General features: G+C 38.3%; 7 protein-coding genes and 1 pseudogene across 9 annotated transcripts in view; 2 read left to right on the forward strand and 6 right to left on the reverse strand.

The window, feature by feature from the left end:
• The first annotated feature begins 7798 nt into the window (after nucleotides 1-7798).
• Nucleotides 7799-10414, forward strand: LOC141836643 (transport inhibitor response 1-like protein). Its single transcript, XM_074724149.1, has 3 exons — nucleotides 7799-8674; nucleotides 8786-9290; nucleotides 9376-10414. Exons 1-3 carry the CDS (start codon nucleotides 8025-8027, stop codon nucleotides 10132-10134), a joined length of 1914 nt encoding a protein of 637 aa, XP_074580250.1. The 5' UTR covers nucleotides 7799-8024; the 3' UTR covers nucleotides 10135-10414.
• Nucleotides 10415-19261: 8847 nt separating this feature from the next.
• LOC141835611 (uncharacterized) lies at nucleotides 19262-22070 on the reverse strand. The gene is made up of 2 exons (XM_074722995.1): nucleotides 21989-22070; nucleotides 19262-19980 (listed from the first exon to the last, which is right to left on the reverse strand). The coding sequence occupies exons 1-2, from the start codon at nucleotides 22068-22070 to the stop codon at nucleotides 19406-19408; spliced, it is 657 nt and encodes a 218-aa protein (XP_074579096.1). The 3' UTR covers nucleotides 19262-19405.
• LOC141835898 (phosphatidylinositol 4-phosphate 5-kinase 1-like) lies at nucleotides 21707-26204 on the reverse strand (annotated as a pseudogene).
• Nucleotides 26205-28226: 2022 nt separating this feature from the next.
• Nucleotides 28227-41835, forward strand: LOC141836524 (polyadenylate-binding protein-interacting protein 4-like). Of its 3 annotated transcripts, none has more exons than XM_074724034.1 (16): nucleotides 28227-28502; nucleotides 29396-29452; nucleotides 30431-30566; nucleotides 30650-30790; nucleotides 30953-31083; nucleotides 31565-31749; nucleotides 32101-32278; nucleotides 32361-32612; nucleotides 32810-32928; nucleotides 33053-33101; nucleotides 33172-33196; nucleotides 33274-33536; nucleotides 33672-33815; nucleotides 35623-35715; nucleotides 35809-35871; nucleotides 41432-41835. In XM_074724034.1, exons 3-16 carry the CDS (start codon nucleotides 30446-30448, stop codon nucleotides 41459-41461), a joined length of 1794 nt encoding a protein of 597 aa, XP_074580135.1. In that variant the 5' UTR covers nucleotides 28227-28502; nucleotides 29396-29452; nucleotides 30431-30445; the 3' UTR covers nucleotides 41462-41835. The 3 variants fall into 3 exon arrangements, with proteins under 3 accessions (XP_074580135.1, XP_074580137.1, XP_074580136.1); XM_074724036.1 differs by having other exon boundaries at nucleotides 30653-30790; XM_074724035.1 differs by lacking the exon at nucleotides 29396-29452.
• Nucleotides 41836-45868: 4033 nt separating this feature from the next.
• On the reverse strand, nucleotides 45869-46613 carry LOC141836759 (transcription factor MYB54-like). Its single transcript, XM_074724285.1, has 3 exons — nucleotides 46502-46613; nucleotides 46161-46430; nucleotides 45869-46080 (listed from the first exon to the last, which is right to left on the reverse strand). The coding sequence occupies exons 1-3, from the start codon at nucleotides 46611-46613 to the stop codon at nucleotides 45869-45871; spliced, it is 594 nt and encodes a 197-aa protein (XP_074580386.1).
• Nucleotides 46614-49940: 3327 nt separating this feature from the next.
• Nucleotides 49941-53423, reverse strand: LOC141836535 (actin-like). The gene is made up of 5 exons (XM_074724049.1): nucleotides 53372-53423; nucleotides 51402-51480; nucleotides 50907-51300; nucleotides 50194-50807; nucleotides 49941-50065 (listed from the first exon to the last, which is right to left on the reverse strand). Exons 2-5 carry the CDS (start codon nucleotides 51459-51461, stop codon nucleotides 50000-50002), a joined length of 1134 nt encoding a protein of 377 aa, XP_074580150.1. The 5' UTR covers nucleotides 51462-51480; nucleotides 53372-53423; the 3' UTR covers nucleotides 49941-49999.
• Nucleotides 53424-56940: 3517 nt separating this feature from the next.
• On the reverse strand, nucleotides 56941-59613 carry LOC141836532 (putative inactive receptor kinase At1g48480). The gene is made up of 2 exons (XM_074724047.1): nucleotides 58205-59613; nucleotides 56941-58103 (listed from the first exon to the last, which is right to left on the reverse strand). The coding sequence occupies exons 1-2, from the start codon at nucleotides 59544-59546 to the stop codon at nucleotides 57439-57441; spliced, it is 2007 nt and encodes a 668-aa protein (XP_074580148.1). The 5' UTR covers nucleotides 59547-59613; the 3' UTR covers nucleotides 56941-57438.
• Nucleotides 59614-64820: 5207 nt separating this feature from the next.
• Nucleotides 64821-70074, reverse strand: part of LOC141836533 (apoptosis inhibitor 5-like protein API5) — an 11260-nt gene continuing 6006 nt past the window's right edge. The window contains exons 8-16 of the mRNA XM_074724048.1: nucleotides 69161-69226; nucleotides 69020-69085; nucleotides 68375-68485; nucleotides 67926-68012; nucleotides 67733-67839; nucleotides 65711-65825; nucleotides 65561-65626; nucleotides 65388-65485; nucleotides 64821-65288 (exon numbers count right to left, since the gene is read on the reverse strand). Of these exons, the coding sequence (XP_074580149.1) occupies nucleotides 65090-65288; nucleotides 65388-65485; nucleotides 65561-65626; nucleotides 65711-65825; nucleotides 67733-67839; nucleotides 67926-68012; nucleotides 68375-68485; nucleotides 69020-69085; nucleotides 69161-69226 (915 nt within the window). The 3' untranslated portion in view covers nucleotides 64821-65089. The remainder of the gene's footprint in view (nucleotides 65289-65387; nucleotides 65486-65560; nucleotides 65627-65710; nucleotides 65826-67732; nucleotides 67840-67925; nucleotides 68013-68374; nucleotides 68486-69019; nucleotides 69086-69160; nucleotides 69227-70074) is intronic.

Consider the following 70074-nt stretch of genomic DNA (forward strand, 5'->3'; position numbering starts at 1 on the left):
ATATTAATAGTATGAAAAGTCAAACAAATTTAAAAATAAATATCAACGGAAGAGTAATTTGGAATATCTATTTTAATTTTTAAAATAATTTTTTTCCATCTTAATCCCTATATAAAAAACAAAAATAAGTACTGTTTGCACTAATTTAAAAAAATAATGATGATGACAAACAAAAACATAGTTTTCAACTATTGTGCCACATGGATGCAGTGTGATCTTTGCCTGCCACTAAGCTACCAGCTCAATGCAAACAAACGCCAGCAAAATAATTCAGGGGCCATCAAGTGTTCATGTTTATTTTGATCCCTATTGTACTATCACTATCAAACACTTGGCCAGACATCCAAATTTAGAAGACCTAAAAAGATTATCAAGTCATCAAAGTCCTTTTCAAGGTCCCTTAACCACAGTCTGTTCTTCAAATGTGATGGTGGTCACTGGTGCTACAAGTGTGTTGTTGTGCAACTTCACACTGGCAAATATGTTAAGTATACTGTTGGGTTTCAACAGTGAATGAAGATGATTGAACTGGTGGATTGGCAATTCAATAGCCGCTCGCAGCTTAGAAGTGGCTCGATCGCTTAGAAGTGGTTCAGGCACTTGATGGCTCGATAGGATCTTTTCACAAGTTTCGTGCTCGTAAAGAGGTTGTGTGCCCTAGAGAGCTCACCATTTCCGAAACTTGAAGCACCTTTTCGATTCCCATTTCTTGGTGTTCAACTTGAACATTTTGCAATTTGCATAGGCTTTGCAAACCAACTAACTCGCTTCAAAAGAGGCAATGAATGACCCTTGAAGGTGATCAAGAAGCACCAAACAGAGGCAATTGCACACAAAAGCCATCATTCATCAAATCAAGCATTATTTGGTCATCATGCCCCCCTGGTAAGAGACATATTGTATTTTCAAACAACTAAGATTCAATTCCCACGCAAAGGGTGCAATTGAATTGTTGGTGATGATGAGTCGCTATGTCAAAAGTTATCATGCCTTTTGGATTTATTTGGTGGACAGAATGTAAGACCGAATCATCCTTCTCGGAATTTATCAGCACGAAACATTATTTGGTTGTCATGCCCCCAGAGCCCGATGTGGTGGTAAGAAACATAATGCATTTTCAAGTACTTAGGGTTCAATTCCCACACAAGATTGATCGTCATGTCAGGAGCCACCACACTTTCTGAATTTATTTAATGGACGGAATATAAGGCCGGATCATCCTTCTCGAATTAATCAGTTCGAAACATTATTTGGTTGTCCTACGAGTATGATTGGAGAGGGAAAGCCAGGCCATCCACTCAATGTCTTCCCATCACATTGTAGCTTTGGGACCAGCATATTTGCTATACTTTTGATCCTTGTAGGTTTTTGTTGTTGGTTTAGCCACAAAACATGTATGTTCAAATCGCACACCTAAGTATCGACATCGACGAGCATCACGGCGAGCATCACGGCAAGCATCAGGGCAGTCGATCGATTGGGTGCTTGTCGGATAAGTGATAACTCAAGCTCGAACACCGGATGAGTGGCCCCAAGATCTATAGATCAGGAGTTGAAAATTTTGTGTGCTAGGAAAAAGGGAAGAGAGCACAATGATTTCAATTCTGGAAACAGATAGCTAGCTAACTTTTGGATCGAAACAATCTTTTTTTGTTAAAAAAAACACAGAAAAACAAAAACAAAACCCTCATCATCAAGAATGAAACAAGAAGCTACACCTCCAACACTTACACAATGATTCAACTCCACGTCCATTGATCTTCCTATTCAAGATGGAGTGTTTCTGATCAAAGTGTGTTTATATATATGGAAGTAGAGGATAAACGAGTCAAATTGCTTGCCAACTATTCGAGTCTCGATTATAAAAAAAAATTCGTTCGAATTTGTTCGATTAAGTTTACAAGCTGAGCTCGAGTTTGATTTCAAACTCGAAAATATTATCGAGTCTAACTCAAGCTTAATAATATTTGGTTCATGAGCTCGCGAATATGTTCATTTATATATATTTATATCACATAAATGATAAATATTATAAGTTAACAAATTGAGTTCGAACTAACCTCGTTTAATTTTTAAACGAACTATTTTCGAATCGAATTTGAATCATTCATAAATTATTTAATCATTACAAACTTGGCACTTAAGCATTAAAGTTCAAATCAAATTTGAACGTACAAAAAAACTAGCCAAGTCGAACTCGAATCTCTTATTGTTGAGCTCGGCTTGATTCCATTACATCCCTAATGGAAGACAAGCTTCCGGTGAAAGTCATTCAAACATAGGGGTGTAAATAAATCAAGCCGCTCGTGAGTTATTCGGGTCTCGATTCGAAAAAAAATCGTTCAAATTCGTTCGATTAAGTTAATGAGCCAAGCTCAAGTTTGATTTCGAGCTCGAAAATCTTATCGAGCCGAGTTTGAGCTTAATAGTATTTAATTCATGAGCTCATGAACGTGTTTGTTTAGGGTCTCACAAATGTGTTCATTGAGAGATTTGCGAACAATTTCATTAAGAGGTTCATTTAACATATTATATATATATATATATATATATATTATATGAATTATAAGTATTATATATTAATGAGTCGAGTTTGAATTAAGCTTGTTTAACTTTTAAACGAATTATTTTCGAACTGAACTCGAACTAAGCTCGTTTAATTTTTAAACGAACTATTTCGAATCTAGCTCGAGTCGTTCGCGAACTATTTAATTTCATTACGAGCCGAACTCGAACTTAAAAACTAAAGCTCGAATCAAACTCGAGCCGAGCTCGAGCTTAATTAAGGAAATTAAAATGAACCGAGTTCAAGCTCGAGCTCGAGCCTCTTAAAATTCAATTTGACTTGATTCGATTACATCCCTATTCAAACATCAACAAAAGAGTTTTCCCACCAAAGTTTCTGAAAAGGAGACTTACAGGCACCCAAAGTTAATAAGATAAAATCGCAACAAGAGAGAAAGGACAGGAAAATCTTAAGATAAAGAGGCCAAGGACAAACAGGTCTTGCATGGATACTGATGGATTCTGATGGATGAGTAGAAAAGGACTACTCGAGGGACACAAATTCAATCTGGGACACTGCTGAGAAAGGCCAAAGGAGAGGGAGGCTCACTGCTACAGCCACAGGATGAAGAAGATTCAAAGGGCACATGAGTCTTGTGTGGATCACTCTCTCCTGTGGCATAAAATGACCAAGGAGCATAATGCCAAGAGGGATTGAGAGAGTTTCACTTCCACATATAATTGATGCAATTTCTGAAAGCAATAGTAATACGATGCATAAGAAATAAATCAACAATGCATCTAATTTGGATCAAATTTATCATCATCAATAAGGTTATGAAATTGAAATTGATACAACGACAATTTGAATGCTGACCTGAGTCCAAAGCAAGAGTCATTGTATTCCTATTTATCATTGGAGATTCCTGTAATGCAACAGGAATGGATGGTAATTTGTAGTCCTTTTTAATGAGGAAGAGAGAAGGAAGAAGAAGCTCTTGATCAAGATCTCAAGATCATATCCAAATGAATCAAGACTTCCTCCTTACATCTTGGCCCATCTTGTAGGGACCATCTATCATAAAACTCATATTCATTAATAACCCATTAATATTAAGGAAACAGATTATTGGATCTATACATTTAATTTATATCCACTTATATAAATTTCTCTTCATGCTACAAATATTAGATCACTTAATGGGGTTTGTTGCCTTAATGACAATTATTGTTGATGTTAATTCATGTATAAGTCCACCAAATGGATATTAATCCTCTAATGGGGACTTAATCTTTTTAATTTTCTATTTGGGCTATACTTGATACCGTAAACATCACATAACACCTTAGTTGAGTTCAACATGCCAAACTTTATGAGTTAAACAACCTCTTAAGCAATTTAATCTATTAATTTAATTAGGACAGGACGGAAGAAATCAGAGTTACTATAACTATAATAAAATCAAATAGTAATCATAATTCTAATTTAATTAATGACATAAATCAAATGTGGACGTGTAGTATGAAAATGACATGAAATATGATCTGTACATACCCATTTTCAAGAGTCCTTATGACCCAAAACGGATCCGAACCGTGTTTACTTAACCTTATGCAAAACTGCAATAGTAAATAATGATTCAACTTTATAACTCATACAAGTGTGACACAAGATAGAATTCTAAAACTCATACAAGTTTGTCAATCAAGGAATTAGTATGACACAAGATAGAATTTAAAAAAATACTAAACTTTTCATTTTCAAATGAACAAGTGTATCCGGATTAGTCTAAACATGAAATAGAAATTAAGTTCCATCTAAATGACGACACTACAAATGTATTTGCTAAATTCAAAAGCATATTGTTTCCTAAACAAACTCTAAAGACATCTATTGTCTTACTTTCGCCTTCTTATCAGTTCCTGTATAGATGAATTTTCAACATCAATTGATATTCGGTTCCAGAGACAACCTTATATAATTATATTTATGTGAGTAGTTGCACCAATATATATCTATCCATCAAGTGTTATTGGGTACAGTAGTTAGGTTGATTTCTGAACTAACAAAGTTGAGAAATTTATTTTTCTTGACTTGTTAGTTGGCGAATATGGGTCAATCCTTCTTCAGGTAATCTTTTTTTACAAAAAAATAAGTTGGGTCTGAATCTTATTGCTTTTGCATCTTATGCCCTGGAGCCCCAGTCACTGTAAGTTGTTTATCCTTATTCTTGTTCTTATCCTTTTTCTTCTTTTTGTTCAAATATTGAGATGAGGATGCAAAATGAGCATTTTGAGATGTGTCATGTCTTAATCTCTCTTCTTCCTATATACATTGAGTTATAAGCTTATTTACTGTCTATTTTTCCTTTTGAGTATTATAGTTAATCTTAAAAGGAGTGAACCATATAAGCAGAGAGATTAAAACAAGGTCCACAAGTATGCTTTAGGATATTTCAAGCTTTAATATCCTAAACCTTGTAATCAAATTCAACATTTCCATGATGTACTCTCTTATGTTGCCCTTCTAGTTATATTGCATGGACAATATATAACTTCGTAAGAAGTGTGGTAATCTCAACCTTTTCGTTTGAGGTGAATCAGTTTGCTAACTCCTTAACAAAGGTTGTGGCATCCTCATTCTCAGTTATCGAATCCCTAATGGATTCCAAAATAGACATCTTCATGATCGCTAGACTCATGCAATTAGATCGCTCCCACTTTTTAAAGATCACATTTTGATCCGTTGTGAAATCACTAGATAAAGGTGCAGGACGATCGTGCCTAAATGCAAAGTCTAGATCCATGTAGCCTAAAAGTACCATAATATGTTCTTTCTATTGTCCATAATTTATGCCGGTAAGTATGGAGATGTTATTCAGATTAATAGATATTGAGAATGCTATATAAACAAAGGCAAAGAACATAGCTCAATTTAACAAACAAGACATATATTTTTATAGTTGTGCAATAACAAAATGCAACTTTGTGAGCATTAATTGAGATACCTAGTACAATATTACATTAAGTCTTTGGACTAAAATATAACTTGTCAGTGGTACTTTCTAAACAATTCATAATATCTACCATATAACTCACATTCCTTTGGGTCGACACATTATGTGCATGATATTTTATTTATAAGTTTCCTTAATTACCTTATATTTTCAACTAATACTCATAATACTTCTAATCTGCCACATAGTGCTCCTTCTTTTGGACCGACACACTATACGCATGACTTAGAAGCTAAATTAAATTTATAAGTTTCCTTAAACATACATTTGGCATAAAGAATAACTTTCCTTTGGGCCAATAATCTTTAACATGGATATATATCCCTCTAGACAAATACTCCCAACCTCTCTAGTAGTTCTCACTTTAACGATAGTATTGGCATGACTAACTAGCAAGCGCAAAGAATAATCTAAGAAAAACTATTGAAAATGCAGCTTATTAGTTATCAATTGATTGCTGCCAGCTACCAATCGATTAACACACTGCTCAATGGATTGCTAATAATTAGCAATCAATTGATACGCCTTATGTGCCATTTTCAGGACACGACAACAATCAATGGCCAACAACAGTCAAATTCCCTGATCGATTTAGAAGGCTATTATTCGTAAATTCATTCACCCCGATCGATGATAATAATCAATTGGTGTTCACCAATCGATCCCGCCGATCTATTCAGAAACCTTCTGTGGACAACCTGATAAACAGTAATCGATTGACACCTCATGATAATCGATTGGTGTGAACCAATCAATCATCCCGATCAATTCCAAACCCTACTGTATATTCGACTCTAAACTTAGGAATCGATTGACTCCTCATGCTAATCGATTGGTGAATACCAATCGATCAATCCAATCGATTTAGAACCCTATTGTGTTCAAACATGGGTTCAGTAATCGATTAATTCTCATGTCAATCGATTGGTAACAATCAATCGATCAACCAATCAATTTTAGACGGTTTGTTCGTGAAATCAGGTTCATCAATCAATTGGTCCTAATGGCAATCAATTGGTATTAACCAATCAATCAACCTAATCGATTCCAGACCTAACTGTTCGTAATTTTGCATCCACCAATCGATTGATAACTGAAAACCTAATTTCTAAACGCAAATTTTCAACTCAAAAAAAATCTAAAATCACACCGTCAATCGCGTTCTTCGTGAATAATATTAAAAACTCGATCTATATGTTAAATCATAATCTATCCATGCTACATTCAATGAACATGCATCAATTTCACTCATGCTAATGGAATCGAATGCAAAATTGATGTAAATATAAATCGTCAAAAATAATCTTTACGCCTTAAAATTGATGGTAAAAGCAATCCTAAATTTTGATACCAATTAAAAGCAATAGAATACATGCATAGGAATTATATCAATGATGCATCTAATTCGAATCAAATTTATCATCATCAACAAGACTACAAAACTGAAATTGATACAACGACAATCCTAATGCTGACTTGAGTCTAAAGCAAGAGTCATTGTATCCTTACTTATCGTCAAAGTTTCCTGCAATGCAACGAAGTCTTCTATAGGAATGGGTGACAATTTGTAATCCTAATCCTTCTTAATGGGGAAGAGAGGAGTAAGAAGAAGCTCTTGATCAAGATCTCAAGATCATGCCCAAATAAATCAAGACTTCCTCTTATATCTTGGCCTATCCTGTACGTAGGGACCATTCGTCATAAAGTCCATACTCAATAGTCTATTAATGTTAACAAATCGGATTATTGAATTTACACATTTAATCAACATCTATTTATATAAACCCCCTTCATCTACCAACAGCATTAGATCACTTAATAAGGTTTAATACCTTAATGATAATTATGGTTGGTGTTAATTAAGTATAAGCCTATCAAATAGAGATTAATCCCCTAAGGAGGACTTAATCCTTCAATTTCCTCTTTTCTTTGAATCTCTTCAATGTACTTGGGGCTCGATCGGACCACACACTCGGGTTTGACACGAGGTGAAAGGAGCATCGATGAGGTTCGATTCAATCGAATCCTTAAGTATATATGCACCCTATCTTGACCTATTAGTGGGCATTCCTCACTATCTAGTTCGATCTTTGTTCACTATTACAAAATCGTGATTGAAAATAACAATTCATGAACATGGACATGAACATGAACATGAACATGAAAAATAAAAAAATATATATATATAAAGAAATGGAAGAAGAAGAAGAAAAAACCAGTAAAATAAAATAACATAAGCACGGAGCTCACGTGAAACAGCCTCAAGGCGCAGATAAAATAGTAGGAGCTGTTGCGGGGGTGAGGAGGCATGGAGAATCCCGATGCTGCGAGCCACAGCCCACAGCCAGGCAGCGCGGAGAAAGAGGCCGGCCCGACGCACCAAATCACGCAGCCCCTTCGCCTTCGATCGCACTCCGCGTCTCTGATTTCCGCCGATCCATTTGCTTCCCGGCGGCTTCTGCTGCGAATTTGAGTGTTTTGGGGCTGGAATCGGACGGATCTATGGCGAGGGTGGAGGAGGCCGGGGATAGGGACGAAAACAAGGAGGAGGAGACCAGCTGGTGGTCCCCTGAAGCTGTCGAGGGAGGCAGAGGTGGGGAAGGGCCCAGCGGAGGGAGTCGAGGAGGCGGCGGCGGAGGTGGGGATGGTGATGGAGGGCGACCTGATACGCAGCCGCAGCCGCCGCCGCCGCCGCCCTACTCGGACCAGGTGCTGGAGAACGTGCTGGAGAACGTGCTTCAGTTCCTGGTCTGCCGGAGGGACCGGAACGCGGCGTCGCTGGTGTGTCGGTCCTGGTACCGCTCCGAGGCGCAGACCCGGCGCGAGCTCTTCGTCGGGAACTGCTACGCTGTGTCGCCGGCGCGTGCGCTGCGGCGGTTCTGCGGCGCCCGGGCGCTCGTGCTCAAGGGGCGCCCCCGCTTCGCCGACTTCAACCTGTTTCCTCTCGGCTGGGGCGCCCGCTTCTCCCCCTGGATCTCCGCTATGGCCTCCGCCAGCCCCTGGCTTGAGCGCGTCTGCCTCAAGCGGATGACCGTGTCCGACGCTGACCTCGCCTTCCTCGCCCGCTCCTTCCCCTCCTTCTGCGATCTCACGCTCATCTGCTGCGATGGGTTCGGCACCCCTGGTCTCGCCGTCATCGCTGAGCTCTGCAGGTTATCGTCATCGCTGATCCAAACTTCAAGACCTAATTTCGCTCATCCACTCCTAAAAATCCTCGATTTGGATCAGAATTCCTTCGATTGATGGTCCCGATTTGCTTGCAGGAATCTGAGGGTCTTGGATCTGATCGAGAACGATGTGGAGGACGAGGACGAGGAGGTCGTCGACTGGATCTCGAGGTTCCCGGAGACAACCACCTCGTTGGAGTCGCTCTCGTTCGAGTGCGTGAATTGCCCGGTGAACTTCTCCGCCCTGGAGGCCCTGGTCGCTCGGTCGCCCTCCCTCCGGCGGCTGCGGGTGAACCAGAACGTCTCCCTCGGCCAGCTCCGCCGCCTCATGGTCCGGGCGCCGCACCTCACCCACCTTGGCACCGGTTCCTTCCGGTCCGGCATCGATGAAGATCTCAACGCCACTGACCTCGAGCAAGCCTTTCTCGCTTCCAAGTCGCTCATTTGTCTTTCGGGGTTCCGCGAGGTGGCGCCGGAGTACCTCCTGGCCGTCCTCCCCGTCTGCGCCAACCTTGTCTCTCTCAATTTAAGCTACGCCGTGATCACCGCTGAACAGCTCAAGCCTGTGATGCTCGAATGCCACAACCTCCGCACCTTCTGGGTGATCCCCCCATTCTTCCGCCCAATGTGTTCTATTGCTCAATACAAATCTAGCTTCCTGAGGATGAACTCTGCTTATTCTTCAGGTTCTTGATACCGTCGGCGACGAGGGACTACGCACGGTGGCCAAGGCATGCAAGAACCTCCACGAGCTCAGAGTGTTTCCCTTCGAGGCCACCGAGGACTCGGAGGGTTCCGTCTCTGATGCTGGCCTCGTGGCAATCTCAAACGGATGCCGGAAGCTCCGATCGATCCTGTTCTTCTGCCAGCGAATGACGAATGCTGCCGTCGTAACCATGTCCAAGAACTGCCCGGACCTGGTCGTGTTCCGCCTCTGCATCATGGGCCGCCACCGCCCCGACCACGTCACCGGCGAGTCTATGGACGAAGGCTTCGGGGCCATTGTCATGAACTGCAAGAAGCTCACTAGGCTCGCCGTCTCCGGCCTGCTCACTGACAAAGTGTTCGAATACATCGCAACCTATGGCAAGCTTGTTAGAACCCTCTCAGTGGCGTTCGCCGGAAACACTGATCTGAGCCTGAAGTACGTGCTCGAAGGCTGTCACAGACTGCAGAAGCTGGAGATCAGGGACAGCCCTTTTGGTGATGCAGGCCTGCTCTCAGGCATCCACCATTACTACAACATGAGATTCTTGTGGATGTCCTCATGCAAGCTATCTTTAAATGGTTGCAAGGAGGTGGCTCAGAGGATGCCTAACTTGGTGGTGGAAGTGATCGGAGATCGGCCCAAGGACCTCGACAGCGATACCGTGGAGAAGTTGTATCTGTACCGGTCCCTCGAAGGCCCGAGGGATGATGCACCTCCGTTCGTCAGCATCTTGTAGCTTTCTCACTTTCAGCAGAAACACAAGGGACAAAGGAACTCATTCACCATGCATGAAGACGATGCAATTCTTGATCTCTGCAACCACGCAGCAGCCATCGCAAGTTCAAGAAGATGATTTCTTCACTGAGCTTTCGGATGGACAGAAAATGCATCGTAAGTCTCCAGATTGTTCGTGTTCCTTGTATTCTGGATTTCAATTACTTCCATGATCTTTTACTTATCTCGCTTCTCAGACTTCAATGAAAAGTTAACATTTTTCTAGTAGAATTCCAGTTTCATCTCCATTGATTTGGTGTTTGACCCACCACCAAAGTGTTCTTTGCTTTGCTATTTGCCCAAGGTCAAATCACACTTTCAGTCCCGTTCGACGCACCCAGCTCGCTTTTGGTATTGATTTAATTATGCTTGTTCTTCTTAAAGTGGAACTCTAAATCCTTAGCTGCCTACTCCAGAAACAGTTCTCTGGACAGTGACAGCATGCACAATATCTTTGCAGAAATGGCGTCTTAAATTAGTCTGGGAAGAATTTATTACTGTTTGACGTTCCGATGGTGGAGAATTTGTTGGGTAGATGATCATTTTCAACCGTGAAGAATGATTGTTACTGTTCGATGTGTTCCAACTTGATGCACTACGTAATGAGCATATCTTTGGTATCAACTGCCTAAAAGTCAGACTGTGTTTAAAAATACTCTTCTTTACTTGGATTGTCCAACTGATTTTTTATAATGTTGACTGACTCGATCGATCTGATTAGCTAGATCGTCTATAGCCGGTACAATGACCTCGGCTCGGACAATTAGTCCAATCAACTTAGCTCGCCATCCAATTTGACTCCTTTAAACTGACCTGACTTAGGTTGTGCACCAAGTTGAACAAGCAAGGTCGTCGATGCAATTGGCATCTCGCCGAATCTAGCACAATGCGGCAAGTCGAATCGAAGAACAAACAACTCTAGAAATCTAGTGGCAGATTTTTGACACTAACAAGAATTGCGATCTATGCGACTGTTTTGATCAAATATCGCGGATGGTTAAACTATCAGTCAATGAACAATTCAACGTATGCAACCTTTTGGATGAGCTAGGACACGAGAGACGATGCAGACCTAAAACATATTTCAAAGAGAGGTTATATTGGTGCCAGAGAGTCTCAACAGGTCATTCCAACACTCAAGTTAGGATTCCACGAAAATAATGAAAAGTAGATAGGAAAGAAGATAATACTAGCAAAGTTTCAGAGTCAAATCTGGTAAGGTTATGTGTTAGGCTTTTTATAGTAACTTGCAAGGGGACCGATTCGACAACTGTTTCATTTTGACCTTATGTGTAGAAAAAAGGATATCCGAGGGGACCAAGTCTAACAACCTCGTAATCGCCTATTCATTCTTGGACTACTACGTATCCGTGAGAATATTCGTGTTCCCCTTTAGTATACCGTGTAAAATAACGGTTCACAGAAGATGTGAAGATAGAGCTCAGGATGGAATCATCCGAGACGGAGTGGTTGAGATGAGACTTGAGGTCGAGATGGCTGAGACGAGACAATTGAGATGCCAAGACGAAACTGACCGAGATGAGATGATCGAGATGCCGACACTAAGCTGGCAGAGACGAGACGATAGAGATGGTCGATACAAGATGCGAGGCCGAGATGGCTGAGATGGCCGAGGCGAGACTCGATGCTGAGATGATTGAGAGGGCTGAGCCGCTGAGACGAGTCTGACTGAGATGGTTGAGACGAGATCGTCGAGCTACCGAGATGAGTCTAGCCGAGATGGCCGAGACTAGATGCGAAGTCGGGGATGGTTGAGATGAGATGGCTTCGGTGGTCCAAGTGGGAGCCAAGACTGAACTCATACTGAGTCCGAAGTACGGTACGAGCCCGAGGTGATAGATATCTCATCCTGATAGAATCAGATCCATAGTGACCCATCTTGTCAGATCAGGCCGGATCTTATCTTCGCTTGAGTCTTGATCTTTATCTCTGAGGGAGTCACGCCCTCTACGATACCTGCGTCAGTGACTTTGAGATCCTAAGCTACATCCATAAGAGGAACCAAACTGGTCATACAGTGGCGAGCGCGAGAAATGGGTGTGTTTTGAGCGCGGGTTCAAAGCACCGTTTCCTCCCTTCTTCCCTTGCTGTTTCCTCCGAAGTAAACAGAGAGTTAATTTAATGCTACCCCCATTCGAGAATCCAATTTCCTATTTTAGGGTTCCAGATCCCCAATTCCTCCGCGCGTTCCTGGGATCATGCTCCGGTCTCGCCTCCTTTGATCAAGCAGCGGCAGCGGGTTCTTCTGGGATCGATCCAGCGATTTGGTGCTGACCCCGGTCGCTCCCATGGCGCCACTGAGGATCGTGATCGGTTGCGACGAGGAGAGCGCAGTGGAGGGATCGCTCCGCGTCCGAGAAACGGATCAGGGGTGTGGGAGGCAGCCGCTGGCGCAGCCGTTTTCTTGATCTTCTCTGTTCGCCTGCTCTGCATTTTCATTACTATGCCGGAGGCTGAGTGTGATAAGATCCTTGGAATACCTAGGAATCTCTCTTATCTCCGCGTCCTCAAGTGAGTTACTTACTCTTTCTCTCTTCTTGCTGTAAAGCATTAAAATCATGGCTATTGAGATGTATTTTCTTCCTAGTACATTTATTTGTCCTGCTAATGTCGTGCTGTTAAGTTTCTTTGCGTGTATATGCATTCGCTTTGACATATATTGAGAGGCGTTCTTACCTATGTAAACATATCAATGGATCGTTTGCTTTTATTGTGAGTGATAATACATATTGCATTTGATCGTTGCATAGACACTGACTAGAAGTGATGACTGGGGTTGCTACTAGAGTTGATCAAAATGTGTATGATCATAATGATGACTATTGACGAGATAGTGATTGAGGCAGTGGCAACTAGCAAGCTGGCCATAGGAGCACAATAGTATAAGTGCAGCTCATTCTATGGAGATTCTACACAATCCTTTCCAGCAACATTTAAAATAAGTCGCCACCTTGTTCTTCTAAAAAAGAGTTCATAAATCCATACCTTGTAAGTTATTTTTTTCTGAATTTTCTGAAAATTTAAACCAACTGCACCCCTCTATCCTTCTTTTTCCCCCTTTGTCTTGTCTTGTTCTCTTTCTTAAAAAGATGTCACCAAAGACTAAATTTTGAATAAGCTAATTTTGAGTGTTTGACAAAAAAAAAGGAAGAAGAAAAGCTAAGATAAATTCTAGGTCTTTCCTTTTTCTTCCCTTGTCTATTCTAATTTAGTTCTTTTCCTTAAGAAAACTTTTCCTAACTTCAAAAGTTTAGAAAAGTTGAACTTCAAGTTCTTTTGAAATGTCAAACCATTCATCTTTTAATAATTGAACATCCAAAATCCTGCAAAAGTTAATTTTGAGCTATTTCAGAGAAGCATTTTCCCTCTCCTTGTCGTCTCCAGTTGTTACCTTCCAAATACAAGTTATAGAAGCTAACTAAAATACACCATTCGACCATCTTTTGCACAAAATATTATAGTTCCATATGCTAAATTCTGTTATACTTCAGTTGTGAGACCTAAAATGGAAGTTGGGGTTTTAGGTTAGATTTATAGTTATTAAAGGTGTGCGCCTGGCTGTGCCTAGGCGCAGCTAGGCGAGCCTCTTGTGCCTGTGTGCCTTGTGAGAGGAGGAAGAAATTGATCTTGAGGAAACCTATGAAGATTCAATTATACAAATCTGAAACATTCAGTGATGATGAAAATGATATGATTGAGGAAGATGATGAATATTTTCATGATTTAGATATTCAATTTTTTTAAAATTTGAATTAGGCACATAACATATTTATTTACTAGTGAATTTTATATTTATATTATTGTTTAATATTTTGCCGACCCCACTTAGTGGGATAAGGCTTGGTTGTTGTTGTATTATTGTTTAATATTTTGTGGACTATAGTTTTGATAGTGAAATATTTTGACAGAAATTCACTATATATGTTTGAATTTTAAAAATTTATATCCAGAGCATCTTATTTTGGTAAGGCGTGCGCCTCACCTTACATCATGCGCCTCAGGCCCCATAGTACCTATGCGCTTTTGGATGTCTCACACCTTAAATAACTATGGTTAGATTTTTATTATTTCTAATTGGCTTGCCTCCTACCAACAATGCTATGGTAAATATTGAGAACTCTATATTGTACATAACAGTTTTCTTTTGTCCACTCCCTTGTATCCTTGGTAATTTACTCTCCTAATCCACCAAAGTGTCTGAATCTGGTTATCATGTGTAATGTGTTTATACGAAAATGAGCTGGATTGGAGAACTCCTATGTAGTGATAGAAGGCTTGTCACATATGAAGTGTTGGTTGAGTTCATTAATGTTGCATAGCAATGTAATATTTTACTGTGCGTCTGTTTGATTAGAAGGGCCTTTAATTCTAAAGATTCAAATTTAGTTTCTTCCAAGTGGTATCCACTTCTTACATCTTGCAAGTGCTTTTGCAGACTAAAAAATTAGTCCGTTGATTGAGTAATTAGCCAAAAGTAATTTTTCTAGGCAAGTTCATTGAGATTTTTTTTATTGTACAATCTATCTTTTCTCAGTGGATATATTGTTCCGGTCTAAGGATGGTGTTGTAGATGTTTCATTGTGACAGGCATTCATTTTATAGAGGCTTCATCGGATGATCATGCTCCGTGCTAGAGAACAAATACAAATGATGTTTCACTGGTGTTTTTTGGGATGACCTGATGCTTATATGCTTGCCAAAGTCATTAGAATCATTGTTCTGCTCTGCTTTTCTTTAAAAGCATATTCCTCAAAAAATCATCTGTAACATTGCTTTGTTTAGTTTGTTTAGGGTTTTAGGGTTTAGGGTTCGTAAAAAAAGATCGAGAACAAACCATGTAGTCTTCTCTTGGTGGACCTGTCAGCATTGATCCCTTTTGATCATTAAGCTATCTGATTAAGGTCATATTGTTGGCTCTTTTGCGATCTTCGTTCCAGCAAATACCTTGTTCCTTCCACAATTTCGAGGGTTCTTCTTTAAGTTTGCGTAATTTAATATATTTTTTAGGAAAACCTCATGCATATAAAGCATTCTCATAACATCTCTACCCTAATATTAAGGTGTTTATAATTTGATGGAATGCAGTTAATCTTATAGCTGTAGCTTATAATTGTATCATAAAGTTTTTATCCTCTCCACCTTTTTTATTCTCTCATATTCATATCTGATAGACTGAAGGAGATGTATGCTTGTAGTTATGTGATTATGATTCATAGTTTAATTTCGGAAGTGCCCACAATCCCATTGGCTTATCTTCTCAAAGTCTATTCTATTTGTTAATTTGCTTGTTTTGAAAAGTTGGAAGGATATTCCATCTCAAAATGACTAATCATTTGAAAGAGGCACGTTCTTAATATATAGATATCATGGATCACTATACTTGTCCATGTGAGACAATACCCATTGAACATCCTTATTTCACCATTCTCCCTCACGCTATCAAGACTTTGAGGTATCAGTCTGACTCTGAAAGCATGACAAGCTCAAACGAGCCTAATAAAAATTCAAAATGTAAGGCCTCTAGGTGGAGGCCCCTTTAGCACTAAGAATGCCTATGAGGTCTCAACCTTTATACTTCCTCAGTCTCATGTGTGAGACCAAGCGAGCCCAATTCAAAACAAAATGTTGTGGCGCTTAGGTGGATACCTCTTTGCCCACTTAAGCATGTGCAAGAGAGTCTCACTTAAACATAGGGACTAAGAGGAGTAGGTGACTTTTATACACACTATCATGTCCCCTCAATTCTAACATTGCTCAAGGTGAGACATTGGTTGAAAACCTGTTGAAGGTGATGCCTTCTCCATGTCAAAATGCTAATTCTCTGCTCCTTTGCATTTTGTTCTTCACTGCAATGCATTGATTTTCTTCTCTTTTACAGAGATAACTTTGGCCACATATGCCAGGGATTTACAAACCAAATTATACCAGGATATACGTTTTCTGGGTACCATATTTTTGTCACACTAGCTGGAGCTCTTTTCGGGTCATAAAGGGTGTCATTCTGGTTGTTTTCTCTGCAACATCAGGTGCTTCAGTGTGGTATTTTCTTTCCAAGTTGATCGACAGGCCTTTGGTTAGTTGTATTTGGCTGGAAAAGTTGGAAATTTTTCAAGCAGAGGTATTGTATAGTTTATGAACCGTAATTGCTTCCGTATTGTTTTTCTGTGCATCCTATGTGTCTAGAAGGCCTGCTTGACATATATTGATGAAAGAAAAATGAACTGAGAATTTATGCTTCCGTGAATGCAGATAAAAGCTGCTTAACTACATGCTCATTTGAGGAGGTAGCTGCTTAACTAACTCTAACAGCACACAAAAGAAATCTGTGATAACTTAAACACCATCATCACAAATTTTCATGGATGACAATTTCTGTGACAAGACTTGGATTATTAACCCACCCCTTTGTGGTTCCCTCCAGGCTCTTCGTCAACTTCCGCAGCAAATTGAAGGCTTTCGCATTAATCTCAACCTCCAAGATGTGGTAATTTGTGCTTTTCATTTCGTCCTACTCTCATTATTTTTATTTTTGTCGATAAAATTTCTGTTAGACACTCAATTGGGAAATTTTCTAATGTGATTGTTCATGTCAGTTTGTTAAAGTTTTTGCTGCTTGTTTTGTTCCTATCAATTGAAATATTTAAACAAGCTAGTTTTTCGTTCTTTCTAATAGAAACTTCTTTATTTTTTTAAACAAAGATTCGATAAGACTATGTTTTTTTCTGTTTAAAAAAAAAAGTTGTTTCATTGGTTTGTAGTAATTTAATTTTTTTAATCATGAATTTTAAGCATGTATTGTGTTATTAAAGACATTAAAGTAGAAACAGAGTAGGCAAAACTTGCAATCTTCTCTATTAGTTGACAGCTTTGAATTTCTCTGAAAAAATATTTTAGGCCAAAATTTTTTTTAAGCTTGATGGTTCGAATTATAAATTTGTAAGTAGTTCACTTTTTCCTTCTTACTTTATTTAAAGCTTGTTTATAATACTTGAAAAGTTATAAGTATTGTTTATCTAGTTCTCGACCGAGATGAAATTTTGGTTCCACCATTGTCAACAAGGGATGCCCGAAGTTGATAGAATGTCAAGTGTATTTGTATGGTTGCTATAAAGGAAAAAAGATGGCGGAGGTGAGGCAAAGATATGACTAATGATTTTGGGAGAGTGTGAAAGACAAGGGACAATGGAAGCGATGGCATTGCTGATGGAGGTAAATGATAGATGGATTGGTCGATACCATGAGATGGTAGAATGATACGATTCAAAACAAGTCAACAACTAAGAGGAAGGGAGCACTAGGCATGACTTTTTAACTCCTCCAAAACAAATTAGATCATTAATTAATCAGTTATACAGCTGATATTTTATAATGTATTAACATAAAAATAACTCAGATAACAACAATACGTTTACTTCGGCTTATTAATTCTGAAGGTAAATAGCTAGCTTTTTGTTGGTTTATTGAATGAATTTGAAATATAATTTATGTATATTTAGAGGTCTATTTTCAGAATTCCTTTGTGCCCATCAGATCCTTATCTAAATAATGGCAGTCTATTGAAGACAGTGATCGATCACAGCTGTTGCACTGCATGTTGGTCACTTAATGGTACTCGCAAGGACTGACATGGTGCATGAAGAAGCGAGGCGACCGGGGTGGTCCGGAGGAATAGGAGATTGGTCCAGAGCAAGAAGACATGGCTGATTTGGTTCCTTTCCCTCCTCATTACCATTAACCTACGTCCCACTCTTCTTTCAATTTAAGATCGAACGTAAGATCTAACAGACAGACAGATACATGAACGCTAACCCTACTGGCAAACCTCGACACTTGGCATTAATTAAAATAAAACGCAAATAAAGAAGCAAGCAGCAGCAGACCAACCCCCACCGGATCCCCGGCCATGGTCGGCCGTTGTGCAGCACCATAAAGGAAAAATCAAAGGTAAGATAGTGAGTGACTTACTTTTTCCAATTTTATTTTCCCTGAGAACGCCATCAGCAATGCAATTAATACTCCAGAATGCCATCTTTTCCTCCAATTAATTGGCTCGGAAAGAGAAAGAGAAAGAGGCCGAGGCCAATTATTACAGATCCATCAAGAGACAAAATCCCGAACTGAAAGGAAAACTTTCTGACCTGTACTATCTGAAGTCAATTCCGCAATGATTCGTTCATGTGTTCATCCCTTTCATAAACACTTGCAGTGCACACTTAAAAAGCTTCATCATCATGATGTCGTTCATCAAGAAAGTGGAGCCACTTTGCCAATGTAGAGCCGCACTTACAATGGGTTGGTGAGAAGGTTCTCCGATAAGGTTCCCATCTTAATTATTCAGTTTGTCTTCCACTTAGGACCTTTCCTCGATTACATTCGCCAAGTCATTATTGTTCCAGTCTTGCTTTGGTGTCCACTCAAGCTAGCCATTAATGGACCTCTGAAAGCACTGTATAAGTTAGCCGAATATATGAGTCCCAATTTATTGACAAGGCAGTAGTAATAATGTCTTCCCTCAAGTAGTCACCCTTACCTTGCATGACATTGAGACTTTAAGGGCACTGGTGCATCACCTTTCAGAAGATATCAAGTGCAGGAGCTGAGGTCGACATGAAACTAACTGAAAAGCCAAAAAGAAGGGCATGTTGCAAGCTTCCATTCTCGGATGCAACCAACCAACAACACATTTATTGAGATAGCACCATTTGCTCCAACACTGAGGCTGCGTTTGGAAACGAGGGACACGAGGGACAGTGACAGAAATACAAAAATACAGAAGACAGTGGAGACAGTGACAGAATATAAATTGTATCTGTCTTATGTTTGGTAATACAAAATACAGAAACAGAATCTCTAACTTAAAAGACTAAATTACCCTTTATAACCTAACTTAACTTTACCTTCTTGTTGCTATCTTCGTCCTCCGCACCGCACCGCACCGGCTTCTTCCCTCCGCACCGCGTCGCCTTCCGGAGAAGGAGCTTGAGTTCAGATGAGATGAACGAAATTATGCCAATTCATTGACAAACACATCAAGGGAGTCAAATTTAAGAACAAAAAATAGCATAATTTTTTATAAAATCTGTTGTCAATCCATTGACCAAACGTAATGACGAAAACTGAAATAACCAGAAGAAGAAGAGCAGAAATTGGAAAACGCTGCCACAGAAAGACAACGATTGTAAGGAAATTGCAAACTTGTCGATTGCATGCATTTATTCCTCTGATTCGTCTTCCTCCTGGAAGCGGAGATGTTTCCCTTCCGGCACAGGCAACCCCTTCAACACTAGCACGCTTAGCGAAACAAGCTTCGATTCACCCACTGCCTCTTCTGCTTCGATCTCGTCGTCGCTGTTGTACACGAATCTCGTATGCTTCCCGGTGAATTCCGGCAGTTTTGGCTTTTCCTCCTCCATCCACATCTTTTTCAGGCCTTCACACAGGTCATCCAGCCCTTCATTTTCTTCTTCTCCTTCCTCGACATCTTCGTCACTGTCCAAGTTGGTGCCACGGAGCACCTCCTCGCCCGATCCAGGAGTCCCCCTTCCGGCTAGGACGCGGTACTTAGCCGCCGCCTCCGATGGCGTCTTCTCTTTCTGGAGGAAGCATCCGGAGGCTAGCCCGACGACGGGGGATTCGTTGGTGACGTCGAGGAGCGCCTGGCGCTCACCGCCATTTTTGGATCTCGCACGCTGCGAAGAATCATCTTGCTTGCTCTTGTGGAGGCTGCGAAGGTGCGAACGGCGGCGCGTGAGGAAGGGGTGCGAACGGGGAATGAAGATGGGTTTAGCTGAGGGTTTTATGGGTAATATGGTAATTTAACTTCTTCTGTCTCCGTGTAAAATCCGCTGTCTCCGATTTTCGAATGGACAGAAAAAAGCGACGGAGACAGAGACACAAATTAATTTTTTGTATCTGTCTCTCATTTCCAAACGGGGACAGAGACAAAAAAATCAAAACTGTCTCTGTATTTCTGTCCTGTCCCCGTTTCCAAACGCAGCCTGAGAGACCGGCAAGGCTATCCAGTACCATATGAAGAGAATAAGAACTTCGTGGCTTCATTTCCTTCTTTATTTGTCTCTTCATCAATGTTGCTATCCTTGGATTTGGTCCTCTACTGAAACTAATTATGGATGATTTTTTAGGTCTGTGTTTTATGAGAAATTTTTAATGTAATGTTTTCATGCAGCTAAATGATAAACATGAATGGTAAACTCTGATAAAGTATCAGCAGCTAAATGATCAGTAGAAACAAGAAGAATGACATGAAAGATATATAGGTATATAGAAGACTGTTACTGAATAAACTAGGAAATTTAGGTTAGTTTAATGCACTTGAAATGATATATGTAGTTTCTTGTCAGAAAAGATTTCAGGTTTGATCTTTCCTAGTACCCTATTATTTGAAGAGAATTCAATCCAACCTTTAACATCTACCAATAAAAAAAACTCTGCATGCAGCAGGTATAATCTGACAAAAGTCCTAAACAGCCCTGGAGATTGATTCTAAGGCATAAACAAAAGGGAGTTTTTTATTTTCAAAATATCAAAAGGAGCACCATATCACATTCATAGACCAACTATACCTCTTTTTATCTGATTTACTGAAAAACTAATAGTTTAATTGAAACTGTGGAAGCTAAAAATGTTTAAATATTTTAATAGATTCACTGAAAATTTCAAAATTATCCTTGCTTATTTTGTGTGAATATTCTCCCATATCAAGTTTAAAGTTATGAGAAAGTTAATACATATCATTGAAGATGGCAAAAGTGCACAACAATCTTGCTTTTATATTCGTTTAGTATTTCTGTTCCAATTTACAATTATTTTGGGGAATCTTGGTAGCTCATAAGCTGATGACAGGCATTTATATATTTTAATGGTAGGTGACATATAAATAGATACTATGACAGGGATAGAGTTGGTGACACCACGTCACCACAACTTTATATGCTGAGTTGGCTCAGTAGACAATCCTAATAAAAGAGAAAAGGAAACATTTTTATGATTATCCCATGTCGTGATCAAATTTTATTTTTGTCTCAATTTGAGCACTCAATATTTTAAGGGTAAGATGTTAATATTTCTTATAAAATTGCAAAATATATTGAAACATTTCTTCATACATAGATTTTGCTAGATTAAACTGATCTAAAAATCCTTAACAATCTCAAAGAGTTGGAACTTATTAGCTGTTGTTGTGCAAGGAATAAATTATTTTAAGATAAACACTAAGATTAAATTGATGAAAACTGAAAGTAAAGCCTGAATCTTCTACTCAAACTTGTATATTCTCTGGAGCTTTGTTCTGTGGCAAAGATCGAGGTAGCTCTTTCTTTAAGTCAATTTTCTTAGAAATATTATATTATATTATCTTCTTCAGATGGCTACTTGGTTTAATCTTTTGGATTCCATCCTATCATTATTTCTCAGTGGCATTTATCAAATTTAAATTCGTTGAAAGCAACATTATTTGTCCAGATGCTTTCCACTAATCATCATACTGTGTAAATTTGCTGACAAGAAAGCAAAAACATTGAGAGATTGAAAAGAACCTGCACCTCAAAGCAAAACATCCATCCGCAGTCAAAGAATTCCAAAGGCTGGTCTGGTGGCACCTTGAAAGACATTAAAAGGGCAAAGGATGGATCAGGAAAGATCAACAATACTCAAAAAGAAAGTTGAAAGAGATCACTAAGAATAAGATTGCGATGTGAACACAAGGGAGGTGAAAAACAACACACCATGTCTCTGATGTCTCCCTTTTCACTCCTTTTGATGTGATCCTCCTGCACTTTCTCGAGCACTCAATTCAGCCCTCAGCGCAAGTTCTTGTAGCTTCTCTCCATCCTCTGCAAAAGCTATACCTCCAACCATTTGAGTACTGGAAAAGCAAAGAACATGAAAGAACAAGGAACTGGAGATATTTTAATATCTATTTTTCAAGATCAATCAACTGTACATTTTTTTATGCAAAGCCCTAGCAACAGTTTGCTTAAAAATCTCTCTTTTCCAGGAAGTAAAAGAGCAAAGAAAATAAAAGGGGAAAAAATGGAATTCAACTCTCCCTCATTCCAATAGACATGTACATATCTTCTCCAGAGCTGAGCTAGAAAACTCAGCTTCATCCAGACATCCGCCGCGACTAGCAGCTGCCTTAAAATAGCTTCTATGCTCAGGTAGTGCTTTCCTCTTGTAGTAGACTGCAGCTTGTGCTCTTCTTCAAGCTGCAGATACATGTAACATTTTGGCAATTGCTGAAATTTGGTGGTGCATAGTGGTGGGCCAATGGCCGTTCCTCCTATTGATAGTTCAAAAGCTTTGTAAATAATGCTGGGTGTCAATCATCTTCTATGAAGATTCTGCTTATGAAGTCTTGGAATCGTTTAGAGTAGAGCTTCGGGCCAACTGCCGAGATGGAGTTGGGGTTTGTTTGCAGTGATTTGTAGACATGCTCCAACTTCTTGGTAATATCATAGTCTTGGAGGATATCAATAATCCCAAAGCAGAGAAACACATCATGGAGCTTGCCGCTTTGAAGGAGCGGGGGCAAACCACCACCAGCTACCAGAAATAGCTCAGATTCACTTCTTGTAACATGCTCGGCAATTGCTGGCATGTTCGACCCCAAACGGATGAGTGGTTTTCTGATCATAACAGAGATATTCAGACATCACAAATACAAATTAAAATCAATTCCACATAAAAGTCACAGCAACAATTAAGATGATAGTTAGATGGATGCTTTCCTTTTGCTACACACTTGCAGCAAAAATTAGGACCACCCAGTGACCAGTTCTAGATTGAGTTAATTAGATTGGCATGGAAATAAAAGCAGATTATTAGGTGATTCTAGTTGGTGGATGAATAAAATGGTAGCTTAAGTGGGTCAGTACCAAATTGCTTGTGCAATGGAATGTATAGAAGCACAAAATATAGTAGATGAAACAAGCTTCTTAGACAAAAATGCCAAAAGCTTTAATATAAAATTTGCAAAGGCTAATAAATCATATCTTCTGTGTTATGGATAATGACACTTATATTGCTCCACAAGCTACTCCAGAAAAAAGCTAGGCCACACTCACAAAGGTGTTTTATCAAATATCAACTACAGTAGAAGGCACCAAAATTTCAGAGCTAGCTTATGATGCACAAAAGAATCTCAATCACAAAAATGCCGACATTCATGATTCTGTTTTCAATCCGCCAGGAGATAATGTTTCCAAAGAATTACTGTTAATTTTCATAATCAGAAAGTAAACATCAAACTCAGCTCTTGTATGTAGAACATACCCTGTGTCGAGAATCTGAACGATATCTTGACAGGTTGACACTTCAGACCAGGTGTTGCTGCGCTGAAATGATGCCTTCTTGCCAGATATTTCTAACAAAATATCATTGTTATGATGAGATCGTTGCTAACTTACCCTATGAATTCTTCGTGATTGAATTCAGGCTTCCCAAAATTAACTTACTTGGGGAACCAAGGCACGGTGAGATGTCATCACAGAAATGAACTCCCACCAGGAGACTGTAATCCATAATCCCCTCAGCTTCTAAGAACTGACAGTCTTGCTTGATTTGTCTAAGGTATTAATTCTATCAGACCAAAAAGGAGAGTGCACTTGACAAAGCCAACAAGCTTCCAAGAATTAGAATGTGAACTTACTTAAGGAGCTCCATATACCAAGATGTATGAATGTGAAAAACAAAGTTCAGATCAAGATCCTTGAGTGTTGTTGTCTCATCAATTTGTTCCTCAGCCTTGCCAGTTGTACGCCCATATGATGATCCTTTCAAATCAAATCTTCTATGCATGCGGTATTCTGAGCAGAATAAATTACCCATGACAATGAACCTAACCTGGTTCCACCCAGCATACATGCATAATTGAATCAGATAACAAGTAAGACAGAGAGCAATCTGTTAAAAAATAACAAGAAAATTACTCAAGCTTATGCTTAACCTCTTACATACCTTCTGACCACCACTAGGTTTAACACAGTGCACACTGTAGAATCTTGTAACTAATGAGTTTGAATTCTGGCATACATGATGGTAATAACTAGGCAGCATCTTAATCAGTACCTGAGCATGTAAGGCAGAGCAACTCAACCAATTAGAATCAAGGTAATCCACTAAAAACAACAACTACAGCCTAAAGTTATAAAAATAATCAAGTAATTGATGCACACTTTGTAGAGGCAGTAATTCCCAGCAACATGACCACTAGAAAAGGATTTTAACTAGTACTATCTCAATATCACAATTCATAAGTATGAGCCCTAGACAATTAATTATTTCCACAATTAAGTTCCAAGTGGATGGGTAATAAGTAACTAACCTTCACTTCAGATTTCTTCACTGTCTTAATCATAAAGCGATCATCCTGTGTTAGAAAAAAAGAAACTCCCACTCTTCCCAGGAGAAGAGAGCTCCCTGAGGGCATGGTTGCCACAAATAGCTAACATGTAGTCTGCAGGATCCACTGAAAATAACTTCCTCAGGTGCCTATCAATTCAAATCACAAATCCATTTTTTCATTAGCTCAAGGTGCCCATCCATTGGGCTAGAAATAGTGGAAATTGAAAGATGATTGATTGGCTTATTCAGAATTATAAACCTGAAGACCATAGGGCAGTAATCCGTCCAGCGGAACTCAACTGACTGGTGTGGCGGAGTATTCTTTGATCCCTCCGGAGGAAATCTTGTCCGGAATTTCTTTATTGGATCAAAATCTGACATCTTGAGTTTACTCAACTGTGCTGAATCTGGCCTTCCGACTGAATAACTGATCAAAAAGTCAATCAACCAAGTAACTCAGTGAAAGAATTGACAGGGCGATGCAAAGATATGCATAATGCACAAATCTTACACCAACTACCTTATCCCCAATTGGAGGTTTAGCATCAAATCATAGTTCTTGTGCCCCTTCGATATTGTGTGCCCTGGCTTCTTTACCTCTGGAAATGAAAAACAGCAGGGAGTTGGTCGCCGCTGCACGGTTGCAATGAGGGCGCCACCCGTCTGGTCCAACAATGATCCATCCTGGTAAAGCATTGATGCCTGAAGAGTGTCAATGATATCGCAAGTGATATCCCCAGCCTCGCCATTCGACTCCCAGATGCAAATCCTGGGGAAGCCCTTTTCTGCCCCCGAGCTTCTCCTGGTAGCTCCTTCATCATCAACCGATGATTTTTTCCGTGCTACGGTGGTCGATGGTGTGACCGACACATCGTCCGATTGAGACAAGGAGCTCGTCTTCCACGCAGTCTCCTTCCGAACAGTGTTGGGCGCAGGATAGAACGTCCCATGGAGGGCCGTCCGCTCGCTGCTGTTCCAGCTACCAAAATAGCAGCTGCCGTCAGGCCAAGTGAAGACGCCGCTGCCCATGGGGACGCCGTTCTCCCACTGACCGTCATATCGCTTGCCGTTAGCCCAGATGAGAGCCCCACGGCCGTTAATGGCGCCGCCCCGCCACTCGCCGACGTACTTATTGCCATTCCGCCACACGTACCGACCGTGGCCCTCCTGCAGGTTTTGCCGCCACAAGCCCTCGTAGTAGTCGCCGTTGGCGTAGGACTTGCTGCCGAAACCGTGCTTGCGGTCGGCGACCCACTGCCCACGGTAAGTATCTCCGTCCGCCCCGATGAAGGTGCCCAAGCCCTCCATCCGCCCGGAACGGAAATCACCGTCGTAGGTGGCGCCGGACGGCCACGAGAACTTCCCCTTCCCATAGGCCTTCCCCTTCCGCCACTCCCCTACATACACGCACCCATCCGACCACATGTACTGCCCCCGCCCATTCGGGGCGTTCCCGGAGAACTCCCCGGCATAAAAGTCCCCATTCGCCAACACCTTCTCCAACCTCGTCTCCCCGTCACCATGGCCAATGGTCGGGGCCACTCTCCTGCCACCTACACCAGGACACCTACTCCCAACCCGAGCCGACATCCTCTCTTCCTCCTCACCCGCCGCATCCCCACCGTCTTCCTCAGCGAAACGCCGCATTCTACGCCGCAACAACGACCAAAAGACCTAATCCGCCGCCGGCAGCGACGAGCATTTCTTCCCCGGAAAACGCCGATCCGGCGCCTTGATCCCCCCGCTTCGCATCAAATCCCCAAGAAAATGCACCCGCCAAAAGCGAGCAATTCCAATACAAATCACAATCCACAACAAAAAAGAAAACCTCAACAATTCCTAAGAAAAACAAGGATCGAAGAAGAAGCCAAGAAGACGAGATCAGACGAGATGCGTCAGGCGTCAGCTGCGCTACGGCCTTCCTGTAGCATCGGCAGCACGACTACCTCCACCTGCAACGAAGAGAGAGCGAAGCGAGGTGTAGCAGTCTCAAATGTAGCGCTAATATAACGCCGAGATATAGTCCCCACTTCATATCTTTCTTAACGATTTCATCGCCTGTTCTGTGCGAAACACAATCACGACCAATTGGCAATCTTCACTGGCGGAACGATTGGCCCACCAGCATTGGTCACTTCTCAGTGAAGCGTGTTTTCTGTCAAAACAGCGGATCCTTCAATTTCCGGCTAGGTCCTGTTATAATCAAATATGTCGCGGTGTTAGTTGTCCCGATATAACACAGTTTGAACCGGTACCGGCCGCTATTCGTTGAAGTCTTAATGATTTGATTAGTTGAAATCGATGGTAATAATAAACAAGTTTAAGCATTATTGGTGCTTTATAAATTATTTTTAATGTGTTTATTCTCTATCAATTCCTTTCTTCTTTGCCCATTTATAATTTGAATTTCTTCATTTGCTAATCAACAAAAATAGTATTATATTAAAATAATTTTTTTAATTCGATTAAAATAACTCAACTAAATTGTTTCATTAAAATTGTACAATTTAACGTTTTTTATAAGATTAATAAAAAAGTGTCCTTTTGGTAATTTCAATAAAAAAGGGCGTTTTTAATTTTTGCAAAAAACAAAAAACCTATTGATTGTTGCTCAATAATCATCAATATTGGTGTACTACTATGCTTTTGCATATGTTTATTATTTTAATAAAAAAATAAAAAAGATTACAATTGGGATTTAGACAAACTAATTAATAAAAAATATTTATATTTTTTCATTAGTTTTATCTATAAATATTAATCAGTCAAACTCGTTGTAATCAAACATAATTATGCAGTATATTTTATATTATTGATCTAACTTCAAGTTAATGATTTAGATGGTCATATCCAAAAGCATGCATTATTTGTCTTTTATAAGTTATTCTTTATTTTTAAATATTTTATTTTATTAATTTAAATATTTAACTTTTCGAATTCATGACTCTATTTTAAATTTACTAGTTAATTCATGAGCCTATCTAAAAATATAAAAATTTTAAATTTAGATTACAATTTATAATAACTATTTTAGTTAAATTTATTTTAATATATTCAAAAAATATTAATAATTTAATTTAGTTAAAATTAATTAAATCTAATCAATATTAGTCAAATACTATTAAATAATTTTGATAAAAATTATTATAATTAGCGTAGATCAAATTGTTTGGAGTAAATTTGGTCAAGGCTCTTTTAATACAATTTTGTCCAAATTACTATAATAATACAGAATAAGAATATTTTTAAAATATAGATACCCATTTAATATTTTGTTTAAAAATGAGTATCGTTTTAATAATAATAAAAATAAAGTGCACCATGTCTGTGTTTAATATATATATTTTTTGAAGTTAAATGTTAAATTTTAACACGGGACCTAAATATAAATATCATGATAAATTAGAGCAAAATAAAAGATTGTGCTAAAACCAAAAGTCCCATTTTTACGTGTTAACCCTTAAAGTAATAATATTTATACGAGTTACATATTCAGGGTATATATGTGAATTAACAAAGTTTGAAATGATATCATATGTATTTACCACCTCTTGGTTGTTTTGGCTATCCAACCCTTCGATTTCAGTAAATTTTCAATGAGGCCCTGGAACTCCGACAAAACGCCGTTCCCCTCTCCATCCCTGCAAACTTCTCCTTTTTCCGCCCCCTTTCAGACCCTCGAGAGCTTCCTGGTGCGGCGCCGACGAGAGCGAAATCTCGAGATCGCGGGGCTCTGCCATCTCCCATCCTGTCATCTCCGAACCCTCCGACCTTCTCTCCGTGGTACCGTGCGCAGGGCGTGAGCGAGTGGGCTTCCTGCGCGGCGTCGAGGACGAGGGGGCGAGTGTGGTAAAGGTCGGCGACGAAGAGGAGAATTGGGAAGGAAGCGGCACAGGCTTGTCTTTTCCTTGCGACCTGAGATCTACAATCTTCTCTATTTCGCCGGTCGATTTCTACACAATTTATTCTAGGGTTTCTCATCGCGAGTCAAGTTTATAAATAAATAAATATATTGATATAATATAACACATATCAATGCTATGTTTGTCTTTTACCATAACATGATCACCATAGACAACATCGATGGCACTTTGCAATTGCATGTAAGTGGATAAGAACACTTCGGTAACATCTGGATTCTGCTGCTTCTAGATTTCTTTTAAAGGAGAACAGCTTTCATACGAAGGTATAACAAACATCGAATGATTAGGTAGGAAACATGACTTGGCGGCTATAGATAAACCAAACTCCTTATTTAAGCTCATTTGTCAAACCACTCCATGATATTGATAAATTGCTCATGACTCATGACAAATAAGAAGACAGTTAAAATCAGAACATAGATGTTCGGTTTGCAAGCAATATTACTCTTTTTATATGCAGAAAATCTTAGAAACGCACGGTTTCTTCCTCATTCCATATTGCAGTAACCTACTTGTTGAGTATATTCATCAATGAACTTACTCCAATAAGTCATGTTTTTGGATAGGTACACTCTCCAAATTGAACTAATCTTCTCGTAATCATCATATGCCTTCTCCCTCCATTTTGCCCTCTCTCAGCCACAAACATTAATATTTTCCAATCTGCTCTCTCCAATTCATTATACTTGCTTCTAAGATTACTTATCGGTTGATCACTCACCCTCACTATTACATTGTTTCATAATTTCCATTGTTAAAGTGATAACATTATTTACCTTTCCTCCCTTTTTAAATTTTTTTTACTTTATGATCCTGATTTCCATATGTGCTTAGGTGTAGCCTTCCTTTTTGTGCTGCATGAGATGTCCTAAGTAAAGAGTGCCCCTAGTGATCCATTCTCTGTCTTCCTTGCAGCCAGGAAGGATCTTCTACCCAACAACAGGAGCTTCATTGAGGTTCCTATTAAAGAAGGTAGGCAATAATCTTCCAGCCCATTTGTAGTTTATTTCTAGCTTTAGTGGGTAGGGCCTAACTTACCCTAGTTTTTATTAGTTATTGTTGACAGAATGGCAATAGGTTGCTTTACCTAAAAATATATAGTTTTCTCTTCCAGTATTTTTTTATTTGTTGTAGAAATCAATTATTGGCGAGTAATGCTACTGTATGCAACTTAGAGTGAGGGCAAACCTAGGAACAGCAGTTTCTCCATAGTGTCCTGGTTATCATGATTTGAGTAAGGAAGGCAGCCTCATTGATCTGAAGATTTCAAAGAAATCTCATTATCAAGGGCTCATTTCATTTGCTTTGCCCCTAATATGAATAATTTATCTCGTCCTTCATATGGACCTAAAGGTGCCTTCCATCCTTTCTTTTCTTTCTTATGAGATTGATGTAAACACTGAACTTTTTTGGTTTTAAGGCTGAATATTGCTGACCATCCCTGAACCTCACATTGGCAAGAACCTCATGCACAAGGGCGTCACTTTTTTTACCATATGAAGTTTAGGATGCTGGTCAATATTGTACATTATAGTTACTAGAGAGTTCTTAGTGGTAGTATATGAATGTGTTTCCTAGATGTGGTCAATTTAAGAGTTGGAGCAATTATTGCCTTTGTAAGCTATAATTGACCAGATATTTTCCCTCTTGCCTTTGTTTCATGGTATTGGAATTCTTCTTGGATCCATGTTCGGAAATGTCACACAGCAACTATTCATCCATATTTTGTTGCCTTCGCTATGCCATTGTGTCTTCATGGTTTAAGTGGGTTGAATAAGTATTGTCCTTTTGAACTCCCCCTTAATATTGTACCTGTATGTGTTCATGTACCTGTATGTGTTCAAAAGTTGAATAAATAACTGCACTTTTGTGTGTGTGTGTTTTTTTTGTATTGATACTTTCATGACTAAGCTGAGTTTAATACAAATTTATTGTTTCATGTCTGCTCAGAAATCAAGACTGGGAATGAATCCTCAACAAGGTAGGGTATCTGCTAATGGATATAGCCGCCGAAGAGTTGATTCACTGACAGGATCTAGGATGGAGAATAAGATGCAACCAAGGAAGTCAGCCTCTCCTAACTTTGGTAATACAAATTAAGATTAGATGCCATACTTGTTAAATACTTCGTCCCACAAAGCTTATGACGATTTGCAAATTGTGTAATAGCAGGAAGAATTACAGGCCCATCACGTGATCGGCTGATATATGTTTTGTCATTTTTGATTGGTCACCATGTCGAAGTCCATGTGAAAAATGGATCTATAATTTCAGGAATCTTTCATGCAACAAATGCTGATAGAGACTTTGGTACCTTCTATACTTGATTTGTGTTGAACTGTGATATGCTTATGCACCTTCCTATCCTCTCTATTCTTGATTTACACGCTCAGCATCTAGCTGATTAAGTTGTCTTTTGTGATCTTGAATGTTATTCATTTGCACCTTTAAGACGTGTGGGTTTGGATGCAGAAATTGTTCTGAAAATGGCTCAAGTGGTTAAGGATGGCTCCATGAGAGAGCAGAAGTCTTCCCGTGATAATATCACAACCCCTCAGCTAATGATTGTGCCTGCACGAGAACTTGTTCAACTTCTTGCAAAGGTTTATTGAATCTAAACTAAAGTAGTTCCCATTCAATGTGTGTTATTCAGCTTTTGCATGTATTGATTTATATACATTTGATCTCTTATGAATCATCGCGGGCAAGAATGTATTTTTCCATGTAATTTCTGTCATGCCATAATCAATCTCATCCATGCTACTGCATGTTTCAAGAATTTTTATTATGCTGCTGTTAAGAGTTAAACTGAATTGTGTAAGAATGCCATGCAGAATCTGTTGGTTCTTTATCTAGTTGTTTGTTATGATGCATTGTGTAGGTTACACCAGGAAAGTTGACCTTGAGTGAATGTTCCTTCTGTTGCTTTGATTTACATGCTTTGACATGCTCTTCAATACTGATTACTTGAGATTTATCCTTGATATTTTTTTTCTATTATATTCTTAAAATAATCCTGGATTTTGATAGTTTGTATCTCTGCATATCTTAGATTCATTCTGTTTCATTTCTCCAAAATACCAGGATGTGTCACTTGATGAATTCACCAAGGGACATTCAAATGAGAAGGGCAAAGATCTCTTGATTGATTCTGTAATTTCTCATTCTCATCATCTAGAGACAGAAAGAGAGCTGACGCCTTGGATCCCTGATGAAGAATATCCCGAATGTCCTGAGCTGGAGAATATATTTGATGGAACACTGGATAGGTAGCTGATATAACACCTACATTGTTATGGCTTATAGGGTTGCTAATAGAGCAATGTTTCCTTAATTTTTCTGGAGTCATTTTATCTTCTTTATTTTTTCAGTCATTTCTTCTTCTGTGCTTATATTATGAAATTCTATAATGTCTTATAATTAGAACTCCTTCAGTTATTTAATAGGTATTACATTATTTCAATAACATCAAATACTTTTTTTTTCTTTCAGTTTCAGGTATATTTTTGAGAGTATGATCTTTCTGAAATTTGTTTTTTGTTCAAATTGTTCATCTTTTTTTATGTGTTTTTTGATATTTTTTATGCCACTAAGCTGATAGGATGAGTTCTCTTGTTTAGGAACTGGGATCAGTTTGAAGCAAATGCTGCTTTGTTTGGAGTAAAGAGCACATTTAATGAGGAAATTTATACTACTAAGCTTGAAAGAGGACCTCAAATGAAAGAGCGTGAAAAAATAGCTTCAAGAATAGTTAGAGAAATAGAAGGACAGGAAGCCCATGATTTTCATCAAGCTGAGGTGCTCTCTTTTTGAAATTATATATGCTGATACTTTCTAAAGAGCTGCAAAGAATAACAAATTCTAATGTATTATATAACAGGAAAGAGGCTTTAGCTTCCATGATGATCTTGGCCTTGATGAGGAGAGTAGATATTCATCTGTATGTAGGGAAAGCAATGATACTAGATTCAGAGAAACTGAGAACACCTGCAATTCTGAAATATTTTCAGGATCTGCAGGTGTTGTGACTTCTAGATCATGCCCTGAACCTGAACCTTTAAGCACCGAAGTCTGTAGTGAAGTGCAGGCATTGCAGAATGAAACTTTGGCATCATCTACTAGTTCATCACTGGTAACTACTACCATTTCAGCTCAGGAATATCTTAGAATACTATGACAAACATCAAGAGCAGTAAAATAATATCACTATATGCTAAATTTATTTCTTAATCCAAAAAATAATACCAGAGCTACAATTTTTGATGGTATAATCTCAAAGACAAAATGCTGTTTGCCTAAACATTTTTTCCACATTCATAAATTGTGCAGGATGAGGATAAATACTTGCACGCTGACAAGGATTTAGGTATCTATCCTGTTAGTGACTATGATCACCAAGCATCTGACTGTATTACCCAGAGTTCCCCACCCTTGGATTGTGAGAGCAGGTTTGTGCTATTTGAGCTGATTAATCTGTATTTGTCCTCTTAAAGTGAAATTGTTTGATTTGGCCATATGATTGTCAATGAGTTTTATCTAAGTGTCTTGATTTCATGTTTGTGGAATGCCTAGGTTGGACTCAAATCAGGTGAAAGACCAAAGTGGCAAGATCGAGAATACAGTGAGATACTTTAAATATGTTATGCAACTACTGTTCTGTCTGCTTGCTTCTGACATGATCGTTTCTACAGGTTCAAGATTCACAGGCATCCGAAGGTCAGTACTGACTTCATGATAACTGACCACACTTACCTTATCTTGAATGTTTTGCTTCATTGTTGTCCATTTTTCAGGAGGGTCGGAAGGATTATCTACAAATGGAACTTTGTGTAATCCTTCATCTTCTAGTCAAGGAGATATAACTAATGAACCTTCAGATTCTCAAGTCCTTGTCAATGTGTCTACTGCTATCAAACCAGTAGGTTCTAGGGTAAGACCAGGTAGTTCTTCAAACCACGTGTCTGCTGACAGTGCACTAAATCAGTCTGGTTTATCCCCAAGCTCCTCCAGCGGATCACTTTCATCTGAAAAATCAACTCTTAACCTGAATGCTAAGGTGAATTCATGGCAGAAGCCAGATAATTTTCCTCCTTTTAAGTCATTGTGGTTCTTGACTTTTGATTAAACAGGCTAGTTGTTTTTTCATGTGCAAGTTAGTATTTATCCTAGTTCCCTCTGCTGTTATAATCAGGAATTTAAACTCAATCCAAATGCTAAGAGTTTTACTCCGTCAACTTCTGCAAGGCCGCAAGCAGAAGTATCTGATGGGCCTTTCTATTATCCTAATAATGTAGCTTCTCTTCAACCTATGCATGGTCTACCTGTAGGAATGGGGGTAAGATCTTAAACTTGTCTTCCTGCTTTTTTTTTGGCCTTCTATCAACACATCAATACATGGACTACTCTAAAGTTATCTCTGTTTTACTTTCTACCCTTTCATAATTTTTGAGTTTCGTTGTCCATAATGATGCTGCAATTCGTTTGGTGCTTAGGCTACTACTTGTTTTGTGTTAAGTTGGCTTTATGTTTCCATTTAATACTGATTTAAGTGTGTTATTAGTCTGCATATACTCAGCTGCATATCCACTGTTCTAGGAATATTGGCAATCGCTTAAAACCAATTTCGAGGCCTCTTTCTTCTAAGGAGATTGACATAATTCATATCATTCTTTAATGAACTGCAGATTTGTTCTTTAAACTAGTCTGTCTTGCCTAGTTTTCCAAGTAATTAACTTGGTGCTCAAACATTAGGATGCGTTTGATTCAAGTTATTATGTACAACCTTGATTATGTGATTACCAAATAATCACATAACCAGGGTTATGGACTATAAAACATAATCTAATATTATTTAGTTCAACTTATTTATTTAGAGGGAATAAATTAAATTTATTACCCTTGATTCAATTTATTTTTAGAATAAATTAAATTAAATTAATAATATTAATATTAATAAAATTAATGATGATAATAAATTGATAATATATAAAAAATAAATATAATTTATTTATATTTTTTTAAATTTAAAATAAATTTATATATTTTTAATAAAATAATTCATTAAAATAATTATTTTAATAAAATAATTTATTAAATTAATAAATATAATTCATTAATTTTATTTTTTAAATTTTAAAATAAATTTATATATATTAATAATAAAAATTTATTAAAATAATTATTTTAATAAAATAATTTATTAAATTAATAAATATAATTCATTAATTTTTAAATAAATAATTCATTAAATTAATAAATATAATTCATTAATTTTATTTTTTTTTAATTTAAAATAAATTTTTATATATTTTAGTAAAATAATTCATTAAAATAATTATTTTAATAAAATAATTTATTAAATTAATAAATATAATTCATTAATTTTATTTTTTAAAATTTAAAATAAATTATCTCTTTTAAATTTATAAATATTTAAATTAAAATTTATTGAATTAATTAACTCAGTTTCAATTAGGTTTCATGGTACATTTCAATTAACTCAATTTTAAAATCGGAGGGTAATCATGAAAAATTTTTTCGTTAATCTTCGGAATCGTAGAAAATCTTAGGCTGCCAAGGTAATCACATTCTCAGGTTATAACTCATTTGTTGATGTTCTGTATTACTTGAGAATCGATCATAACCTGAATCAAACAAGGTTATTGTTGATAACCCCGGATAGATAACCGAAGTTATTAATGATAACGCCCAAACACCCCCTTAGAGATATGCAACTTGTCCTTGGCTATGGATTGAGAATCATAATGATGTTTTAGAATTTGCTCGTTGAGTTGTTTGATCAGCATTGATGTCTTCCAACAGTGCCCCATCTATTTCTCTGGTATCCTGTTAAGTGGGAATTGTGAACTTGCATGAATCTATAGTAAAGAATCAATACTTTATCAAATTTCCTTATTAAATTCGCCCAATTTATTGCAATCCAACTTATTTGGTAATTCACTGGAAACAGTGCATGGAGATGCACAGAGAGTTGTTTATCCTTTGCTGCTACTGAACTTTTGGGAAATTAATTGTTAACAAATGATGTGAACGTGATTTTACCTGTTTTGTTTTCCATTTTAGTTGCACTCAGTCTTGATTATATGCTTTACTTTCATTGTAATAATGTCTTGAGAACACAGGTTGCTCCATTTGGCCATCAGCCTGTTTTTTACAATCCTCATGCTCCACCAATGCAATCCTCCCAAGCATATATTCACCCTAACGGGTCAATGGTATGTTATTTTCCTATATTTACTTTAATGGACTATAAGGATAATTTTGTGTGCTATCGTACTAAAAAGTTTTTCATGTCATTTCTTTTCCAGTATGGGCAGCAAATGATTGTCGGGCAGCCTCCACAATTTTATTATGTGCAAGGCTATCCTCCTGTAAGTTAATCTTTCGTGAGTTTTGATCAACGTTGTATCATCCATCTTTTTTCTTTAAGCATGTTAGACTTTGGAGCTAGTCTATTATGAAAATGGCCTCTTGAAACTAGCATTCACTTGTCTTGTAAATTTTGTTGCCTTAATTTGTGCCTCAAAATTTCCCCTAACCTATATCATTAATATTAGAGAAAAGGATGTGTTGGGATGGGTATTTTAACTATGGAAACAGGTCAATTTTATTTTCTTTAACTAGGAACATATTTAAGCTACTCATATGTGAAGTTTCAGGTTATTCCGCATCTTAAGTTCCAAAATCTCCTTGTCTTTCTGAATATTTACTGATCACTGCTGCTTGCTAAATCAGTACCGTATAAGTTTGTAATGTTTTATTGTACTGTATAATTCACTCTAAACTCTTCGTAAAGTTTTATTCTGCTGTATAATTCAATCTAACTCTGACTTATGTGTCTTCTCTATGATTTGTCTTTATTGCTGAGAATTGCATTCATTCAGGTTTCAATTATAAATACTTTTTAATCTGAACATCCTACCTTATATGAAAAGTATTATATTTTCTATTTTCCTATAATTGATTATAGTTTTAAGTTGTAACTGCTTGACTGTGATATTTGATGGCTCCACTCTGTTTTGCTTGAATTCTGAATTAATGGATGCTAATGTGATGCGTGCTAACTGCAATTACACGATCATCATCAAGTAATAAAATTATAATCCTTAGAGACTATGGAGTTGAGTATCAATTTACGTGCAACGGAAGACTAACTAGACGAATCAAATTAAGAGAATTATTGTGAAAGTATGTAAAGTAAGAAAACTTAATTAAAAGATGGGAGAAAATAAGTTCTTGAGACAATTCTAGGACTTCAATTTCACCACAATGATCGTTGGACGATGTAGTTGTGAATCCCTCTTATCTCGATGTTAGATCATGTTTGAAGGTGGTCTATCCTAAAGTACTTGATGCTCCATTTCGATAATACACCGGTGTATCTATCCGAACGTGGACTCTATTTTTGTGGTAATCAAACTAGGATAGACCCTTTATGCTTTATGATAGCCAATGGTATCTTCGAGAAAGTTTGGATTATTTTCGTGAACAAACTCTCAAGTCCAGCTCTCATAGGTCCGAGATCAGAGTTCACCTTTTGGTTCGTTCTCTTTTCATTAAAAATATGTTAACTTACGTTAATACATATTAGCATGTAAAGTACACAAAAACTGAATCTAGGATCAACATATTATGTGATAAAGAGTGGAATAACAAACTATAATTGCCAATTCAACATCAGGTTACATCCTAATCTTAGAATTAAGGAGACTACTCCACCACGATGGAAAAACAAGCCAAAGACATCATTGAAAGCATTTTACAATTCAAAATAAAGATCAAAGTGCAAAAAGAACTCAATTTGTAGATGTCGATGATGTCTTTGGAGATCTCCATGTGCTCCTTGGTAGTTAGAATCTCTAGGCTCCTTGGATCGTTTTGAAGATGACTCGCTTTTGGGGCCTGTTGTCACAAGAACCCCGCGATACCTAAAACTACCACCCTTGGTTGCTTTTATAGCCACAAAAGTTTTCAAAATATTGTAGAGTTTTCTATATTTCCAAGGGTGTCACCTTCAAAACTTGTCGCGCCATGGCCGTGGCAAGCACCGTGGATCGTGTTGGAAGGCTTCTGGTAAAAATCCCGAATGGAACACGGCCATGCTGGAAGCTTCGGGTGTTACTCTGAATTCAATTTTATTTTCATGGATGATTCACGACTGTGGCAGATACTAGAGTCAGGCCATGTATCTTTCTGAAATGTCGTTCCGATAGCTTTTCGTGTCCACATGAGCTCTAAGGTCAAAATCTTCACGTCCTGTTAACACAAAGAACAATTATCCGAATTCAAAAGATGAAAGCTAGGAGTTTATCCGAAATATGTGCATGTTAAATGATACTGAAAACATATGGCTTAAACCTTTATTTGTCCTTAAGCAAAATCTACAATTAAAACTAATATGTGTGAATGAAAAATCATCATCCCTAGCGAATTCATCTAATCCTATCTAGTAGTTTTATTGATGAGCATAGGCATACGAATTATTTCACTATGGTCTAACTTGACAATTCTTTATGCTCTGTCAATGTGATTTACTCTAAAACATCTATTACCAATTTAAGTTATTTCGTTATTCCATTGTGTTCTTAGAACTTCCAGTGCAAGAGACATTTACCTGTCACATGCAAGGATAGTTCCCCTAATGCTTTACATTATCCACGTAAGGCCTCAATGGAGCACTCAATGTCGAGGTAAACTAATAGATATTCCTCAATAATCATTAGGTCTCAAAGGGGTAATCGGTATTTCCCCAGTAATCACAGGGTCTCAAAGGGGTACCTAGTTGCTTTCCTCATCGCCAAACACTTTTTCTTCATTTTTTTCAAAAATTTTTATGAGAATCTTATCTCGAGTGTTTCTCCAATAACCAAAATACAGTGAGAGTCCTCAAGGAAACTAAGGTATTAATCCAATATAATGAACAATAACTATTCTAACTTTCAAAATTAAGCTTTATATGAAAGGAGATACTAAACAAGTAGATCAGCAATGAAACTTTCCGACTCAACAATGCTCATGCCCTACTATTATAGATAGAAGAAAATAAATCACTAAAGATATGAGCATATATTTCCACAAAGATATTAAATTTTAACATACTAATATCGTGTTATAAGAAACAAACAAATAGATGCATGATGAACATGGTAAATATGATAATGCGGAAAATAAAAATAAATAAAAAGACATGATGACTAAAGAAAAACTAAAACTAAGGAAATAATAAAACTAGCTAAATTAACTAAACCAACTAAACCTCTGAGACTTGAATTAAGCATTGTCCTCAATGTAAAGAAAATCTATTGAGGAGGAGGAGGGAAGTAACTTTGTGACAAATGCTTGTTGTACATCACCTCCATAAGTTGGCGCAGCTCGACATGCTCAGCTCTAATAGTGTCAATGGACGTGCGAATCTTCGAAAAAGCATCCTGAGTGTAATTTGTAGAAGATCCAATAAAAGAAAAAGTATTGAGAAGAGCTGACCCGCGTAGATGGGCAAGGGGGTAGTCCATTTCAATTGGTTCAGGAGGAGCAGAAGGGAAGGTTCAGTTGGCATGGACTTGGACGATGGTTCACTCGGGGTCAGGTAGGGGGTGTGGGAGTTCGTCCTTAAGGACAAGGCTTTAGCAGTCCCCGTCCTTAACAATCATACAGATAGCGATGCATGATTCCATGTTGATCTTGGTGCTACTCGTGGCTTCCTGAAGTTTGTTCAACTGATAACCTAGGGCATGGGCAATCGGGGTAATGAGTCCGCCGACAACGATATTCCTCCGCCGAGACCCTACCGACCTTGGCGAGTCTAGAAAAAGATGAACCTGTATCTAATTGAACATTTTCTAACATGACCCACAAAACATCAACTCACTATGATGGACTATCCCGTTGTTATCTCCATGTCAAAAAATAGTACGCGACATAATTCGTTGGAGATAGCGAAAATAGTGGTTTCGGAGGCGAGTGGCCTTGGCCCTAGAGACATCAGAATTATGGTCATTAGTGAGTCCAAACCAAAAATGATTAGGTCTAAAATCATTGGGGTTCCTCTTATCCCCACCACAAGGTAACTCAAAAATTGAATTAAACTGCTTGTGATTAATTAGGTGTTCCGTGTTAAACAGACGAAACAAAATGCGACCTTCGTTAGATCCCTGCCCATATAAGACATTGGCCATGCTAGAACTTAGAAATTCAAGGGTAGGTCTAATGTAGGTAGGAAATTTCATATTCATGAATGCGGACCATCCTACCCACTCTAACATCCAATAAATATTATCCCTAAGTTTTAGAGCATTAAGCACATGATCATCCATATATCTAGTATTAACAATCTTTTGCTTAGCAAACATTTCATATCTAGCCTTATGAGATCATCGCGAAAGATAATGCCGAAAGGATTGGAATTGTTACCCCTTCTGGATTATGTGCTCTTCCCCTTCGCCCTCGAGCTTGAGCTCTCCCCGCGTTGACGTTTTGAAGCCATTGTACCTGCACACAAAGATGGAAAAGAAATTTGAAGAAGGGAGAATTAGGGTTTGAAGTGGAAGAAGGGAGGAGAGGATCTTGAGGTGGAAGAGGGAAGAAATTAGGGTTAGAGGAGGAAAAGAAGCTTGCTGTGGAAGAGAAGAAGAGGAAGAGTTTGAGTGCTTAAGAGACTTAGGGCTTTGAGAGATTTAGGGTTTGAGAGGAAAAGAGGGTTTCGGTGAGGGAGAAGAAGGGGTTTAGAGTGCGGCGGTGGGGCAAAACACGATTCAGGAGGTTTTAAAAACCCTCCTGTGAGTGCACCAAGGGCTGCTCGGGGCACGTTCTGGAAGTCCTCCTTTGCTGTCACCCGAGTCACCACGGGTGTGGTGGCTTCAAAGGCCTGCCCGTGGGGCATTCTGTGACCTTTGGTTGCTTTTATAACCTCCAAAGTTTCTAAAATACAATAGAATTTCCTAAATTTTTGAGGGGCGTCGCCATCAAAACCTAGCGCGCCATGACCTGGCTGGATCATGTTGGAAGGCTTTTGGTAAAAATCCCGCATGGAACATAGCCGTGGTAGGTGCCATGGTCTGGCCGTGTTCCTTGGAAGCTCCGGGTGATGCTCCAAATTCAATTTTATCTCCATGGATTGATCCATGGCCGTGGTAGGTGTCATGGTCAGACTGTGTGTATCTTTCTGAAATATCGCTCTGATAGTTTTTTGTCTCCACACGAACTCCAAGGTCAAAATCTTCACGTCTTATCATAAAATACACAGAGCAATCATCCGAATTAAAAAGATGAACAGAATGTAAAAACTAGGAGTTTATGCGATATATGCTCATGTAATATAATAAATGCATGCTAAATGATATAAAAAACATATGCATGATTCACACATCATAATGCAAGGATGCATGTTTATTCACTTGCACTCCAAGAGGTAGTTAGATTATTTGACTGTTGTTAAGTGGAAATTCTTGTTATAACACAACACTCACTGGAATGTTTATTCAGTTTCTGATAAGTTTTGCTTGTTCTTAGCCGATTTGTTGGAATCCGGCTGATTCTGAATCCTCAACAATTTTGTTTATTCCGATTGTTTCCTTGTTAGTCTTCCCTCAATCAAAATTTTCTCTCTGTTTCCATTCAATTACTGATTACAATCGCATCATAAAGGCTGAAATTACCTTGTTTTCACTGTCTTGATTGTTTGATTCCTAACTAGTTGTTTTGGAAGGAATTGTTTGCGAAACATGCTTCTTTCTGATTGTTAATGTGCTTTCATGACTCTTCGTCATGTCAATGCATCATGCTATCGGCTTTATTCTATTGGTAAACATGGTTTATCGACCTTTTCCAACATGGGAAAGTACGATACTCTGTATGATTGCTTTAATTTTTATTATCTACAACAGCACATTAGTCGCACTTCTCTTTTTTGTTACCCTATACTTATTCTTGCAGGAGATGCAGCATAAAGGGAGGAAATATTGAAGTGTTCTAATTCATCTGCGATAATGCGACTTTCAGTGGATTTCACCTGTTATCTGCATTTTCTCAAGGTCACCTATACTCATGTAAGAACAAACATTGTGGCAATGTGTTGGCGAAGGCGCTTACAAGTGTTGATTGATTTCTCACTGACCTGCATTGTATGGCGGTACTATAACCATTTTAAATCGCAGCAGGTCACAGATGTTTCCATGAGTTGGAAATAGAGTTTGTATGTAAAGACACCTTAAGCAGCAGAACAGAACAATCTTCTCTCTGAGATATCACTGCTGTTCTGCTTTCTGGTTATATTTATTGGTGTTTGTGCTGATCAAAATAAACCTAACAAAAAAGTCTCAGATATTTATTTGATCGAACTCGTTAGTGATGAATTGGATAGTTGGATTGCAGCCTGCTAAATTACAAGTATCTGTGTTTTGTAAATCTAAATATGTCAAATAGCCAAAGAGCAGAGTGAAGGTGGTTGTAGTAATGTTTGGGGATGCTTTTACTGCCACTTTGGGCTGACTGTAGTTTAGAGAGGATGATGAGTTTCAATTAGAATGTTCGTCTTTCAAGTTGCAAGAACCTTATTTTAGGGAAAATGCCTATTTAAGTATTTTAAACATTTTGATAGTCATTTGTTTGTGACTTGAAAAGTATATTTTCTTTGTCTTGTGAATAGGTTTTGGGTGTTTTTAAAATCAAGTTATTCTTAACAAAAAAAAATATGATTTCGAATGCTACAATCACAATTATAGTCTCATTTTATGATTTTGAAAAAGGTTGGACCATCAATCCATTTTTGGTTAAATACTTTGAAGAACCCACTTTGCTTATGATGGTAATGAGAATAGATGTGAGTTTCTAGAAGTGGAATGAATGAAAATTAACAAAGTTTATTTCATCAAAACATCTTTTATTGAAATAATCACCTATTAAACATTAAATATATGTGCCATACAAGTAAAAAGTCATATACTCAAACATTATATTTGTTATGAAAGTGATTGATGTCTTTAAAAGAAATTGATTAATGTTGCTTTAAAACAAAATGAATTGTCAAGATATGATTCAAACACCCTCAAAATACAAAGAGAAAAAAGGAAGAAGAAGAAGAAAACACTCGTTAGCATATTCTCAAATTGAGTTTAAAAAAACATGAGCATTACTTAGAATAGACATAACAATATTAGTAAGTAGGGAAGCCTACTCTTTTACCTTGGATATTTATTCAATCTACGTAGAATGTAAATCATAGATAGCTATGACTAATTGACAATGCGTAAATCCTTGGCTAAGTAGTAAGTTTATATCTATGAATTCAAAATCTAAATAAGGAGTGCGGAAGGGAAAAAAATATTATTGGTACAATCAATCTCTAGGGTTTTGATATTTGATAATATACATATGCTTGATCAAGTATTGACCAAGGATTGCTGCACATAAAAAAGGAATTAAGTGAGAAATCTAATCAGGTCAATGTTGATCGGATGACCAGCAAAAAGAAGTCTAGTCAAGTCAAGATTGACCAAATGATTAATAAGGGGAAAGTTCAGGCAAGTCAAGAATGACTAGATATTTGATAAGTGACAAGTCCCAGTAGATCAAGGTGATTGAATACTTGGCAAGGAAAAATTCAAGTCAAGGATGATCGGATATCTGACAAGTGATAAAGTCCAAGTAGGTAAAGGTGATCGAATGTTTGATAATGGGAAAACTCTAAGGGAGTGAATCCTATGTGGTGAGAAGTTTTGGAGGAGTGAACTCTAAGCAAAATATAAGCTTAATAGGTCAGGTAAACTTATAGGATAAAGCTTGTTGTGTGTTTGAGTGTGTTTGTTTGCACTTATATGCTAGTCTGGTAAGAATTTGGAGCTTGAAGCAAGACAGAGAGCAGATGAAGACAAATTGACGCAGTCGAACAAAGCCAAACTGGTTTAGTCGATTGGACGGTCAGTTTGATTGATCAAAAAATTGATCTAGTCAATAGAGTGGGTTCGATTGACTGAGTGTGATTCAAACTTGGGTCGGCAATGTGGCCTGATTCAATCGATCAGAAAGTTTGTGATAGATCAATAAACTTATTAACGATGAGTTTGCATGGCTCGGTCCAGATCGAGAATAACTCAATTGTGGGGATTAGGTTTGATCAAGTTCAGTCGATCGGATAAGGTTTATCGGTAGATCGAACGATGCCTATAAAAGAAACTTGAGATCAGAGCCTCAATCATCAATCTCCATATTCTACTCTGCATCTTTGCTCATAAAAAGATCTTGACACATTGCTTATGTGGCTGGAAAAGCATTAGGAGGAGTGTGTGACATTTAAGAGCTTCCGGATTGACTATTGACATATTGATTGTAGTACTTTCTATTTGTGCTTTAAGTTTATCATTATTGTGATTGTATGCAAACTTGTAAAGAGTTTCTCCACCTTTGAAAAAGTTTCAAAAATGAGATGAAGCTAATGGACAGACATTTCCTGTACATGGGCCTTGGAATACTAACCTTAGGGGCTGGGAACCAAATAAACCTCAATGTCTTGTTTATTTGTTATTTATTTAATTCTGCTACAAGTTCTTGTTTGATAGCAACGAACACATGACAAAACGAGACAAAAGCGAGGCTCGATATTCACCCCTCTATAGGTCCCTACGATCCTACAATTGGTATTAAAGTCTGGAGGGCTCTTGATTGGAGTAACCACCAAGTGAGCAAGGAAGTCAGAGATTGAGGGGGAGCAAAGATATGAATTTACTTGGTTACAACACTCGGGTTATTAGTCCAAGACTATGAACAGCTCTACTAAGATCTCCTTTTCAAAAATAACTTGGAGGCGGATAGAAGCCTCTTACAACGATTGTGCAAAGACTATAACAAATAGAAGACAATTAAAATCGAGTGTGTTATTTTCTTCTTCGAATTTTAATCTATTTATAACCTTCACCTCTATCTGACCATTATGCTGACATGGCAGTTCTGAGTTCCGTACGCCTAGATTCGTCGAAACTTCATCCACTTGGCAACTGTTTGTATAACGACTCTGGGCTTTCTGGGGACTTGGAGAGGATCCGGGTGCTTAGAACCTGCTGATGTGGACATTAACCTGATCCATTCGACAACGGCTCGCATTGACTTGGAATAGTCATTCGGGTGCTTGGAATGGATTCGAGCGCCTAGGGTCTAAGCGCCTGGAACAGCTCTAGGCACCTAGAATGGTCAACCTTAAGTTGATCATTTTCCTTCTTCGTTCAGTTTTGGTCGCCTTGTGCAGTCTTCCTTTCAGCTTCTCATCTCTCGAATGTGTCGAGCCTTTCCGACTTGCTTCCGTGCGTCTTTCTCGCTCTGTCAGAGTATTCTTCTGTAGCTCATCGTACCTCGGATGCACCGAACTCATCGGCTCCTTTTTCGTATCATCCTTCTCACTCACTTGCATCTTTTGCCAAGGTTCGCTAGCTGGAACACGTGTGTTATCCTCCCTGCACACTTAAGCACATGCATCAAGCATAACAAAGACCTAATTTCATTTTTATTTACCCGCACATCAAAACTTCATTAGGGTACAATTAGATTATTGGTGCAATTAATCTCTAAGATTTATTTAATGTTTGACAATATACCTACGTCTAATCAAATGTTGATCCAAACATGACCATATGTTTGGAAGGGAATTAAGTGGGAAGTCTAGTTAGATCAAGATTGATCAGATAATTAACAAAAAAAATCTAGTCAAGTCAATATTGATTGGATGATTAGCAAAGAGATGTCTAATCAAATCAAGATTGATTTAGATGACTGACAAGAAAAAAATTCATACATGTTAAAGATGACCAAATATCTAACAAGTGGCAAGCTAAGACAGATCAAAATGATCAGATGCTTGACAATGGACAAGTCTAGCATGACCAAATATTTGATAAGTGACAAAGTCCAAAGAGGTCAAAATGTGAGAATAGGTAGAAACCCCGAGGGAAAAAAGAATGCTCAACTGAAAGGAAAAAGTGTTGAGAAGGGGAATATTCACATTGTAAGTGTTTTGCTGTGAGAAAAATTCTTTATAAATTAGGAATCTCTAATTCAAGTTGTTGAGTAGTGAAAAATATACACCCAACTGCCAAAACATATGGCTGCCTATGTAATTATCAACAAAGGATTTCCTTTCACGATGTAATTATCACTTCATTCTTATCAACTATATAATCTCCACAAAAAATACATTCTTTTTATAGTTTTATTTTCCCTCGAAAAAAAATAAACAAACAAACAAACAAAAAGATGAACACATATTGTTAGGCAATATTTGCATCACTGAACACTGATCATACAGTTTCTTCAGTACTATATATACAATTTAACCTACATCGATCTATCAGTGAGTTTAATTGAACTAATTAATCACAAGCATATTCAATTGCTGTAGTTGACAGCACATGAAGAACTTCTAACTTGCAAGAAGTCTATGAAGGGAACTCCACCATGCTTCCTCCAATGCTCAGCTTTTTCTTCTTCTTCCTCTTCTTCTTCTTCTTGCTCCACACTCGAGCTGCACTTGGTGGTTGCCTCCCCAGACTCTGCACCAGTACTGTTGCTCTTTACTTGCAGGAAATCATAGAACTCCACTGCTCAAGCACAGAAAATCCACAAACTTAATAGTCGATCGATCATCAATGAAAATGGCCAAGGCTGACTAGATGATCACCTGCAGCGCCATGCGTCGACCTAATTTGCAGGAGGGCAGTTCTTCCGGCGGCGTGTGCACTCGGAGGCCTCTTCCGCCGGGCCGCGAGGACATGCCAGTGGTTCTTGATCGCGTTGTCGGTGCGGCCGGGGAACATCCTGGCGATGGCCGACCACCTGTTGCCGTGCAGCCTGTGCGCCGCCAGAAGCCTCTCCTCTTCCTTCTCCGAGAACGGCCGCCGGTCGATCCTCGGATCCAGCTGGTTGAACCACCTCAACCTGCAACTCTTGCCTGCATATTAACAAATGAAAATCGGACCACAAAATCATCACCATCATCATCATCAGCAGCAGCAGCAGCACCTGTTCTTCCTGGAATGGTCTCTGCGATGGCATTCCAGTTGTGAGGGCCGAACCTAGCGACCATGTCCCTGAGCTTCTCGTCCTCCTCCGGCCTCCAGTGGCCTCTGCTCATGCTCACGGCCTTATTAATCAACTCACGGCCTTAATTAAGAAGACAGATGGAGAAAGAATTGAAACTGATTCTGGTGCAACGTAACTACATATGTTTGACATATATATGTCCCGAGAAGAAGATCGATCGAAGATAGTTACAGTTGCACCACACAAGCTGATGCTACGTGTGACCTAACTAATGCTTTGTATTTTAATTAAGGAAGAGAGGGGGTTTGTGGGGTTTGCTTGGTGAGTAGAGTTCCGTTCTCCTTTCAACATCTACTTCTCCAATTTTCTAACCTACTTTACAAAACCAATTAAACAATTAATGAATGATCGAATTACATGAAGATCTATATATATATATATATAATCTATACCCTAACCCTCTTAATTAGTTAACCTCAAGCCTTGTCCTAGAATGATAATGGTGTGGATTAGGTCAACTATCAATACATACATATAAGTGAGTAGGCAATTGATTAACTTGGAGATGGATGGTCAGACATGAATAAGAGAGCTATATATACTTTTACTTCTTTTTGAAAAGAAAGGAAGAATGGAAATGAAAAAGATGGAGGTAGACATATATGTGCATATATTCATTTTGATTAATTTGTTGGTGGCATGACCTTATTATTAATTTCTTGAGCAAACATTAATTTGTTTTGTTGGCCTTACTTACTCCAATAAGGTAGAGAGGAATGATAATATATTCTTCTAAACTAAGCAATATTTAGGTTAGGTTAGGTTAGGTTGCTTCCAAGTGTTCATAGGCATGCATGAGAGGTACTTGAGACTTGTATCCATCTCTATTTCTTAAGCTGACCTCTGATCTCTCTAACCCTCCACTCCCTTGGATGTATCTCAAGATTACATTATATGTGATTCAAGACATGACCTATATATATCAAATGAGATCATAAATAAAAACTTAATTTCAAACCAATTGAGGATGCCCCTTTTCACCTCGATTAGCATATTCAACTTACGTGGTTCGTTCGGCCACATAATTGGGCATAACTTGCACATGATCCACAACACTTTAAGGTTAGGGTAATTCTTAACCTCTTGGTATGAGTATCTAATATCTAATCATACTAATCGTATCCATGGTGACTAAAATATCGAGGGATCTCACTGGGTAACTCTGGTGCCCTCTAGCACGTGTTAGGAAGATTAATTGTTAGTGATGACCTATCTAATTGGGAGGAAATGAAGATGCACAAGGGGAATGTATATCTATTCCCTTGTCATTTGTTCAACTTGCAAAAATAGATGATGATCTTTGTTGAAACCTTTGATGCTCAATTATAGAGAAGAAATATGAGGCTTATTTAGGCTTGTTATAGAGAAGATCAAGGATGACCGCGGTTGTGGTGTGTTGGAGTTGCTATGATCCCCTTTATGCACATTATCTCTGATGCCTCTTTGAACAAAGTGAAGTTCATTTCGAAGTGTTGGAGTTGTGTATGACCCCCCTACGCACTTCATCTCTCCAATGTCTCTTTGAACAAAGTGAAGTTCATCTCGAAACTATTGAATGCTCAAACACTAATGCCTTCTTTTACTTTAATTTGGAGCGCGAACAAATGAAAGATTTGATTGCATATAGATTGAGATAGAATCAATCTCTTGTTTATTTCGTTTAAAAATGATATGTGGATGGATTCACAATTGGATCATTTTTTTTCTTTTCTTTTCTTCAATTCTAATAATTTTCTTCCACCTTGAATTCCATTCTTTCTTTCTTCAATCCACATCTCCAACTCAAAAGGTAAAATTGTTGTTGTACTCTTGATAACTTTGACACAACAGTAAAGTTGTTACCGTGTAATTTAGAGATCACAAGTTCGAGTCTCAAAGATAGCCTCATACAAAATCAACTTGTTTGGGTGGAAACAATTCAACACTTCTTTCACTCTTGTTGGTCATATGCACCTATTTGATTGATAGTCTCGAATGAATGAAATATAATTTCAATATTTTTATTGTTAGAACGGGAACAAAATATAGATTTAATTTAGAGTATAGTTAAGCGCTAAGGAAAGGCAATCTCCTTTCAATAGGGTGTCGATGATTAGGTATGATATGGGGCTTTTAGTATAACTCAACTCATAGTTGATCTATACTTATAATCGTCAATTTAAATTGGATCCGTTGGATTAGTTCGCTCCATCAAATAATTTAAACGAATTAAATTAAAATTTTATCAATCCATTATTTGACGGGAGTAAATAAACCAGCCCACATGAGGTCTAGGCGGTCAAGTTGGTCCTCGTGTTGAGAAGAATTTTTTTTAACTTAAAACTAAAGTGGAAAACTCAATAGGCTCATGAGTTGGACCGCCTAATCTACGATCATAATTTAAAATTTCTAATATTTTTTATTTTTTAATAGGCTCGTAGGCTAGCCCGATTAACCCGCAACCCACCTTGAATTAAGTTGAGAATTTTCTATCCTATCAGGTTGATGGGCCGGCCTACCCTACCACAGGCTGCAGGCTCGTTTACCGTTCTATCTATACTATCTTTTTCTCTAATATATATATATATTCTCCTTATTTTTTTACATAATAAATAAATGTGCATAAAATTTATTAATCAATTCTTTAGAAAAATATAACAGTTAGAAAAAAGTATTTTGTAAAGTAATTTATTTAAGTTGAAATGAGCAAAATTATTTTTGTGTTTAAACAAATTATTCTAGACCACCAATTCATTAATGCCATTGTTTGCTCGGAGAAATTGTAATCTAAAAGAATAAATATAAAAAAAAATAAGGAAAGCTAAAGGGAAGATGATAATAAAATTATCCTTTAAATAATCTCCTTCAACGCATGTAAATAAAGAGGATATATAGTTTGTTTTTTTATAATCAATAAGTTAAGTGTTTTTTGGTCTGACTTTATGTGAATGAAAATAAAAGAAAACTTTGTCTTTTCTCATTCTTGAGAAGAAAATAAAAGAAAAATAAATGATTTATTCTTCATTTTTATATAAAATTGCTTGGTTTATATAAACATTTTTTAGTCAGTGACATTTTTACCTCTGGTGCTCTTGATAGTCTTTTTTTTTTTTACATTTAATTAATTATCAGTCAGTAATTATTCATTTTGACACTTCAGTGTAAGGGAGATATCTTCCTCTGGTATGATCTCTTAAGCTTTCAATAGCAAATTGTAAAATGCCAATTTGTATAAAGGAAATTTCTTCCTTACCAATTAGGAAGATATATATAAGTTAAAACAAAAAGATTCATGGTCCATAACAGACGTGGTCCAACAAAATGACTTCAAGCCAAAAAAGAAAAAAAAGAAAAGAAAAGAAAAGAAAGGAAATACAGCGATAAAGAATCATCTCACGTGATGTTTCTGAGTTCAACTTGATTCCTAGGCATGGTAAATTAGAAGCACTTCCTGTGCACTATTGATGGCCCAGACTCATCATACTCTGCCTTGGCAATCCACATCTGCATTTAAGATCAAACGATACATCAGCAACTCTATAAAAGTAAGGATGATAGTTAATCTCCAACGTGTAATTCTCAGATACTCATGAAGGCAGTTGACTATTTAGGACTAGAAAGAAGTGTTTAACCTGTTGGAAGGTGCTAAGCGACGCCAAAATGGAGCCTCCAATCCACACACTGTACTTTCTCTCAGGAGGAGCGACCACTTTAATCTTCATGCTGCTTGGAGCCAAGGCCATGATCTCCTTGCTCATCCTGTCGGCGATGCCGTCAAACATGGTGGTTCCTCCACTGAGAACAATGTTTCCGTAGAGATCCTTCCTAATGTCGACGTCGCACTTCATGATGGAGTTGTAGGTGGTTTCATGAATGCCTGCAGCTTCCATTCCAATGAGGGATGGCTGGAAAAGGACCTCTGGGCAGCGGAACCTCTCGGCGCCAATGGTGATCACTTGCCCATCAGGGAGTTCGTAGGTCTTCTCCACGGATGAGCCAGTTTTGGAAGTCTCCAGCTCTTTCTCGTAGTCAAGAGCAATGTATGATAGTTTTTCCTTCATGTCTCTGACAATTTCACGCTCAGCACTGGTAGTGAAAGAGTAACCACGCTCTGTCAGAATCTTCATGAGGTTGTCAGTAAGGTCACGGCCTGCTAAATCCAGTCGAAGAATGGCATGTGGGAGAGCATATCCTTCATAGATTGGCACTGTGTGGCTAACACCATCGCCAGAATCCAGCACGATACCTGCACAAAGGTTTCGTCCGACAAAAAAAATGTAAATCGCATATCGCATGAATGGGAGCTGAAAAAGAAATACATTACAATTTTAGAGTAATTTTGTACCAGTTGTGCGCCCACTGGCATAAAGCGAGAGGACGGCTTGGATAGCAACGTACATAGCAGGAGCATTGAAGGTCTCGAACATGATTTGGGTCATTTTCTCACGATTGGCCTTCGGGTTGAGAGGAGCCTCCGTGAGGAGAATTGGGTGTTCTTCAGGGGCTACTCGAAGCTCATTGTAGAATGTGTGATGCCATATCTTTTCCATGTCGTCCCAATTGTTCACAATACCATGCTCAATGGGATACTTCAAGGTCAAAATACCTCGCTTCGATTGAGCCTCATCCCCAACATATGCATCTTTCTGTCCCATGCCTACCATCACACCTGTGTGGCGTGGGCGACCTACAATGCTAGGGAAAACAGCCCTTGGAGCATCGTCACCAGCAAATCCAGCCTAAAAAGAGAAAATTGGTTGTTAATTTTGTTGGTTAGAGTGATTTGGAGTTTAGAATCACTGATGCATAAGCTGCATCTAGAAAAGGAATCTTAATTTACCTTAACCATCCCAGTGCCATTGTCACAGACAAGAGGTTGAATATCCTCACCCTCAGCCATTGTCTTTATAAAAGAGTTCCTGTAAATATGAACCATATTCAGGAGTATCCATCATTTTAACATTAATGACTACAAAAAACACCATAAGATGTTGTTAGATCCACAAATTGTAGTATTACTTTTTACTCCATTTGTTCATTTTTCCCTAACAAACAGTGTCATAAGGTAAATGTCTATTCGAGATGCAATAACAACTTATTGTTAAAAAGAAAACAAATTCTTGCAAATTTATTTCATCCTGATCAGTTTAATCAAACATCTGTGGAACCTACTTCAAGTATAACAACATAAGATACTGTGGTCTACTAGTCTTATTAAAAATACATGATAGTTTGGAAATCCAAGTCCAAAATGCCAAACACCACCAATATCAGAATATGTTACACAATTTCAACTTTATTGGATTCCCTCAAGATATGATGAAGCAAGGGGTGTTCCACGCCAATAGTTCTACATTGATAAGGGTGTGAGGGGATGTGTTGAAGAAAGAAGCCTCATGTCATAGTTGCACATGGATGAATGTGGTGGTTTCTAGTGCTAATACATTAAGAGAATGTCCGTTTCATTCACATGCCATGAGATACTATATGAGAAAAACACTCCAAACAAATTTGTGTGGGATTCAAAACTCATGTATTATTATGTTTGAGCTGTAACATATTAAACTTGGCATGGACTGCAAAAGTATGTTCTAATCTTTTGTGAAATAAAAATACTTGCAATATACAACGAGTCTATTTTTTTCTATTTTCTCACTATGTGATTCATACATTATTTTTATTCTTTAAAATTTTCTTTAAGAATACTTATCCAAAATAGCTTATTGAGAATATAAAGTTTTCCCAAATCCTGTCAATGAACAACTTCCATCCAAATAATGAATCACGTATAGTTCATTATTATTTCAGTGGTCCCCAAGATAAGCCATATTATGAAAGCCACCAGAGACCTCTGTACTGGTTTGGATCATCTTGAAGGACTGAATTCACTTACTGCATTTTTCCATTTGCAAAAATTGGTATTCCATTCCTGTTGAATTCTAAGGGAATAGCTACTTGGATGCACAATGAATTTGGAATAATAATTCTCACAGAATTGATATTTCCCCTATCAATCTTCCATAACTATTACCTGTATCGAATCCATAAATATTTATTTTGATAATGTTGGAATTTTTTATCCCATGAATCAAACTAAGAAATAATAATTCATAGTATACTCCTATTATGTTTCATTCTCTAGCAATAACGATTTCCTAATTATTTCCATTCCGTGAATCAAATGTAGTGTTAAAGAAATTCTTGCATAATGTACACCTAAAGTTCAAATGTTTTTTTGATGCATTTAAATGGAGTCATGGACGAAACTATTTTCTATTCTACCATCCTACCTTCATCCAGAAGTGAGTTTCACCTTCCTGTTTCATGACAGGACCATCTAGATTAGATATGGATGAATCCAAAATGACAGAAACAAACAATCTTGTGAAACACAGATGAAATCCTCAACGAGTAAGTCTTTTCTTGCCGTATACACACATACAACACATACTACCTACCTAGAGTTGCAGTTTGCTACTCACAAGAAGTAATTACCCCCTAAAAGAAGCAACATACACAACAGGTACACCGGCTTTACAGATCCTATTCTTCACGGAATTGAGAGTGGAATTTATGACACGAGCATATCCACGATGGAAATGATGCACTGTGACAATAAAAATTGAAGCAATCTACGATGAAATTTAAAGTTCATTGATAAAGGCTGGCCATATGCATTTGGAACCTAGAGAGAAAGATCTAGAAACCCCCCTTTCTCTCAACATCAATGCGAGGAACAACGACGAATCGGAGAAAACGATAGAAAGCATGTCGATAATCTGCATGGCAATCATAAGATTAGAAGAATACCAAAAACGGAGGAGTGTCGGAAGGACGATCGCCGAGTGTAAACCCTCGCTGCCTCTCGCCCTTCACGCTGGTTTCCAACTCTGGCTCCGATTTCCTTCTTCCAGGGGTGACTTATAAACGGCGAAGGACCCGCAGGAAGCGGAGTATGCGCGCGTTCGCTTCGGGTGCCGCTGCCGCCGCGTGGCAGGCTGCACCAGTGGGCACCAGGGCATCCAGACCCGAATTTTATGCGACGTCGAGCTAAATTTGAATTGGCGTGAAATTAGGAGGAATTTTGTCTCCACGTAATACGAAAAGTTACTATAAATGGTATCCAAGTATTTGGATTTAAGGATATACATACTCGTGCATTATTTACTCTAAAAAGTTTTATTGAGTTAAAAAAATATATATTGTTTTTATTTATTTTTTTACATCCAATGAATCCTTTTACATTTGAAGAGATACATCATAGAAATATATTAAACAAAAGTTCGGTTTAGTTTATTTAAAAATTCGATTTAATCGATTATTATAGTCGATTTAATTTATAAAAACTTATCAATTTATTCTATTTCAATTTAATTAATTTAATTATTAATAGATTATTCATTTCTTCTACAAAGATGTGAAATGTAAAATCATATCTTCTTCGCTTTAAAAATGATAATCCCAGTAGCCACATCTCTGGGGGTGGTCGGTCCGGTCTCACGGAAGTTTCCCACCGACCACCAGGGTAAATCGGGAAGCGCATACGGCGGTCAATCCAGATGCCCAGCATCCTTTGATTGCGTTCCCCATTTGGAGGAAAATTCCTGCAAATACGCCGTAGCTAGGGATCAAACCGCGGGTCCCTGAGTTACCGTGCCTCCAAAAAATCCTTTAGGGGGTTTTCTATATGGGGCCGTTTCGGCGGTATGCTCTTATCAACCTAGTGGTACCATGCCTCCAAAAAATCCTTTAGGAGGTTTTCTGATATGGGGCCGTTTCGGCGGTGGGGTCGGTCACTATAAAAAGTTTACCCACTACAGTTTTAGTTGAAGTGTCTTATCCCAAGTGGTAAGCATGGAGACACCTGTTGCTTGAGGTTTCGAGTTCGAATCCTCTTAGCAACATATATTTGTTGACTGAGGTGCTGTGCGATTCATGTGTTAGCTCGGCTAAAGTGCTGTTTCGGCAGTATGCTCTTATCAACCTAGTGGTACCGTACCTCCAAAAAATCCTTTAGGGGGTTTTCTGATATGGGGCCGTTTCGGTGGTGGGGTCGGTCACTATAAAAAGTTTACCCACTACAGTTTTAGTTGAAGTGTCTTATCCCAAGTGGTAAGCATGGAGACACCTGTTGCTTGAGGTTTCGAGTTCGAATCCTCTTAGCAACATATATTTGTTGACTGAGGTGCTGTGCGATTCATGTGTTAGCTCGGCTAAAGTGTTGTTTCGGCAGTATGCTCTTATCAACCTAGTGGTACCGTACCTCCAAAAAATCCTTTAGGGGGTTTTCTGATATGGGGCCGTTTCGGCGGTGGGGTCGGTCACTATAAAAAGTTTACCCACTACAGTTTTAGTTGAAGTGTCTTATCCCAAGTGGTAAGCATGGAGACACCTGTTACTTGAGGTTTCGAGTTCGAATCTTCTTAGCAACATATATTTGTTGACTGAGGTGCTGTGCGATTCATGTGTTAGCTCGGCTAAAGTGCTATTTCGGCAGTATGCTCTTATCAACCTAGTGGTACCGTGCCTTCAAAAAATCCTTTAGGGGGTTTTCTGATATGGGGCCGTTTTGGCGATGGGGTCGATCAGTATAAAAAATTTACCCACTACAGTTTATATCTTCTTCGCTTTAGCTAATACCCTTGGTGGTCTAGTAACTAGGTTAGGTTACGCAAGAATAAAATATAATATAATATTATTTAATTCACCTTTAAGTAATGTTATAACATAATTTAATATTTATTATATTATCATTGGTTTAATCATAGATACCTTTATGACTTAAATCAATTTAATATTTATAATAATAATAATAAATTAATAATATATATAATAAATAAATATAGTTGATTTAAAATTTTTATAGAATAATTTAATTAAGAGTTGATTGAATCAATTAATTAAAGTTTAAATTAAAAAACTTAAAATTCATGTCATTGTCTTCTTCTCCTTTGTAGATTGTTCGCACGTCCCCTCCCAGGTTGCCAATGTCCCTTCATGCATGATGACCTGTAGAGATTTCACTATCGATACCAATTTTTCTCGGAGCTCCTCTCTTGCAATGACATCAAGTTCCGCGAGGCAATTTGATTCAAGGTCGGATCACAAATCTTCTCCGAAGATGGACTCAATTACCTCGAAGGGAGCTTCGACACACTAGGTCTCGCCAACGATCCTGAGGTCTTCACGGAGCTAAAAGGCGAAGGAGATCAAGAATGGGCGGTTGGCCATGTTTTCCATGTTCGACTTCTTCGATGTTAATGGCCTACGAAGGGGAAGCAGCTACAGATTGCAGAGGTTAATTTTGAGAATTTTTTGGTTAGAGAAAACTTTATGCTTAAATAGTATCTCAATCAACAAGTACATGTTGCTAAGAGGACTTGAACCCGAAACCTTAAACAATACATGTCTCCATACTTACCATGTGAGATAAGTCACTTCGACAAATCAAATGCACTTTGATTCTACCAAGAGGTAAGAGCAACTCCGACCCATACCCAAAACCCCAAATTTAGTGTAAAGATTACACCATTTGTACATCACCAAATTTGGTGATGCTACAGTGCACTACCAAATTTGGTGATGCCCCTGTAGCATCATCAAATTTGATGATGTCATTTATTTATTATTATATTATATAATTAAATATAAATATAAAAATAAATGTAAAATAATATATATTATTGTATTTAAAAATAAATATAATATATATTATTAAATATCATAAATAAAAATAAATTTATAATTATTAATTTTTTCTCATTATTTATAGTAATATTAATTATTTATTATAAATATAAATTAAATGTATATAACACCATGTTTTAATTTTATTATGCATATTTATAATGATTTAATTTATTATAAATTGATTTTTTATTTATAATATATTTAAAATAGTTTAATTTTAATTATATTTATACATTATTTAATTAATTTAAAACATATAATAAATACAATATTTTAAAGAATATATTTTTTTGGTATAAAATAGTATGAGTGAGTTGGAGCTGAAATAGTATTTGATATTGAAATTGCATCATTTTGGTGTGAAAATGATACCAAATTTAATGATATGGATCGGAGATGATCTTATATTTATCCTAGGGTTGAGACGGAGCCTATGCAAACTTTTCTTTTCTTTTCTTCAAAAAAAAAAAATCAAAACTTAAAAAAGTTGAAAGCTCAAATTCTTATTCTTTTATTATTAAATATCCTATTTACACCGATTAATTTTAAAATGGATAGTTCAACCCCACATTCAACTTATCAAATAAATCTCTAACATAACACTTTAACATCATTAATCTATAAATTTAAAACCCTAATTACTCGAGAAAAATATCATATCTTCTACCACTGAACTCAAATTCCTCCTCATTTCTACAGTTGTTGATAATCATGTGCTCCAACATCTCCACTTGCAGAGCAAGCATGTGAAACATCATTGCAAGAAACCTAATCAAGCCACCTGATTCAATCAACAAAAATCCAGAGAGACAGAGCTCACTTCCACTGCCTAAATTATTAGGCCTATCAAGTAAACACAGACCATTCAACCACTTCCCTCACCCAACACAATCCCATGAATTGTTTCTCTTTGCTCAACAAATTTGCTCATCAATATACCAAACCTCACATCACAGATCATACAATGCTTCCAAATAGAACAGAATGCTTACATGAGTAATAATCCAACTACAAGAGCTTGTGAAGAAGAAGAAGAAGAGGTGAGAAAATGACAGAAGAAAAATGGCATGAAGATATGTATCAATGGAGTGAGTCACCGGAGTTGAGTTGTGTGTTCTGAACAACAGAAGAAGAACAAATTGCACAGACTGATGATTTATGGCAAGAAATGAAAGAACGTAACCATTTTACTCAGCATCAGCTGCGTCAATCTGTTTGGCGGAGTGGTCATCCTCTTCCAAGCTTCGCGGAGTGTCGTGCTCGTGCTGGTCTCGGTAGGACGATCCTAAGCTCGACTTTCGGATCTCGTCGATGCGGACGGCCACGTCCGACATCGGAGGCCGCTTGTCGGGGTACTGCGCCACGCAGTCGATGGCGAGCTGCAGGAGCTGAACCATGTCCTCCTCCACGTTCTGGTACCTCAGCAGCTCCACGTCGAACACTTCGGCCGTCCATTCCTCTCGGACGACTGATTGCACCCATCGGGGGAGGTCAATGGGCTCCTCGTCGATAGCGGCCTGCGTCGGGGCTTTGCCGGTGAGCAGTTCGAGCAGCAGGACGCCGAAGCTGTAGACGTCGGCCTTCTGGGAGACCTTCCGGGGATCGGTGACCTCCGGCGCTCGGTAGCCGGCGACGCGGCTCGCGGTGGCGTTGGAGCCCACAATGAAGGCGAGGCCGTGGTCGGAGACGCGGGCGCTGTAGGACTTGGTGAGGAGGACGTTGGAGGACTTGATGTTGCCGTGCGAGGAAGAGGGGCTCGTGGAGTGAATGTACTCGATGCCGTAAGCTGCGGAGAGGGCAATGGCGGTTCTTGTTTCCCAGCTGAGAGGCGTTCGACCAGATCCTCTGTTGCCTGAACATTAATCGAGCAAAAGATTGATGATAGGAACATCGATTTGGAACGAAATTGATGAAGAATTCGAATGAAGGATGGTGTGGATCTTGGGGGAGTACCGTGCAAGAGAGCAGAGAGGCTTCCCATGGGCATGTACTCGTAGACCAGCAGCTTCTCCTCCTTGCTGAAGTAGTAGGCCATGAGGGGCACCAGGTTGGGGTGGTCCATGGCGGCGATGGCCTCGATCCTCTCCATGAACTCCGGCTCCGGCAAGCTCACGTCTTTGAGACGCTTCACCGTCACCGTCGAGCCGGTCTCCAGCACCGCCTTGTACGCAGTCCCGAACGTGCCCTTCCCTAGCACCTCCGCCGACGCCCGCAGAAGGTCCTCTAGGTCGAACCGCCTCGCCGCGTCGCCGCCCAAGAACACCAGCTTCTTCGCCCCGGACGACTCCGAGGATGAGCCCTTCGCTGCCGCCGCGCTGCCGTTGCGGCCGCCACCGCCGCCGCCTTCCTCTAATCCCCTGCTCCTTTGCTCTCCCGCCACCGTCTCCGCCCCTTTCCTGCCCGTCGCGGCTGTGGCGTCCAAAGACCGCGCTCTTCGCCGTCGGCAGAGGAGGATCAGCGCCGCGAGGGCGATGAGGAGGAATGCGGAGGCGCCGATGGCGATCCCCGCGATTGCCCCGCCGGAGAGCTTATTCTTCTTCCTGTTGTTATTTATCTCTGTTCCGCCGCCGGGACGCCCTGAAGCGGGAGCCGGTGCCGGCGTCGACGGGGAGGGCGCGATCTCGCCAGGGCACGGCCCCAGGGGCCCTCCGCAGAGCGCCGTGCCAATGAACGCGGACGCCGGCTGGGAGCGGAGCCTGACAGGGATCGACCCGTTGAGGTGGTTGTAGGACACGTTGAACTGGACGACGCTACCCAGATCGAGCGCCGAGATCTCGCCGGTGAGGTTGTTTTTCTCGAGGTAGAGCGTGCTCAGGCGAGTGAGATTGTTAAGCCCCAGCGGGATCCCTCCGGAGAACTGGTTGTCAGCGAGGTTGAAGCGAACGAGATTGCTCCAGGAAGCAACAAAATCCGGAATGCCGCCGGAGAGGCGGTTCCCCTGGAGGTAGAGGCTCCTCAGCTCCGCGAGGCCAGCGAGCTCAGCGGGGAGGGGGCCAGAAAGAGCGTTGAACCGGAGGCTGACGGTGCGGAGCGCAGTGAGGTTGCCGAGCGCCGCCGGGATCGGCCCGAGGAGCCCCGCCCCAGGGAGGCGGAGGGAGACGACGCGGCTCCGCTCGCAGCCGACGCCCTGCCACGTGCAAGGCGCGCCGGGGTCGCTTGCGTTCCACGTCCGCAGCGCCGACCGGGCGACGGCGGCGCGGAATGCCAGGAGCGCGGCCTCGTCGGAGGCCAGGTCGGCGTCGCCCCCAGAGAGGAAGCAAAACAAGAGGAGGAAAACCAGCGGCGGCGAGGCCATGCGGTGACCGTACTAGCGGTGACCAGACACCACCGCTAAAACCTTTCCTTCTCCCTCTCCCTCTCCCTCTCCCTCTTCCTCTCCTTCCCCTGTTTCCTCTTCTGCTCTCTCTTTCCTTTGTAAAAAGGAGGAAGACAAGAGAGAGAAGACAGCGGAAGGCGAGCAGAGCAGCTGAACGCCATCGTTTACTTTATCGTTCACGATTAGGTACGAATAGAGATAAACTAAAAGAGAGGGAAACAGAGCTCGAAGAGGTTAAGGAATCTCTCGTGCAAGGCTGCTTTGTGAAGGTGAGTGAGGATCCTCCCATGTAAACAAGATGAAGAGAGGGACTGTTTTCACGCAAAGGACATGAATGTTGTGTACAATATATAATTATATATATATATATATATATATATATATATTCAATATTCTACGTTAATAGTACGTTGATAGTTTTTTTTTAATTTACAATTAAATCATTTAGAGTTTTATAATATTAAGTATTTTTTTAAAATTTTTAAATACTGATAATTATGAACAGTAGTTCACAAGTTTGGACACTTGTCCTAGAAAACAACGTGGGGTAGAAAGGTAGGTTTGAGGAAACGAATACAGAAGGGTTGAGTGTCTTGTTGGTTTGGAAAAAGAATGAAAATTGTTTTGATTTGATAAAAGGTTGGGATGAGAATTTTGTGGTTAGAATTTTTTTTTTCATTTTGATTTTAATAAGGAATTGTTCTCGGATTTTTTTTTTTCGGGGCATAGTTGAGCTGATTACGATGGAGCAGATTTGCTGAGTGGACAAGGATCGAATCTCGACAAAGCCGAGGTTAATGTCCTCCTCTGTCATGGTCAATTGCAGCTTCTCAATTTACCTCCTCACAAATGGTTGTGGGAATAACCGTGTGGGACCGTTGGGACGTTGGATTCCACCTTTTGCTGAAGAGGTAAGAAACTTTTGAAAGAAATTTTCATTTTGTGCTATAATATTTTGGAAACCATAAGTTCATTGTTATTTTGTAAAATTCTGACTAGGAGTTAGTTTTCAAATCCACTTCATTTTGTACTAGTAAAATTTCAAGTTTAGGGTTCAAATCATTGCTTTGTAAAAAAATTTGACTACGAGTTAGATATATTGTTATTGTTTGTAGGATCGTAATCTTATATGAGATCGATTTGGAGTCGGATTGAAATTTTATGATACATGATTAATAATTAGAAACAATATCTAGAAAGGTCATTTGCATATAAATAGATTAACACTCAATATCACAAATGACATTATTACTTTTATAAATTTAAATTAATTAATAATTTAACTATCATGAAGATTATAAAATTTCTACTAACACAATAATAATAACCGCGTTCAAGCTCAAAAATGTTTCTTCGGTTCATAAGATGATCCAGTTTAAAAGCCGACAAAGTAACCCCCACTAAAAAATTACATAGAATCATTTGTAATATAGGAGCATACCAAATCTGTTATAATTCTATCGATTCCACTGATATTGCTCTGATTTCATCGCAAAAAATGGCAAAAATTGATTCTATACCATCCAAGAGCGATTTGGTGATTCCGGATCATGCGGTCCTACGATCCATATAGCGATTTTACAAACTATGTAGATTGCACCCTATAAATTCAAAAATTTTAATATTTTAAAATTACAAATTAATTTTACAACTCTTATTGAAATAAAAAAATCCTAAACATGACTTTGTGCAATAATAGAATGATTACAAGCTCTTTTGTAAATCAACTTGCAAATAAATTTTAAAATACTATAAGCTTTGACTTCAATAGGACTACAGGAGTCATTAACATGAGTTTATAATTTTAAAATATGGAATTTTAAATTTATTTGCGATAACTTTGAGAGATAAAATGAGCAATCCCAAAACTTTCAAGGAATTTCAAAAAGGTAAAAATAATTTATTTTTTTTCCAAAACATTTTTTCACTACTAGCATGCAAAAATAACTTGCTACTCCCACAATAAACCTAATTAGAGTGGGCCATCAGTTGATATAGAATTATTGACGAGGTATAATTGAGTTGGTTATAATGGAACAGATTTATTGAAGTGGACAAAAGTAAATTTTGACAAAGCCGAGGTATACCATCTTCCGTCATGGCCCACTACAGCTTCTCGATTTACCTCGTCACAAATGATCGTGGGATCGACCATGTGAGATTGTTGAGGTGACAAATTCTACCTTATTGAAGAAGGATTACTGAAAGAGGTGTTTTGCACAGATTTTAAAGTAATTTATGTGTAAATTTTTATATATTAAATGTTATTAAACTATAATTAGAGGTAAATGCAATTAAACTATAATTAGAGGTGGCGGATTCCACCTTTTGCAGAAGAGATCTCAATCGATAAAATTAACTGTCATTTCCGGCGTCAGCAGCTGTTCCGTGTCTCGGTCGAGACAGGCAAAAAAATTACCACTAAGACGTGGCTCCATGCGGGGCCCCCTCAATCATAGCCTCAACTCTAAACCGTGAAATGCCGAGATCGGAGAAGCGAGGTCCGTCCGTCAGATGCCAATCGAACGGCCAGCAGCAGCTCAAGAGGTGGGACCCGGCAGCCTACTACACGGACAGCTGTTTTGATTAACAGGATTTTAATCATTAAGGCCTCTAATTTAGCAGCTTTATTCCACGCATTCGGTAGAAAGATATTTAAAAGATTTAATGGCTCTGTTCTTGTTTAGTTGTGAAGGAGTAGGAAGACAACAATATATTAATCTCTCTAATTATTATTATTATTATTAATTTAAAATTTTATTTGTCCAAATGAATGTAAAGATGAATCATTAAGGATGAAATGAAGGCCTAATGACTACTATTTTGGCAAGCATGGGGACGCATAATTAAAGCTGCCTAGTCGTTTGGCACTGATGCATTGCATGATTGCAATGCTTCACGAGCCTAGAATGACTTAAGTATCGGAAGGGTTTCGTTCGAGTAACTCTCAACGCTGTCTAATGCGTGTTGATCCATGCAAATTCGATCACGTCGCGAGAGAAAGTTTTGTTACTGAGGGCTCCGGTGCAAAAAGAGTTTGAAAGCACAGTTTGAGGGAAGTCTGGAAAGCAAGGTGTTTCTAGTTGATAAGTGATTCCTTGCTGATGGCTGAATGCTCCTTATGTTTGTCGTAACGAGTAAAGGTGATTCCTTGCTGAAGGTCAATACATAGTTAGAGGGCGCTGGTCTTGTCCCGACAAAGCCTCTTCGATGCTTAAGTAAGATGTCGAAAGCGAAAAAGAACATAGAAATGAAATAGATGATTGTATGAGAAATGAACATATCATGTCTTCGTATCATCACTTTCTTTTATAGTTTTTTCATGTAATGATGTTATTTATGATGTTTAAATTCTTCTGTTGCAACGGTCGTCATTCCTTATTACTTTTCTGTTCCGCAACAACCTCACAATCTCCTCTCATGGTAATGTTCCATTTTTATTATTAGCTACTATTATAATTGCACTTGACATTCTCCCAGAATCCGTTCTTTTCCTCAAATTATGATATGGCAAGTTGTTTGGTTTCAAGTTGATTTCCTGAGCGTCATTTCTAAAGTCGAGTGTCATTGGATTCTAAATCTAATTTCGATCATCTTCTGACTCTTGACTCTGACTTCAATTCTCAAGCATCTTCTGACTTGCGACTCCTAAATACTCTAAGACTTTGAATCTGATTCCTGAGCACCTTCTAACTCCAAATCCGATGTCCGAGCACCATACGACTTCGAAACACCGATTCCCGAGCACCCTACAATTCTGAACCCAATTCCCAAGCAGTGTAAAACTCCGAAACCTGATTCCCGAGCCTTGTTTCTAAGCTCAAAACCCACACACAAAGCCCATTCTTCTTTTTTCCTAAGAGTTTAATCTAATCGGCTCATCTCTAACGATCGTAGATTATTTACAGAGTACCACTAGTGTTACTTCTAGCTTTCTATTCTCCCTGGTTTCCTCTCCTCTCCAAGTATGCAACCCTTTGTGTATCTTTCTTTCTCCCCCTACTTTCCTTTCTGATTTTCCTCTTTCCTGCTCTCTCAGTAAAGGTGAGACCAAACCGAAAAAACAGTCCAAAACAAAACCAAAATCTATCACTTTGAAACATAAAACTGAAATACAACGAAGAAAATATATATATATATAATAGACTTTTCTAATAAAATAAAATTAAACTAAAAAATTTCTTTTGTGGTGGCAGTAAGAATCCACTAATCCGAAATGTCAGGGATAATGTCCATGGCAATACAAAATAAAGCCACATAAGCAGATGCAAAGCTCTTTGCAGAGTAGTTTCCTCTGCAAAAGAGAAACAAAAAACAAAAAAATGTTGTGAAAAGAAAGGAAAATAAAACATAAAGCTATCATATAACCACTGTGATTTTATGTTTGTCCATTTGGAATTAATGAACATCTGGTAAAGAGATCATTAGTTCTGGAGCTGGCATCATTCCCTATCCATTACTTTGATTAAAAAATTAATTAAGTGATATGATTCAGAAGTGAGAAGCATTTTCAGCCTTCACACTGTTCACGGGACAAGTATGAACTTTGGTAAATATGGCACACAAGCATTTCATCTCTCTGTTAGTAAAATAGATATTGAAGTAGCTGTATCACATACAAATGGACAAATCAATTGAACAACTTCACCTTGCTGGGTTCATCTGAATAAATTCAACCTTTGTCAGCTAAAATTAAGTTATTGCCACCAGATTCTAAATGCAAACAGGGCTCCTAAATCTTTTATGGCTTGGATCAACATTCCTCTTAAGGAGAAGAGGATGCTTAAATCTCTATAAATTGTTGCCAAATTTTTGGTAGAAGAATTGCTCTAATGGAACTTCTAGCAATTTGCAAGATTTTGAGCTTTCCACCATTATTTCTATCACATCGCATTCATATAGTTGTTGCTCTGTGCACTTTTAATACTTTATAGATGTAATTCAAGACAAGCAAGTGTTTTTTGATATTATGTTATGGCATGGTCATATGATCTCCTTCAGCTTAACAACTGCCCAAGAGTATCATGTGACAATAGTAAGAACATGCACCTTAGAAATAGCAATGAAGGGTCGTGACAATGATTATATTACTCTATTTTAACAAAAAAAAAGTAATATATTGATATAAATGAAATGGTTGGTACCTTTAAGAATGTTTGAGCATCAGACGTTTTCTGGCTTGGCAATGACAAAGCTGAGAAAAAAAATTGGCATTCAGACAAAACTTGGGTAATATACAGTCATAATGGAATCGAAAAGCACTAGAGATGACAGTAGATTTTTTTTTTCCTTTTTCAAATCACTACAAAAAGGAGCTACGATGAATCAATAAATGTTACAACACGTTCTTTGTGTTTCTACATGTCTCGAGTCATAAGTGAAGCATGTGCTGTCTTCTGCTACAACCATACAAACAGCAGAACAAACGTCTATGTTTTGTCTGGTCTGAAGCTTGAGAAAAAAAAGCATGATAAGTTCACTTTCATCTGGGGCTATCCTACTGATTGGTTTTCCTACACAACTTAGCGATAACCCCTTGCTCGTCCTCCTCGCCCTCCCCAACTTCTTCCTGCTCTTCCATTTCTCCTACCACCTCCTTGTGACAAACCTTGTAATGCTCTGTCAACAAGCTGGTTCTGTGCAATTCCTCCGCCTCGCGCCTTTTTGTTGGTTCCGGTGCTTGCACTTGACCCATTGACGGAAGACGCGTTTCTCTTACCCCTGGGCATCAAGTATCAAATATAGTTTTTAGAAAAGGAAGGGAAGAAGAAGGAAACAGTAGCACTGTGAAGGTTAAAGTTGAAGTGTTTTTTTACACACCCTGCTGCTGTTGAAGCTGACGATTGTTTCACTGGTTTCTTCCACGATAAGTTTATTTTTTCATCTCCAATAAATGAAGGTGCTTTTGCATGTAATGGCTGAAATAAAGAAATAGAACGAAGTTTAGATTAACTTGATAACCACCTTATTATGATGAACCTCCTTACACAGACCTGGGTCATTGCCAGTATATTGTTGCAGATGCGTAATGCAGATGTAGTCTGTTGCTGCTCATTTTTCTGCACAGTATAATGTGAATTCAGGTGAACCTAAATCTCGCTGAAAAATTATTCTTAAGGTAGCAGTGATGAGGAAAAACTCACTATCTTCGCCTTTGCTTCTTGTGTCTTTGCTGAAGACATTGCTTTATCGTGATTATTCATTGCTTGGTTTAATTTCTTCATAGAATTCTTCACAAATTCTTCTGTGGATTTTAATCTGCTTCATGAAGGTTGCCAGTAAGATGTCAAATACATAACCTTAAAATAGCAACACAAGCTTAGAGACAATCAATTCACGTCACGAAAATGATTGTCAAAGTTCCATATTGCAAGCAGCATTGTGGACCAGCAGATAAGCTTTGATGTAATATTTGATATGCAGTAGTAGTTCACTATTTTCCAATTTTCCTACAGAACATGGAATTATAAAAACCCACCAAGAAGGTGAGTTTTATAAAACTATAGCCTGTATGAATTGTTTGGAGAAAAGTACCAATATGCCCTCAATGAAAAATAACATTAAGTTGAACATTACCTTAAAATATATATTTCATTCCAAGTTAATTCCATCATGTGACCAACCACACCATTAAGTCAGTATGGTGAAGAGAAGGTTTATGTTCAAAGGAGAACATACTAGAAAACTTTGCTCTTATATTTTTGGAGTTCTGAAATATTCGAAATGCATAAAAAATAACTCTCCTCAAATGGATGCTCGCCAACCATTGAACGCCCAAACAGGTGATGGTTTGTGAATGCAAGAGAGGCCACACAGAAAACTAGCATCATAGACTAAGAAACTTCAGATATGCTATGTTTATCCATCCAATTGGTGAATGCTCTCTTCCTGAAAACAGAGTTTTTGTAATTGATCAAGGAACTAATTGCCTCAACTAGAGTACAGAACACCAAGGCCAATCCAGTCCAATTTGATGCAGAGACAAAAATTACTGGGTAAAAAACAAGGAACGAGTAGAACCAGACTTTGTTTATGTAAATTATTTGACATTGGAACAATTCGTCATTATTAAACAATGTTACAAAAATACCCATATTTTTTTTGGGGTGGCAACACAACAATAATGGAAGAAAACAAAGGGGAATGAAATATTTGGCAGATATTGAGATGGGATAGTAACATGGTGAATTTGGGAAGGAATCTGGGCGAACAAGGAAAGACTTGGATGTGCGTCAAGTAGGAGATAAGGAAACAATCTCCTTTTAACAGCCCTCAAACTGAAAGGTGTCAGAAGTAATTTTAGTGTGCATCAAACACTAATCGTTGATGATCAGACATCATAAGAAACTTGAATTAGCAAGTGAGGTCTGTGTTTTCACGGGATTAATAGAACTCTACAATGGCAATGCAAAAAAACAAAATACTGTCACCAAATAAAAAGACACTTTTACCCTATGGATGATCTACGTGCTCTAACAAGATTACAGAATAAATATCAGAGATCTGATAATTGATTGAGAGGAACAGTGACATTTGGCTGTGATTTTAGAATCGGAGGTGAGAGGATACTGATTCTGATATAGCCTTGCGTCCAACTGAATATAGGGATAAAATACACGATGACAATGATGATGGTGAAGCATACTTGCCCACTTATGAAGGAGTATCAAGGATATAAACATATAGATTGCTTTCTCTCCTAGCACCTCAAGCTTTTGGATAAGTGATCAATCAATCAACTTTGACACTTTAAATAAAATTTTAAACCAAAAGTAGAAGCAAAAAACTTGCTGGTGTAGTGCTTGAGTTTGCATCCACTGATGGGGTTAGTCATAGTATTGAGACCTCATGCCAACTGTATACATAATTGACTGTCCAAATAGGCAGTTGGCTTGAATTATAAAATCTTAGAGTTTCATAGTAAATTGTGTTGTATATTTTATATTTTTGTATATTTTGAAAATATATATGATAAGCATTAATATGCTTACTAAATTTATAAAAAATTATAAACTTGTAAAAGTATAACTCATGAGTTACATTATTTTCAAGGTCAACTGATTGAACCAATTGAACATTCAAATTAGCAGTGTTACCAGTTTGATCTCTAGTCTAGTTTTGAAAACTTCTTTTGAAAGGGAAAAGAAAGGATAAGATTATTTCACCTCTCAGTGAAATCTCTGTAATTCTCTGAAAAATCCTCTCCGAGCCTGTCTGAAGGCTGACCAGTAACAATCTTGTACCCACAAAGGCTGTTGGTAGAGTTTGGGGTCTGCATAACCATGATATCAGACACCACAAAAATATGTTTTGACACAAAGTATGATGGTAAACTGAGACAAAAATCTAGTTGATAACCTTATGTGCTAAATGGTGAAATGAGTATAATAAACACTCAAGATAATTATATTTTGGCTCTTCAGTCTTTCTTAGAGGCATGTACTTCTGCACACAAAAAAAAAGTGCAATCAATATCAAAATATCCATAAAAATGGATTTTCTAGATAAATGGGAAAGAAACAAACTAGTAGCAGATGCACAACACAGTCAAACAAAAATATCCAGATAAAATACACAAAGATACTTCAGAGAAACATAACAAATATATCTTTGAGAGAAAAAAAGGAACAAAGAAAGGGAGTCTATAGAAATAGATATGGCGTGAAAGAATCCAAGAATGCATAAATCCCAATCACTCTACTGACAAAACAGCATAGATGGAAAAAGTTCTAGTCAAGACTGCATGCTGGGAGAAAGGAATACAGTGCTATATGCTTTTAAGGAACTGATGGTGCAAAACATAATACCTTCAATAGCATTACAATGGATGGAAGAAGTTGACGTGAATCCTGCGCACTTGCATAAGGTGAAGTTCCAGCAAGATTCTTGAGCAAATCTAATTTCCTCTCTTCAGGAAGCTGAGAAGATTAAATCAGCATACTCTCAGACACAGAACACAACATGCTACAGATGATGAATATTATAGTACTAGAGGTCAATGCAAGGATGTATCAAATTTCCATTATACTTAGAACCATAGAAAAAGTTACAACAGGGAACAGGGACATTCACATAGGACAATATATATACATAGTTAGTCCGAAAGATAAAAACAAAGCATATAGAATAAAAAACAAATAGAAAAAAAATATTAAAAAAACTGCAGTAGTTTCTATCAACCAAACATATCATAAAGCACCTGCACCATTTTGTTTCAAAAGGGCCAATGCGAAGTCATCTAAACAGGCACAAAGAAGTATGCAACCAGACAAAATGCAATAATATGATTAGACAAAAACATCCAGAGAGTTTGCATTAAGATCATTATACAACATCCTTGGTGAACATTTTATGAATAAATTGGGTTTAAAAGGTGAGGAATGGAACACATTAACCTTAAGAAGCCTGTAAAGGAACAGGAAATTAAAATCAACACAGGCACACAAAGTTACCTTATCGAATACAGGTAATATGTGTTTGTTGACATAATTGAGGAACTTGCTGCTTGAGGCACCTCTCTGATACAATAGAAGCCGTCAATGTAACACTTCGTCATCAATTGTCATACGCTTGTGCACAATCTTGTAACTTACCACAAAAAGGGGAAGAGCCATACACATGCAGGAAATCAATCTATCAATATGATCAATGTCTTCAACCTGAAGCAACAGAGATTCCAGTAAGATTTCTTAACTAATTATCTGGGTAACCAATACTGTTGGCTCCGAAAGTAAAATTAAGTAATTATAATTCTATGAAGAAAACAAGGACAGAAGAATAATCCAATGTTCTTTTTGACATGGTCAAAATTCAAACTTCGTAAATTGAAAAGAAAAAATGGCTATCATATCTTTTCACCCATCCATGCAATATATTCTGAATGATTTGTTACTGTACAGTGGAAAATAGTAACCAATATGAAGCTTCTCTTTGTGGATGAAAATAATAGAAGGAACTTGTATAAGGGACTTATGTTCAGAAGCACAATTGCACAAAAGAAATATCTAGTTATCTAGTGCCAATATATCTGGGTATCTCATAGAAACCTATGTCAAACAACATGATATCCAACTTTGCTGTTTTCCGACAGTGTTTGAGTCAGCTGGCATGGCAAACAGATCAGCTAAATGGCTTAAAGATCACAAAGGATGAAATGAAAATGGTGTCTTAGGATTCAGCATTGGTTAATGCAAACTCCTCAGAAGAAATTTATCTGGAAGCCAGATATATGATAATGAGACACAGCAGCTGCCTATGAGGAATTGATCCTAATGTGCCCATGAGTGAAGCATTAAGCTTCCATTAGGTTGGAGTTTTGAATGGTGGCATATGTATCCACAATAATATTACCACACTATCACAAGGATATGGTACAGCAACCTTTATACATATAAGAAACAAAAATATCAAGGGAATTTTCCAAAGCATGCACTTGGTTTTCCAGATTTACCAAAACACCCCATGTTTCCATTTTTTTGCCGAAATGCACGCCTGTCTTGTTTTTCTC

The sequence above is a fragment of the Curcuma longa genome, chromosome 10, assembly GCF_044706935.1.
Source record: "Curcuma longa cultivar G26 ecotype Majalengka, Jawa Barat chromosome 10, ITB_CL_G26_1.1, whole genome shotgun sequence".
NCBI classification, from domain to species: Eukaryota; Viridiplantae; Streptophyta; class Magnoliopsida; order Zingiberales; family Zingiberaceae; genus Curcuma; species Curcuma longa.

What these genes read in the sequence shown, in the direction of transcription:
- LOC141836524 (XM_074724034.1), top strand. Translation starts at nt 30,446, where the DNA reads ATGAATCCTCAACAAGGTAGGGTATCTGCTAATGGATATAGCCGCCGA. An exon ending in CTCTTAACCTGAATGCTAAG is followed by an intron (nt 33,537 to 33,671) that starts GTGAATTCATGG and finishes TGTTATAATCAG; the next exon opens with GAATTTAAACTCAATCCAAA. An exon ending in TTCACCCTAACGGGTCAATG is followed by an intron (nt 35,716 to 35,808) that starts GTATGTTATTTT and finishes TTTCTTTTCCAG; the next exon opens with TATGGGCAGCAAATGATTGT.
- LOC141836532 (XM_074724047.1), bottom strand. Translation starts at nt 59,546, where the DNA reads ATGGCCTCGCCGCCGCTGGTTTTCCTCCTCTTGTTTTGCTTCCTCTCT. An exon ending in CCTCTCTGCTCTCTTGCACG is followed by an intron (nt 58,104 to 58,204) that starts GTACTCCCCCAA and finishes ATTAATGTTCAG; the next exon opens with GCAACAGAGGATCTGGTCGA.
- LOC141836643 (XM_074724149.1), top strand. Translation starts at nt 8,025, where the DNA reads ATGGCGAGGGTGGAGGAGGCCGGGGATAGGGACGAAAACAAGGAGGAG. An exon ending in GTCATCGCTGAGCTCTGCAG is followed by an intron (nt 8,675 to 8,785) that starts GTTATCGTCATC and finishes ATTTGCTTGCAG; the next exon opens with GAATCTGAGGGTCTTGGATC. An exon ending in ACAACCTCCGCACCTTCTGG is followed by an intron (nt 9,291 to 9,375) that starts GTGATCCCCCCA and finishes CTTATTCTTCAG; the next exon opens with GTTCTTGATACCGTCGGCGA.
- LOC141836535 (XM_074724049.1), bottom strand. Translation starts at nt 51,461, where the DNA reads ATGGCTGAGGGTGAGGATATTCAACCTCTTGTCTGTGACAATGGCACT. An exon ending in TGCCAGTGGGCGCACAACTG is followed by an intron (nt 50,808 to 50,906) that starts GTACAAAATTAC and finishes ACCTTTGTGCAG; the next exon opens with GTATCGTGCTGGATTCTGGC. An exon ending in CGCTTAGCACCTTCCAACAG is followed by an intron (nt 50,066 to 50,193) that starts GTTAAACACTTC and finishes TCTTAAATGCAG; the next exon opens with ATGTGGATTGCCAAGGCAGA.
- LOC141835611 (XM_074722995.1), bottom strand. Translation starts at nt 22,070, where the DNA reads ATGGTTGGAGGTATAGCTTTTGCAGAGGATGGAGAGAAGCTACAAGAA. An exon ending in TGAATTGAGTGCTCGAGAAA is followed by an intron (nt 19,981 to 21,988) that starts GTGCAGGAGGAT and finishes TAAAACCCTCAG; the next exon opens with CTAAACCCATCTTCATTCCC.
- LOC141836759 (XM_074724285.1), bottom strand. Translation starts at nt 46,613, where the DNA reads ATGAGCAGAGGCCACTGGAGGCCGGAGGAGGACGAGAAGCTCAGGGAC. An exon ending in GACCATTCCAGGAAGAACAG is followed by an intron (nt 46,431 to 46,501) that starts GTGCTGCTGCTG and finishes GTTAATATGCAG; the next exon opens with GCAAGAGTTGCAGGTTGAGG. An exon ending in GTCGACGCATGGCGCTGCAG is followed by an intron (nt 46,081 to 46,160) that starts GTGATCATCTAG and finishes GTGCTTGAGCAG; the next exon opens with TGGAGTTCTATGATTTCCTG.